General features: G+C 43.8%; 1 protein-coding gene across 1 annotated transcript; it reads left to right on the forward strand.

Annotated features, from left to right (window-relative positions):
* Window positions 1-4,063: 4,063 nt before the first annotated feature.
* Window positions 4,064-40,195, forward strand: LOC121873147 (acetyl-CoA acetyltransferase, mitochondrial-like; the record flags this gene model as incomplete). The annotated part of the gene is given in 5 exon segments (XM_042376465.1): window positions 4,064-4,171; window positions 6,200-6,355; window positions 24,895-25,009; window positions 35,389-35,564; window positions 39,998-40,195. Coding segments are annotated over 5 exon segments (753 nt in total), but the record flags the coding sequence as incomplete, so codon positions are not given.
* Between the last annotated feature and the right edge of the window lie 31,894 nt (window positions 40,196-72,089).

Consider the following 72,089-nt stretch of genomic DNA (forward strand, 5'->3'; position numbering starts at 1 on the left):
TTTCACCAAACAATAATTTTAGTAATTAACTTAGTACATTTGAGTACAGGTTGTGATAATTTATGTGGTTGCAGTTTCAAAGCTTTGTGACATCACTAGTGTATAACGAGTCTCCATATGTCCTGGTTTATTCATTGATCATTTGTCTAAGTGCAAAAGTAGCCCTGTTGAGCCATCATGTATCTATTAATTTTAAAATATAAATTATAATGTAAAATGTTATAAGACAATTGTTTAGTAGTGCTGTTAATGTGTGTGCTGTGTAAGTGTCTTGGCATGTCACCTCACCACCTGACTCCTGAACAAACTCTTCATCAACTTCTTTTAATCCTACAATGTGCTTAGCAAGCTCAAAACACACACACACACACACACACACACACACACACACACACGGGAATTAAGACAACAAGCATCCAGTGAGGGTCTTGTTGTGTGACAGCATGGAGGCGAATTAAAAGATCAGCTGTTGAGGAGCTTATGATTTCTAGGGTCGCGACAATGCCTCGAATGAGTTTTGATTGACTGTCGACACTTGTTACGTGATTAACAAGCAAATTATCATTGTTTTCACTGTTTTGTATTGTATTCCATTCAGGGGCGGATGTATTTATATCTTTAAACACTTCTTTTGTTTTTTTGTCATATGTCTAATAATTTCATTACTTGTGAAAATGAAGGATAAGGTGTGTGTGTGTGCACTACAAATGGCCCAGTGCCATAAGGTAATGCACCTACACGTCATTGGCAACTACTTGTCAGTAGCTTTCGTAGCACTGTACCACTAGAATGACCATAATAAAACAGTAAGTGTAAAGAGGTCATTTTGATTTACCCGGTGCGAGGCTAGGTCGAAACGTGACTTATGACAGCATATGGTTTCATTATATGCTACTAATGCTTTTAATGGAATATATTGTGCATATAAGAGCAGTTGAATCACCCAAAAATGATTTAAGATATATGTCGGATTTGGCAAATAATTATAACTAAGTAATTGGTCGACATCAATCATTGAGTGGCACCTGTTTTCTCATACTGTCCTTCCCCGAGGAAGGGTAGCAGTAGTGCGGGGAGGTAAAGGTTACGTGTTTCTCTGGCTTTGGAGCCTTAGATTAGAGATAACCAATTGCACCCCAATAAATCAAACAACGTAATGCTACTGTAAATACGTATTCCTATACAGACGATGTAGTACTGATGAGCAGATCCATTCAGAATTTGCAAACTATGGTTAGCAGACTGGAGGAAAAGGGAAGAGGAGCTGGATTAACGATTAATGTTAGAAAAACAGAGGTTATGAAAACAGACCAAGAAATTGAAGGGAACATTCAGGTGGAGGACCAAATTAAGGAAGAAGTTTCTGTTTTCAAGTATCCAGGGACACTCGTCAGAAACGATGGATCACTTGAAGATGAGTTTCAGGACAGAATAAGAAGAGGCCATCAAGTTATGGGTATACTGGGCAAAGTCTGGAAGTCACATAGACTAACAGTCCAAACCTTACTGAGATTATATACTTCACAGGCAAGACCGGTTTTGGTATATGGAAGTGAATCTTGGTATGATAATGACACTTTATCCAGAAGATTCCGAACTTTCAAGAATAAGGCATTGAGAAGAATCTTGAACATAAGATGGCGTGATCGTATTAGAAACGCGACATTAAGAGAAGTCACAAATGTTCCCAATATTGATGAATGGCTGATGAAGAATAGATGGAAGTGGCTGGGGCACGTTCTGCGTGTGCGTCCGGATAGAATAATGAGAGAGGCGGTCGAGTGGAGAGTGGACGGAACGAGAAGAGGAGGTAGACCAAGGCCTACATGGATCTGAACTATAAGAAGGTAGACGGAGGATGAGTTAAATACAACCATAGAAAGGGCTCAAGATTGAAATGGCTGGCGTGAGTATGTGGAGGCCCTTTGCGTCGCACGGCGTTGGAGGCGGTAACGTTAACGGGTATACCATAATCACCTCTTCCACTTCCATCACTCTTTTGTGTGCAAAATAACATATGATTATATTATACAACACGGAACTCAAGTACTGCTCCCATCTTTCCCCCTCCCCTACCCCTCTCCCTCCCACCCCCTGCACACACACACAGTTAGCAGATCGTCAGCTGATTCTACCTCTCTGGTCGTCTGGCTGGGTGTTCAGTGTGAAAGAGTCCGTGTCTGTACATGATGATGAACGACACGGACACACCACATTTCTTGACCTAAAAACTGCATTTGATATTGCCAATAGGCAACTTATATTGCATAAACAAGCCAAAATGGATATAGGAGGTCGGCTGTTACACTGGATAAATGGTTACATCACTAACAGAGAGGCTGCTGCACTGTTTTAGGGTTACAAAAGTGAAACTAAAGATACGCAACTTGGGACTCCCGAAGGTGGGGTACTTAGTCCCACTTTATTCAATAATCTTAGGAATGCATGGTTAAATTCAATACCACAAAAACACAAGAATGGAGGAAACTGCAGCGGGCCTATTGGTCCATACTTGGCAGTCCCGTTTACTTTCAACCCCTATTGCTCATATATCCGTCCAACCTATATTTGAAGCTATCCAGCGTATTCGAGTTAATGATGATGTTTGGTAACTTGTTCCACTCATCATCATTATTTCCAAACCAGTGTTTTCCTATCACGCGCCTAATCTAAATTTGTCTAATTTAAAACCATTGCTACGAGTTCGCTCTTGGCTGGATAGTTTGAGTACCTTTGTTAAATCACCTTTGTTTAGCCTTGTCTTCCATTTATACACCTCGATCATATCGCCCCTCACTCTACGTCTCTCGAGGGAGTGCAGATTAAGATGCTTTAACCTGTCTCTGTACTCAAGGTTTCTAATGCCCAGGATTAGTCTTGTCATTCTCCTCTGAATTCTTTCTCGGGATTCTATATCCGATTTGTAGTACGGTGACCAGAACTGAACTGCATAATCCTAGTGATCTTCTATGCAAATGTTTGCAGAAGATGCTAAGCTATTCAGAGAAATTTGGTGCTGAAGGGACAGTGGAGAGTTAAAGGATGACCTCAATCAGTTTCAGGAGTGGACAAAGGAATGGAGGTTAAGATTCAACTTCTCAAAATGCAAGAGGTTGCACCTAGGTCATACCAAGAAGAAGAGGCATATCACATGTCCCATTGGGATGAGAAAGCACCGTTAACCGAAATCAAATGTGTAAAGAACTGTGTTTTTGTTGACAATGAACTAAAGTTTTCACATCATTGTAAGAAGAACGTAAATCAGACAAATAAACTAGTAGGGCCATTCTAACTTGGTCCTCAAGATATATTAAAGACTGCCAGCTAAATGAGAACATCCAAAGGAGGTGCCACCAAACTGGTGTTTGCACTTAGGACCTCTCTTACCAAGAGAGGTTAAAACACTTTCAATTGCTTTATATATGCTATAGATGGGCTTGAACCCTGACATATTGGTGAATGATATGTGTGTTACTGTTATACTATCAATGGGAGCATTAGGCAAAAGGTCATTCTAGAACTGTACTGAAAAGTAATCCTGCCCATGGCAGAGAACACAAGATCCCAGCTACACTAAAACCTCTCCTGCTACTTGACCCATTGGGATTTCCCTCTGCCTTGCTCATACCCCTATGATCCCAACTGACTAATTGCATACCGTATACTGTATCGTATTTGCTAAGCATAAGGAGTATGTATTTTCTTTGTTTTTATTATCACAGTGTATAGTATACTGTACATGTATTACCGGGTATCTCAAAATACAAATTATTTTTGTTGAGATCATAATCAGTTTATTTATATAGCTTATTGTACCATTCTTGGCAGTTGACTTGAATACTCAGTTATATGAGTATTATAACTACTTTTGTTCTTAAGAGGTGAATTATTATGTACCACTAATGTTTGTTTTGTTCAATTATATTGTAAATTAATCTGAAATTGGGTAACAGTAGCCAAATTTTGCTTGTAATAAATGTTTCCAGGGAGATGTGTACTGTACCAATGAAGTTACAGTCGTTAGTCTTATATACTATGTATAGTACCTGTACCATCATTCCAGGTGTACATGGGAAATGTGGCATCAGCTGGAACACGCCAGGCACCTACACGTCAAGCAGCACTTTTTGCAGGTCTTGATAAATCGACCCCATGTACCACAGTCAACAAGGTAAGGATATTGAGTCTAATGTTCAGGTACCATATTTCCTGCCATATTTGATGCACCTCTAGCTTAGCAGTGAATATCAAGGGGGGGAATGTGTCAAAATACAACTATACAAAAAATTTGTGAAAAATGTGTCAAAATGAGAATATCATATGTGACAAAATTTCATATACAGTACAGTATAAGTTTATTTTAATTTCTTTCTGTATAAAAATTTTCTTTCGTAATATTGGGGGATTTTATTTTGCCATAACGGTATTTTGATTTAGTCTACTATTCAAATATTCTATAGAGTAGGGCCCAGATTCAACTAAACTGACCGTAACTTTGATTGTATCTCTCTTTCTATCTCAAGAGGTTACAGTGACCGTATGATATTGATAATAGGTGAATCACTAAAGGCTCGTACGGCTACCGGAAGTAAATTTAGTTCAGTAAACTACCACTAGATGCAGTTGAGATATATTTGTTTTGTTCCTTGCTTGACCAATCACCATACCCGGAACAAACACTGTGAAGGAATATTAGCCAATCACGAGTTTTCCATGCCAACAGACGATGCATAAAGTCATACGTGATAAGAACAATGGAGGGACATAGTTTAAAAGGAAAGGTGGCTGAATTTCTCCGATGAGATTTGCTAACAATAATAACACTGTATTAATGAAAATAATAATAATAATAATAATATAATAATAATAATAATATAATAATAATAATATAATAATACAGTATAGTCTGGGTTTACGCGGTCAATTAAACCCATGGAGGTCCGTGTATAACTCGAAACGCGTAAACGAAATAACAGAACATATGGGATTACGTAATTGAAATAGAGACTGGGCCGACCGCCAGACTACCCTTTTTCCGACACAATACGTACGTTGTAGTAAAAATAACATCTTAATTTTATGATGGAATGCACACACTTAATATTTAAGAGAAATATCAATAATATTAGGTTTTTTAACATACACAGGGATGGGGGGTTGGTTCCGAGGCTGAGGGCAGATTATTGGCCCTCACTTGTATCACCTGTATCACTATCCACCACAGGCTTGCAGGGCTTCTTTGTCAAACCCCTCAAAGTCCATATCCTCACTATCACTGACTTGGGCTGGCTGTGGTGGGTGGCGGGTGAAGAACTCGGTAATGTTTTGTTGACTGGGCGACCTAGCGCGCATCCTGCCCGCGCCGCTTCCCGCGTAAATGATGGAATGTACCGCTTAACTAATAATTGCCGGTCTGGCCAGGTGCTGCGTAAATGACCAACCGCGTAAAGGAAATCTGCGTAAATCGAGACTATACCGTACATACGTATTGTGAAAAAGGTAAGAGAAATAATTGTCCTAAAAGCAAACACATAAAGGGAATATACATGTCATTGCTCACAAGCTAGCTGGCTCAGTGAGGGAGTGGGAGGAGGGTGCAGAGTGTAGGAGTGGGGAACATTGCTAGGGAGTTGGCGGAGATAGTGTCCTAGCTGGTCTCTGTTGCTTTGATGAATCAGGGAGTACAGTATATGCAAATGGCGACTGTGTTAAACTTTCATTTGGCTTTTATTTACTGGTTTGGCAATTCCTGTACAATATTTTGTCGTGACTTATTTATTGGTACTGTATTATTTTTATTTATTCCTCACATTCACTGGTAATGTCAATATTATTTTAAGAAAACTGTGGCTACAGGAGGAAAATACTTTTTTTTTTCCGAAATACTCACTGCTGAAATGGGGGGGGGGGGGCGTCTTATATGGCTGTGTGTCTTATATGCCGTTATCTCCCCCAGCCACATGCTCCTACACTGACTGTCTTTTTTTTTCTAAGCCAAGTGCATAAAGTTGAATGCTCGTAAGATGTGACATGATTGTAAAAGACTACAGTATTTCCATTGAGGTCTCCTTGCTTACATCTGCTGAATAGTTGGAGTATGCCGATGTCAGATTAGTGAAACAGTAAAAGAAAGGAGTATTTAGTTCTTCTGAATCATTTACTACCTAATTTGTCCCTTTTTTTCTCTCTCTTCCTCTAGGTGTGTGCATCAGGATTGAAGTCAATAATGATTGCATCTCAATCTTTGATGTGTGGATCCCAAGAAGTGATGGTTGCTGGAGGAATGGAAAGCATGTCCAATGTTCCTTATTATATGCCCCGAGGTGACACTGCTTATGGAGGTATTAATCTTCTAGTAAGTAATACTTCTTTTTGTTTGTCATTTTAGATTTTCACATGTTTAATTTTATTTTCATTATCAGTACAGTATATTTGTTTCTTGTCTTGTATAACTCATGGCCATCTTTTTGTGTCTAGCCTTCCTAAATTTTCCTCTTTTTATGGTGCTTAGCATATACAGTGATCCCTCGGTTAACGAACACCTCGGTTAATGAAATTTCAGTTAACGAATTACCTTCAATAAGAATATTCAATTTGGTTAACGAAAAAAATTCGGTTAATGAATTCCTTAAAAAATTTTCCCAACTTGTTTTTGCCTGCTTTCGCCTGCTCACCAGCTGTATTATTAGTCCGCCAATACAGTACTAATCGGTTTTAGGGCTTAAATTCGTTACCATTTGAGTAAATATCAAGAAGGTTGTACAGGTTGTACCTCTCTAGTCCGGCATTCCGTGGTCCAGAAACTCCCGTGGTCCGGAACGATTTTAGTTTGCCCAATAGGTAGATAGGCATTTTTTTTTTTTTTTTTTTTTATTATTATTATTATTATTACAGGAGTATTAAATTTTTGCCCCTCAGGCCCCAATGTGGGTCAGTGACCTATGCCCGGGTGGGCTAATCCCCTTAAAAAAAAAAGCCGCGGGAAATTAAGGTTTGTTTACATCCGGCAGTTCGGCTGCTCTCTCTCTCTCTCTCTGCTTGTCTATACAGAGTACAACATTTAACCCTTCAATATATATGAGCAGTAAATAAGTGTTGCTTTCATATTCTTATGTAGAGTAATGACGATATATTTTCACATGTGCGCACTTACATACGAGCAGTCTCACTTTTTTTTTTACCATTGATGGTTAGCTACTTATATTGTTCCATTTATTAACATTAAATAACTTTACAGGTACTTCAAGCAACCATATTAATTTTTTACATTAATTTTACTACAGCTTAACTCAGGGTCTTATTTTCTTCAGTTTTATATGCAGAACCAATCAGTCACTGGTTTCGTAAGCTTTAACATAAACAATGCCGGCAGCCGTCTCGTCTCCTCTAATATTCTACGTATTATTAATAAATTGTATTGTTAATTTTGCACACACGTACATTAATTAAAAAAAAACTAATTCAGAAACATTAATTAAAATATATATGAACAGTAATAAGTGTTGCTTTCATATTCTTATGTAAAGTAATGATGATATGTTTTCACGTGTGCGCATGCGCACTTACATATGCGATCTCTCTTTTTCTTTACCATTATCGTTAGCTACTTCTATTGTTCCATTTATTAACATTAAATAACATTACTTAAAACAACCATATTAATTTTACTACAGCTACAACCTGGGTCTTATTTTCTTCAGTTTTATATGTAGAACCAGTCAGTCACTGGTTTTGTAATCAACGAAAACAATGCTGTGTCATTTCCTCGTGTGTTTTAATATTCTACGTATTATTAATGAATTGTATTGCTCATTTTGCACACATAAACATTAATTCAATAAAAAAGACATTCAGTAATAAACAATAATGAATCTTTTGTACATAAGAGAAATGACGCTGTTTACACGATTATGCACGTCGTCTGCACGTTGGCGGGCCGTTCAAACCCGTCGAAATTCAAGTTTCCGCCGTCAAAATGTTTATTTATTTATTTTTTGTGTGTTCCAATAAAATACGTTAAGAATTAAAAACTCGCAAAATTTGGGAAGCTACTATACGACATTTAACCCTTCAATATGTCTTCAAAGAGACCATGACGCAGAGAAAGTGGTGCTAATGCTTCCAGGCATAAGCACAAGTCACTATCTATACAGGAAAAGGGTGAATTTCCATGGTCCGGCAATTTCCATGGTCCGGCACCGGTCAGGTCCCGAGGTTGCCGGACTAGATAGGTACAATCTGTACTTTTCAATAATTTACCAAGTCTTATATTAAAATTTTTAGTCATTTTAATTTTTTTTTAACGCAATTGAAGTACAGGGAACTAGTTTTTACCTCTCCAAACAGCCACTTGACTCACCCAGAATGGCGTCAGTTTGTGTCACTGCTCAGTGGAGGAAGCATCTTGCTTGAGACTCTCTTGAACATAAACTATTTTTACATTTTTACAGTACAATTATTGGTCATTCTGAAATTTATTTTACATATTGACAATATATAGTGCAGTGCAGTGTTGATTTAAAGAAAATAATCTTGAATTACACCTAGTGAACTTAAAATTTTATGGGTGAAATGGCAGCATGAAGCGTGGGGTGACTTCTCTTCCACCCCACTGCCTTCTCTTCTCCCTTCTCTTCCACCCCCACTTCTCATTCCCATCATCATCATCATCAACCAGGAGCCTTCTACATGCACACCTCAAAGTAAGTGTACTTTACTGCATTTATTTTTAGTTTGTATGTAATTTTCGGTGAGCTGGAACCAATTACCCAAAATCCCATTGAAACAATGGTTTCGGTTAACGAAATTTTCGGTTAACGAACGACCTTCTGGAACGAATTGTGTTCGTGAGCCGAGGGACCACTGTATAGTCCTGTCACTTTTTTTGAAAGGAGATTGAATAATATTGTTCAATTTAACTTTTGGAATAACAAAGAAAACTTAACCAAAGGAAGATTGTACATCTGTAGTTTTCTTGTACCTATACAGTGTTTCTTTTGTCATGTCTCCCTCTATGTGGATAGCTGTAAATTACAAATTGTGTTACATACTTTAGAGCTGAGTTGTATAATGTACTTGCCTTTGTTACTAAAGTAAAAGTAATGTTGCATTGGCAAAATGTGACTCAAGTTGGAATAAAAGTATCAAAAGTTTATTAATTTTTTTGCACACCCCTCCCCCCCCCCCCTACATCCTTGTGTAAGGTGAAGCGCAGAAGCATTTACAGCGCCCAACAGGGAAGCGTGCTAAGTTCATGCTTGCCTTATGTCTCAAGAGTTAAGGGCATAGAAGCCTGAAGAGTCAAGGGCGTAGAAGCCTGAAGAGTCAGTGGTTTTTATGTCTAAGCAAGTTATTGGAAGCTCCAACAACTTGTCCCTGAATACGAATTCGCAACTTTCGATTTACAGCAGGTACCTATTTTGCTGCTAGGTGAACAGGGACCAGGAGGACTAGGAAGAGTGTCCAAACAACTTCCGCCGGCCCAGGAATCGAACCCGTGACATCTTGCTTGCGAGGCAAAAGCGGTACCGCTCCACCAGCGCCCCCCCTCAAAAGTTTAATGTACTCTAGTACTGAAAGTAAAAAGTAGCAAAAGAATTTTTTGTCTCAAATATTAAAATAAATCCACAATAAATTATAAGAAAAACTAGTAAACTAAAGATTAAAATAAACGACACATTGCATTACATTGCAAATCCTTCTGTTGAGATTAATCAATAACTGATTCTCAAAATTATGGCTGTGCAATCAGGATCTTTTAGGCCTAAATATAAGCCCAGCATCACCTACTGAAAGAGAATACGTTCAACTGCTCTTCTCCCTACAATCCATCACAGGGATAGTGATTGGGCTGAAAATTCATCCATCCAACACTATAATAATTTTCTTTCTTATCCACACAAGTGTCGTCGACTTGGATTTATGGTCCGCAGACATAATGTTGTCTTGGCTTGCATTAAGTTAGAATACAGACAAACGAGTATCTGTCAAGTATCTGAGGCCGGGGATGATCCGTACTTCTCATCCTGTAAACTCTGTAATTGTCCCAATGCTAACACCCTTTAACACTATTGCCTTGACTGTCCCACTGTCAGGGACCTCCTACTACTGGATGAGTCACTAACCCCTACATGTCACCACCTACTTATTCTTGTACGTTGCCCAGGCTTTGGTGGGTGCTAACTCCCATTGTCCTTAAATAATATCAAGATTGTCTCCATATCACAAGTCCTAGCATGTCCTGCAAGACACGAGCACCAATGTATTACAGTAGTGTCTGACTGCATGGTCTTGTGATGAGGCTTGTCGTCCCCTAGGGTGTAATAAATTAATTAAATAATAAATAATAAGCCAAGCATGACTACTACTACTTTGCTGTCACTCAGAATCGAGTATGACTAAACAGACGCTCACAGGCAGTAGATACAGGTAGTTGGGTGTTAAGCTTCAGAGATAAGTCACATAATGTCGAGAAAGACCTCAGTAGCTCCATTCTATCTCCTGAGCTAAGTAACTATCAAGCTCGTTCAGTTGAGGAGTTTGTGAATGATTGATGCCTCCATAATGACCGAGTCTGACTAGGACTCACCTTGAACTGTCCCTCTAATTGAGGTATGGCTGTGGTGACATCACGTTTCGATTCTAATTGATGAGTGGCTGAATTCTTCGCACCATGTAACATCTGGCGGGTGCTGGTGGGGGGAGACAGTAACTTAATTATTTAGGCAGAATTTTAAATACACTTAGTCTCACACATATTTATAGATACAGGCTTTATATCTAAGACGGAATTATGTAAAGCATTTTAGAATCACAGCCTCTTTGAAATTCATTTTAGGTACAAGTACAGTGGTCCCTCGGCTTAACGAACACAATTCGTTCCAGAAGGTCGTTTGTTAACCGAAACCATTAATTCAATGGGATTTTGGATAATTGGTTCCAGCTCACCGAAAATTACATACAAACTAAAAATAAATGCAGTAAATTACACTTACTTTGAGGTGTGTATGTAGAAGGCTCCTGGTTGATGATGATGATGATGGGAATTAGAAGTGGAGGAGAAGGGAGAAGAGAAGGAAGTTGGGGTGGAAGAGAAATCACCCCATGCTTCATGCCGTCATTTCACCCATAAAATTTTAAGTTCACTTGGTGTAATTCAAGATTATTTTCTTTAAATCAACACTGCACTGCACTATATATTGTCAATATGTTAAATAAATTTCAGAATGACCAATAATTATACTGTAAAAACGTAAAAATACTCTTGTGTTCAAGAGACCCAGAAGCAAGATGCTTCCTCCACTGAACAGAGATACAGACTGAAGCCTTGCTTGGTGAGTGAAGTGGCTGATTGGCACATCAAAAACTAGTTCTCTGGACTGCAATTATGTTAATATGTGTTAAAATGACTGAAAATTTTATTATAAAATTTGGAAAATTATTGAATAGTACAACCTTCTTGATATTTACTTCAATTTTAACGAATGTAAGCCCTAGAACCGATTTTTGTATTGGCGGACTAATCTCCCAGCTGGTGAGCAAGCCAAAGCATGACAAAATATTTTCGTAAAACTTTCATTAACCGAATTTAATATTCATATGGAAGGTAATTCGTGAACCGAAATTTCGTTAACCGAGGGACCACTGTACTGTATATGCAAAGAGTAACTGACGTCTACGGAATGAATATAGAAGCCCTAGAAAGAATTCAGAGAAGATTGACAAGACTAATCCTGGGCACTAGGAACATTGAGTACAGAGACAGGTTAAAGCATCTTAATTTGCACTCCCTCGAGAGACGTAGAGTGAGGGGCGATATGATTGAGGTGTATAAATGGAAGTCAGGGCTAAACAAAGGTGATGTAACAAAGGTAGTCAAACTATCCAACCAGGAGCAAACTCGTAGTAATGGTTTTTAATTAGACAAATTTAGATTTAGGCTCGAGATAGGTAAACACTGGTTTGAAAATAGAGTAGTGGATGAGTGGACCAAGTTACTAAAAATCATCATTAACTCGAACACGCTGGATAGCTTCAAATATAGGTTGGATGGATATATGAGTGATAGGAGTTGGGTGTAAACAGGCTTGCTCAGAATGGGCCAATAGGTCTGCTGCAGTTTCCTCCATTCTTATGTTCTTATGTCTAACGAGAAGACCAAGCCCGTGAAGGAAAGGTGGGGGAGAAGAGAGGGGATTTGATGGGGGCGAGGGGATAAGAGGGTAGGCTAGGTGAGGTGGGTGGTCAAGGTGCTAATGGACACAAGAAGATCAAAGGGAAATTCTGCTGTCATGGCCATTGTCACCTGACCTGACTTCACCTCACTTCACAAGACCTCTCAGTATGTGACCACGTGTTGTCTCTCCACACCCACACTGTACCCTTCATGGCTCCACCATGCCCTCCATCCACACAACTCTTTTACTTTGGTAAATGATTAATTAATTAAAAAATATACTATTAGTTTGCAGGTAATGGGTAACGATTTTTTTCTTCAATTGTATTACAGTAAAAGTATTAGAAAACCATACTTAAGTAAAAGTAGAGTATTTTCTCGGTTTAACGAATTAATTCGAGCCACCCGTGTTCGTTAAAATTTTTTTTTGGTTAAATTGAGCTTTCTGCCACTCGGTCTGTGTGTTGTTCACTGCTACCTCTCGGTCAACTGAGTATACACTGGAGCACCTTAGCTTTCGTCTTTATTCAAGACATCTTCAGAGTCAACTGAATTTATGGGGATGGAATGTTCGGTCACTCTTTCTTGGGTGGAGGATTAGTGGGTCTCATGACTTGAAGATGTCTTGAATAAACACTAAACCTAAAGTATTTTTAGAGAGATTGTGATAAGTATAAATGTAAATGAGCAAAATTGTATCCCTTCAAAATTACATTACATAACAATTTAAAATATGGAGTGAGAAAGCAGAAAGGTGTGGGTGATTAGAGAGTTGGAGTGGAAATGAGTGTTGCCAAGTGCTCCTCAACAGCTGATATTTAACTCGCGACCACGCAGTCACACACGCAAATTTGTTGGGGGTGTTTGAGTGGTGTTGGAGTGTGTGGATATGTGGGGAGGTGTGATGTTGGGGTATGGGGGTGGTTGTTGGAGGGTGTGTGTGTGATATTGGGGTGTATGTGTGGGCTGTGATGGTGTGGGTGATGTGGGGTGTTGGAGGGTGTGTGTGGATGATGTAGGGGTGTGTGAATGGTGTTAGAGGGTGTGTGGGGGGTGGTTGTTGGAGGGTGTGTGTGGATGATGTAGGGGTGTGTGAATGGTGTTGGAGGGTGTGTGGGGGTGGTTGTTGGAGGTGTGTGTGGATGATGTAGGGGTGTGTGAATGGTGTTGGAGGGTGTGTGGGGGTGGTTGTTGGAGGGTGTGTGTGGATGATGTAGGGGTGTGTGAATGGTGTTAGAGGGTGTGTGTGGATGATGTAGGGGTGTGTGAATGGTGTTGGAGGGTGTGTGTGGATGATGTAGGGGTGTGTGAATGGTGTTGGAGGTGTGTGGGGGGTGGTTGTTGGAGGGTGTGTGTGTGTGATGTATGGGTGGTGTTGGAGGGGGTGTGTGGGTAATGTTGGTGTGTGTAGCACAGTGTGGGTAATGTGGGCTGAGAGTGTTGTTGGCAGAGGTGAACCTTTTTGGATGGTGAGGGGGGAGGGTCGCGTGGTCACTTTTCTCTCCCCTTCCTCACTCAAGTGTGGCTAATTGTGATAGGGAGATGAATTTGATACCATAATAATCCTTAATAAATTCTCTACAAGACATTTCCAGTATGATATCCTTAAATGATAAAAGAATAATAAGGTAAAAATAAGTGTTTTACTGTATATGAAGGGTACTGGTATTATTAAGCTCAAATTATTACAGTAACATATCTTTATTAATAAGTAAATAAAAAATAAACAATATTTTACCCAGCAAGAATGACAGAGACAGACATCTTTTTAGGCGTGTGTGGTCAGTTTCTTCCAGTCTCTATGTACAGAACTAAACAAAGAATTTATTTGAAATACTCTGTAACATTCAATATCATAATATTACTGTACTCATTTTGTACTCAAATGTACTAAGCTAAATGGTTAAAAAAAAATTCTTGTGAAAACTATGAGATGTTTCTACTCAAATTAATCACAATCTTGCAAGGATTCCAGCAATGTAAGTTATATTCTGCTATGCTAAGTCTGTGATAATTTATGAGAGAAAAACTTTTAGCCTAAAATCACTTTCATCCCATTAATTGTTATCACCTTCTGCTGGCTGGGATGAGGGGGGAGGTGGGGTGTTGACAGCCAGGAGGGGTGCGCAGGTATCAGCTGAGGTGCCAGGAGGGACGTGGGATTATGAAATACAGGGAGTTAAATTTTTTTGCTTATAAAATGTCACAGACTTGACTTAGCAGAAATTAACTTGTATTGCTGGAATTCTTGAAAGATGGCAATTAATTTGAGTATTAACATCCCATAGTTTGCACTAGACATAAACATTTTAGTAATAAATTTAGTACATTCGAGTACAGGTTGTGATAGTTTATGCATTGTGATTGCAGTTGCGAAACTTTGTGACATCACTAGTGTATAGTGTGTCTCCATATGCCCTGGTTTATTCATTGATCAGTTGTCTAAGTGCAACAGTAGTCAGATCGAACCATCATGTATCCATTAATTTTAAAATATAAATTATAAAGTCAAATGTTATAAGACAATAGCTTAGTAGTGCTCTTAATGTGTGTGCTGTGTAAGTGTCTTGGCATATCACCTCACTCTTCCCATCCACTCACCAACCGTGTGAGGATGTGTCTAAACTTGGTGCAATCATATTTTCCGTTAATTGCTTTATATCACAATTTATCGTTTTTATACATTTAATACATTCACCTTAGGGTGAAGTAGGTTTTACTGTGTCATGTGTCTGAAGTGTCTCCGTAGGTGTCAGCGTATTAATGGAATTAAACTCAATTTACCAAAGTTCAGTCATGCGCCGGTTAACGTCTAACCGAACAACGTCCGATCGCATATACGTCCGTGAAAAAACAAAAAAACACTTCCGTGACGCCTGCTGGACCACCACTCCACGACTCCCTGACGGAGACAGGATGATCCTTCCCATACTGGCCAGATATTATGTGTTAAAAGAATATCCTTCCTTAGGCTTTAGTAAGCATTTGCCTCCAGGTGTAATGTTAACCTACATCTATTGAGGATAAAATCTTTCACCTACAAATTGACAATAACACATTTGCTGTAATCAGACATATCTAGTTGCCTCAACAATTGCAACCCCAGTTGTAATTGGGGTTGCAATTTCAAATTCTGTGTCATTACTAAGGAATAACGAAGTCTCTGGTGCACTCTAAGATTGAGAGAAAACGGAGGAATCAGGCGTCCTGAAGCGAGAGAAAAAAGACTCCTATGACTTGACACTCACTTACTTGACAAGTTTTACCAACCATTAGTTGTGTACGTTATCTAGTGAATTTAGTCAATGTTGTACAGTACAAGTAAACTGCAATACAGTGGTCCCTCGGTTAACAATGGAACAAACTTGTACTGTACATGTACTAAATGATTCTGGTACTAAAATTATTATGTCTATCGCAAATATAGATTGTTTATACAGGTATTCAAATAAATTACTATCTTACAAGAATCCCAGCAATGTAAGTTATATTCACCCAGGTCGTTTGGGTGGCAAATTATGAGAAGAGCTTAGTCACTCTTAAGTAATGATAAATAAACACCCAGGCAGGCCTTCAGCACCAACTGTCAAATCATAGCTCTTGAGGAAGCATGGGGGGTTTAGGCGTTAAGTTTTTCATTTAATATCTCAGACTATAGGAGAATATAATTTGCATTGCTGAAATCCTTGCAAGACAGAGATTAATTTAAATATAAATGTCATATATTTTGCTCAAGAGATAAAAATTGTAGTACATTAGTGTACAATACTGTAGTACATTTTATAATACAGGTAGTCCCTGACTTACGACGGGGTTAGGGACCCAAATCCAGGTAGTAAGTCGGAATGGTCATAATCCGACATAGATAAAAAAATAAAAAAAAATAAAAAAATCTACAATGAAATACAGTACAGTGAAAGTAATAAATAATGAGGAATGGATACAGTGTGACTGAGCACTTACTTTTAACGTAGTCAGCTGAATGCACACGGGGCCCCCATAATTTTCTAATTATACATGGAGACTACATTAATTGGAAGAAGCAGAGGAGGAGACAGGGCTGGGTGGGTCATCAATGCCGCTTTCTTCAGACAGGTTTATGTACTGTGGAAACTTGCTGGTTGAAGGTATTGGATCATCTTGAGGGAGTGAAGAGGCAGCACTGGTGGGGCGTGAGGAGACAGCACTGGGGGACTTCTTAAAATAGATGTCCAATTTAGACTGCACAGTTTGTTTTTTCTTTTCATTTTAAATTTCTCTGTAGCAAGCAAGTGCATCTTGGATCATTCTGTCAACTTTGGCATAACACTCATAATTTTGATTCATGCCATCAAACATTTGAATTCCTTTATTAATTGTAGCAAATGCCTCTGCCATTTTGTAATGAGACAAATCTCACAAGAAGAAGATTACATATAAATAGAATATTGATAGTATAAGAGTATAAAGAGAGGAAGATTTTGGTAGCGTGGCCGTGATAGTTATTTACTCTTATCGTACACTGGTCGTGTCTTACACGTCAATACACGTCTATTACGTTCTTAAAGGCGACTTCTCAAACACTGCTTCGTTACAACTCTTTATTAATTACGAACATGACATGGACACATTAATAACACCTTCTATTGAAGTTACTAGGACATTATATTATCGTTACTAGGACATCATATTACGTTACTAGACACTCTGATTCTCGGACACGAACATGAAATGAATACACTTCCCACGTAAGTAACTCATCCCATGGAAAGCTCTGACAAACACTCACGTGACCTAGGGGAGGCCTAGCAGGTAGTCCTGGGTTGTCTCTATGGGAGACTGCTTAGCTGGGCGCCGGAGGGAAGTCTCGGTCCTGACCGGAGGCGACTTGCCTCCGCCCTGACTTCTCGAGCAGGCCTGGTGGTGTAGCAGCTGGCCACCTTGTTACAAAGACACTTCATGGCTCGAGGAGGACTAGGCACCTGGCGCATATTGGGAGGCGAGCCGCCAGGCCCAGCTGGTCGGGGGGCGGGCGGCGAAGGGTCTCTACATTTGACCTGGGCTAATGTGAGGTCAGGGTCTGGACTTTTCAGAAACCATTCTCCGGGGAAGTTCAGGGCCGTGTGACATGAGAGGCCCTGGTTGATTTGTGGCCCCTTGAGTTGGGCTCCGAGGGTTACATTTGACCTGGCTAATGTGAGGTCAGGTCCGGCCTTTGTTCAGAGAGTAGGTTATTGTATATTGGAAGAGAGTCGGCTGGTGCCTTCTTACATGTCTGTTGTGGTGACATGTCACATGGGAGGGGAGCTAGTTGATTTGTAACCCCCGGTCCACCGTGAGAGTTACACTTGACCCCCCTAATGTCGGGTCAAGACTGGCCCCCCTCTGCGGTGTAGGACATTGTGTATATTGGGAGAGAGCCGGCTGGTGCCCTCTTACATGTGTGACATGGGAGGGGGAGCTAGTTGATTTACAATCCTTGGTCAACCGCAGAGTTACCCTACACTTTGACCTCCCTAATGTCCGGTCAGACTGGAGTTTCTGAGATGTAAGCTGTGGTCTGACAAACCATCACTACACCTCCCGCCAAGACCAAAGCTTTCATGCTCAGAGAACTGATGATACATTTAAAGTAGACAGTAACATCATGTGCAGTATCTAATATAGTCCCTCAGGCGATAATGCATCCTTACATTTTACAAATCATAACATTAGAGATGTATGTTTTTCTACTGGCATAGTTTGATCTGACAAAGCTTACTATACCTCCCGCCAAGATTAAAGCTTCTATGACAGGAGAAAAAAATTAAATACATACACAGTAATTGAACATAGAGTGATCTAAAGATCCTTCATATCTAGCATAGTGTCCGAGGCAAACTTGCAAATCACATTCTACAAACAAAAACAGGTGTTACATTGCCTAACCAGGCCGTGTCAAAATAATAATTCATCTCGGTCAGTAAATGGCTACAACATTGTGTTTGGTAATACAAAACATTGATCAAATTAACTCATAGAAAAAGTGACTAATCTTTTAAAAAAAACATTCTTTGTAGTACATGTTAACAAAAATCAGAGAATTAAATACAAAATACAAAATGCTCCTACTTCACATGTTAGGGTGTTATATCTTTTTATTACACATCAGCAACATCAACAACATCAGTATGTTTGTTGGGTTCAGCATGGCTCAAGTCCTCCATCCAGCTGGTATCTGAAAATAAGGAATGCTGGCAGCACAACGACGGTAGTCGATTGGTCCTTCTGATTATCCACCTTGTCATCGTCGACTTTCTTCTGATGTCAGCACAGCGTCTCTTCTGTCTTCACATAGCACGTTTTTCTTTCTTCAATACCGCACTTTGTAGGTCGTGTCACCACATCTGACTTCTTCTCACTTCCTCCTGGTTTCTATAATATTCCAGATGATTTTTCTGTTCACCTGCGCTTCCTCTACGTTTAGAGCATTTTCATATTCCAGATGAATTTTCTGTTCATCTGCGTTTCTTTATACATCTTCATTTTCATATTCCAGACGATTTTTCTGCTCATCTGCGTTTCTTTATACATCTTCGTTTTCCGTCATATTCCAGATGAATTTTTCTGCTCCATCTGTATTTCTTTATACATCTTCGTTTTCAACATATTCCAGACGATTTTCTGTTCATCTGCCGTCGGCCCTCTCCGGCCGGGATGAAAGCCGGTCCACTGTTTGGGCTGTCGTCTCCTTAGATAACTCGTAAGGCAGGTTCCGCGGACCAGGCCTCGCCCTCCGTACGTGAGTGTCGGCGAGACCAAGGACCGTCCTGTCTTACACCTTCCACAGTGGTGAATCCCTCCCTGGCTGGGCTCACCAGGGTTCGTTGTGTGGCACTTCATTCCACACTCCTTAACTTCCTAGTAGAAAAATATAAACTCTTCTTAATCCTAGACCAGGTAGGACTTGAAAGAAGTGGGGTGGCAGGTAAAGGTATTCCTCACGCTGCATTCTCACGCTACAGGCATGGTCGACTCCGCCAGCCATGGGGCGGCATCAGATATTTAAGCAGAAAAACAACTTAAAGGGCGATGGATTAGTTAAAGTATTCGCAAAAAAAAAATATTTGCTTCTTATAATGCTACGCCAATGTTTGGTAACTATTATTCACAATGCATAATTTCTATTAGGGCTAAATGAGTGCTTCTGCTCACTACATTGAATATTATTTATCACCACGCTACAAAGAGTACATTACAAATCATACGCATAAAACACACTGAGTAAAGCTCTGTAATTATCGCAATATTAAGTAAACACTAACCACCGACAAAGCATAACTCACACGGGACAAAACATATGGGGGATTGTGGTCACAACACCTAGGGGCGAGGGTTGCTGGCTGGGCGGGGTGGGGGCGTAGGCGGCGTGGTGAGGGGAGCTGGGCGGAAGGATTGCCAGGCCGTGGGCGGTGGGCGGGCAAGGAGCGAGTGAGCGGGTAGGGGCAGGGCAGGGCGGAAAGCAAAGTGAACTGTGATGGGTACGGAGGAGGAGGAGGGGATAGGTTAAAAGACATGTTGTTATAATAGCAGTACAGACATCATAATCTAAAACAATGTATGTCAACACTGACCAACAATCAAATTGTCGGCCATTGAGAATACATCAAGGACATTGAGAACACAAGTACACTGAACATATTTTAAAAAAAATTTTGCTAATGTAGAGACATTTACTTGTTTAAACTTTTATTAATAATTGAGACACTTTTTTTCACGCCACGAATGCCATTTATTACAGGAATTACTTATTACATAATTGTAGACAAACTTAGACTGAATCAAATGAAGGATGAAACGAGCCAGGTGTTATGGCTAACCGAGGGAAGGCGTGAGTTTACGTTAAGTTCGCTGCTACCATTATAATAACTAAGCGAGGAAGGCGTGAATTAACGTATATAGTTCGCTGTCACCATTAACAAGGGACAATGAGGGCGTGAGTTACATATAGTACGCTGCCGCCAATATAATGAAACTATATCTTGCATGAACTCCTTATCACGCACTTTCGAACAATGCTCAAACAACGAGTCAGGTGTTATGGCTAAAATGAGGGAGGGCATGGGTTTACGTTAAGTACACTGTTACCAATAACAAGGGACGAGGGAAGCGTGAATTACATATAGTTCGCTGTCACCAATATAATGTTACGAATGCAACCACCCTTGTACTGCCTGCTTCGTCAAGATAGTTACGAGATTACTTCAAAAGATTCTAACTATCACTGTACTGAACACTAAAGTTAAGAGGCGTGAGTTCTTACTTTAAGTGCGCTGCCGCCATTGTAATGCTACAAAATATTCACAAGAAGAAGATTACATATAGGTAGAATATTGATAGTATAAGAGTATAAAGAGAGGAAGATTTTGGTAGCGTGGCCGTGATAGTTATTTACTCTTATCGTACACTGGTCGTGTCTTACACGTCAATACACATCTATTACGTTCTTAAAGGCGACTTCTCAAACACTGCTTCGTTACAACTCTTTATTAATCACGAACATGACATGGACACATTAATAACACCTTCTATTGAAGTTACTAGGACATTATATTTACGTTACTAGGACATCATTTTACGTTACTAGACACTCTGATTCTCGGACACGAACTTGAAATGAATACACTTCCCACGTAGGTAACTCATCCCATGGAAAGCTCTGACAAACACTCACGTGACCTAGGGGAGGCCTAGCAGGTAGTCCTGGGTTGTCTCTATGGGAGACTGCTTAGCTGGTCGCCGGAGGGAAGTCTCGGTCCAGACCGGAGGCGACTTGCCTCCGGCCCTTGACTTCTCTCGAGCAGGCCTGGTGGTGTAGTAGCTGGCCACCTTGTTACAAGACAACTCTCTCTCTGCGAATTAACCGAGGGAGGACTAGCACGTCCTATATATTGGGAGGCGAGCCGTCAGGTTCAGCTGGTCGGGGGGGGGCGGCGAAGGGTCTCCTTACATTTGACCTAGCCAATGTGAGGTCAGGTCTGGACTTTTCAGAAACTATCTGGGAAAGTCATCAGGTGGGGCCGTGTGACATGAGAGGCCCTGGTTGATTTGTGGCCCCTTGAGTTGGGCTCCGAGGGTTACATTTGACCTGGCTAATGTGAGGTCAGGTCCGGCCTTTGTTCAGAGAGTAGGTTATTGTATATTGGAAGAGAGTCGGCTGGTGCCTTCTTACATGTCTGTTGTGGTGACATGTCACATGGGAGGGGAGCTAGTTGATTTGTAACTCCAGGTCCACCGTGAGAGTTACACTTGACCCCCCTAATGTCGGGTCAAGACTGGCCCCCCCTCTGCGGTGTAGGACATTGTGTATATTGGGAGAGAGCCGGCTGGTGCCCTCTTACATGTGTGACATGGGAGGGGGAGCTAGTTGATTTACAATCCTTGGTCAACCGCAGAGTTACCCTACACTTTTGACCTCCCTAATGTCCGGTCAGACTGGAGTTTCTGAGATGTAAGCTGTGGTCTGACAAACCATCACTACAATTTGCTTCACTGAAAACTTTTTGGGGTGCAGGTCCTTCTTCTACATTTAGACTAGCTTCTTCCTCTGCATCTTTGTGTGCTTCCAGTTCGATAAGATCCTCGTTACTGAGCTCTTCTGCACACTTTCAACCAACTGTTCAACATCTTCATTATCAATTTCTAACTGGAGCTGTTCATCTAACTCCACTATCTTGTTACTAATATCTGAAATAACTTCATTTTCATTAAACTGAAACTGTTCACATATCTTTTTCAGGACTTCCATATTCATTCATGCATTGTTTGTAACCTGATCCCATGCTGCACTAATGTTCTTTATACATGACAAACGTTGTACTCCTTCCAAAACTCTCTAAGCGTTTTCACCTTCAGTAGCAGCAACAACCTGAGCGGAGTTGACGTAAATAATACACTTTAAAGGCAGCAATAGCACCTTGATCCATGGGTTGGACAGAGGTAGTGTTAGTGGACACTACCTTAACATCAAGGTGCATGTCGTCCAGGGTGGTGGGTGTCCCGGAGCAAAATCTTGAATGGAACTTTGTTGCAGACAATACTTCTTGGCTCATGGAATGAAAGAAGTTATGAACTAATCCTCAAACAGTACTAGGGTCATCCATGCTTTGTTACTTCGATAAAACACTGGCAGTGTGTGCTTGCTGACATGTTTAAAAGAACTTGGGTTCTCTGAATGATAGATCATGAAGGGCTTTATCTTGAAACCAGCTACATTCCCCCACCGAAGTGTAATTCTGTCCTTGAATGCTTTGAATCCTGGCATTGTTTTCACCTCTTGTGGATATATATCCGCTCAGGCATGCGCTCACAACAATCCAGTCTCATCCACACTGAATATTTGCTCAGGCAAATAATTCCTTCCCACAATCACATCATCTAACTCCTTCTTAAAGGCTTTGGCAGCACCAACATCAGTATTAGGTGCCTCTCCACCACCTTAACATTGTGTAAACTGTAGCGAATTATTAACCACCCATGACTTGCAGTAAAGGTTTGCTCACATTCATCTCTTGCCTGTGCCTTCAGGGTTTGGAACAGGTTTTGCTTAGCCTCTAAGGTTAGAAGGCTTTATACACGCTTATCTGGTCTTCTATCCATATCACCAATAATTTTCCATATCGTGGAATAGGACCTTGTCTTTCTTCAAAATTATAGTTCCCTTTATAGGTGTTGTTCCTTTCACTACCTCACGAATACATTCCTTGTCCTTCAGAATAGTGATACTGGTCGAGTGTGAAAACCTAGGTCGGCGGAGATTGCTACAGTTTTTCCATTCTCATACTGTGTTATTATCTTCATTTTCATCTCAAAAGGAATTGCCTGTCTCCTTTTCTTTGGAGCACCACCAGCACTCTCTCTTGTATGCTTTCCACTCATTATAAAGTCAATTAAATATGATAATAACATAAGTACACAGCGTGATCAGTATAGGATACGATAGCCAAACACCAACTAAGCGCTGTACTGAGTGAGTGTAAACACGCTGTGACCCAAGCGAGCCACACTCTCGCCCCGGACGGAAACGTTTCGGTACAGAAAATGCGCGCGTCATTTGAAAATATTTTTGGTCACGACTGCAGCGGTCATATGTCCCGACGGTCAAAAGGTCATAGCAGGTCGTAAGTGCGGATGGACGTAAGTTGAGTCGGTCGTAAGTCGGGGACTACCTGTATAAAGTTTTTCAACTGTATTTTTGGGTAGATTTACATAAATTTCTTCATTTATTTTCATCCATTTACATGCACACACCATACTAAAAGAAACATAAAAGAAATAAATGACCTTAGTGCAAAGCTGGAGTGCACATGTACTAATTTGATTACGGTACTAAAATTGTTATGTCTAGTGCGAATTATAGGTTGTTTATATTTAATTTAATCAACATCTTACAAGAATCCCAGCAATGTAAATTATATTCACCCAGGTCATTTCACTGGCTTTTTATAAGAGAGAAGCTTAGTCACTTAAGAACTGATAAATAAACACGTGTTAGACCTTGGGCGCCAACTGTCAAACGTACCACCTCACCTCCCGCTCCCCTCCACCCCACGCTCCCTCCCTCCCTCTCTCTCCCCCATCTGCCCAGCATTGCTGGAATCCTTGTAAGACAGTGAATAATTTTAATATAAACGTCATGTATTTTGCACAAGAGATAAAAATTAATCCTTGTATCACATTACAGTAGTGATTTAAGAGTAAGAGTGTATATGTACATTTATAGTATTCCACATACACATAAGTATAAAGACAAAGTTTTTGTGATGATCGGACAACGTTCATTTCGGTTAACGTCACGTTTCCAAGAACGTATATAGGACGTTAACCGGCGCATGACTGTTCATTAAATCGAGGAAAAAATAACGAAAAATGCCTTCCGCTAAATTGAGAGTTCGTTATATAGGATTCCCTTAAATCGAAAGTATACTGTACAAAAAAATTTGAGTACAGTATAAGTCCAAAAATCCGGACTGCTTGGGGATTGGGTCGGTCCAGATTTTCGGATTTTCCGGATTCTCAGGCAGTACTTTTAAAATTCAAATTTCAGGAGAAATATAGAAGAGATGAACAGGTACATTTTGATAGTTTATTCATTAGCAAATATAGCATGCTTCATTTATCAAAACGAGCAGTTTTAAAGATAAAGCTGTGAATTCTAAAATTTTATTCTTTGCCTTTTTTATATCATAAATTGTAGACTTTCCAATGTCGTATGTTTCCATTAGAACAGTATTGCTCACACCACGTTCTAGTTTCTTAATTATTTCAAGTTTGTCACTCAATTTCAAAGTGTTCTTTTTCTCTTCACACAACGAAGTTTATCTACTTTAGGAGCCATTATTATGGGCTTGTACAGTACTCTGTAAATGGAATGAGTAGGATTCAAAATTACATACGTTGTCACAGTTTGATTGCTCGTTTTAAAGTGGCGACCGCGTGGTCGCTGTGCAGCTGTGGCGCTCACGCATGCACACAAAAGCCAGCTAAAAAAAAAAAGTTAAGTTTGAGTTTTCGAAAAGTCCGGATTCTCAGGTGGTCCGGATTTCTGGCATCCGAATTTTTGGTCTTTTACTGTACTTTTAAAAAGTAAATACCTAAAAATGTTACTCATGTACAGTACTCAAGTAAATTTATTTAGTTATTTTAGAAGTCTGGTTTAGAGGAACAAAGTTTTCTTTATTAAGTAATGCTCTCTTTTACAGGATGGAATTTTGTATGATGGGCTGACAGATGTCTACAATAATTTTCACATGGGTAACTGCGGAGAGAATACAGCAAAGAAACTCAATATTACACGTGAAGAACAAGATGAATATGGTAAGATAGAAACTGTTGTACCCCTAGAATTGCTTACTGTTTTCTTAGTATATGATCATATGTAGGATAGAGCTGTTTGTGAACAATGAGTACAGTACCATATTTGAATGGTTAATGCACCTTCTTTGCCCCCCCCCTCCCTTCCCAATGCCTCAAACATTTAAGGTATGAAAAACATTGAATAATTTACTGGAGTAAATTAAGGACTTATTCACAATGTATGGCTACTTTTTTTCACATGCAGTATTTTCTCGATTTGACGAACTAATTCGAGCTGCCCCTTTCTTTTAAATCAAAATTTCCGCTGAATCGAATTTCAGTTATTTTCTCTCGATTTACCAAACTATTTCATAAATCGAGTGTGATTTCGTTAAATTCTGCACCAAACGCGCCACACGTCGCTTGGCGTGTCGGATTTGTTTACATCCGCTCAGTCTGTGTCCTGCCACCACCACGTGTGTTGTTCACTGCTTCCTCTCGGTCAACTAACTACACTGGAGCACCTTAGCTTTTGTCTTTATTCAAGACATCTTCAGAGTCAACTGAATGTACAGGACTGAGAGAGGCTTATATACAATGAGTGACCTTACATAACATCAGGTCAGGTAAATAACAAGTGTTACAGAAAATGAGCAACTAACAAGGCAGATGTCTGGAGTTCCTTTCTTTATTTTTTATATCAAAATTAAAATGATTTCTTTACCTGTGTGTGTCTAGGGGCTTTTTGATTGAAATTATTTCATTATAATACCTTGTAATACGCATGCCCAATTACGTAACAAATGACAATCTGTTTGTGAACTTTTCTAGCTGTTAAATTTTATTGTAGGTTTAGTTATTATAGCATTACTTTGCTTAATTGAATATTTGACTCCACACTCATGGTTGACATGACAACACCCAACACAGTATAAAGGGTAGCATGTGAAAAATATGCAAATGATTTTTATATAATATTCTTAAAGCAAAATTAACACAAAACACATATACAAGGGTGAAAATAATGTACTCGGCTGTACTAATACATATTAAAGTAGGACATCGATTTAAAGTGATTCAATTTAAGATTATTGATTTAAAGCAACGCCCACAATTAAGGATAATGTTTTAATTTAAAGCGAAGCTTTCCTATTTTGTGTGAGTCAATCTGGTGCATCATATTTAAAATTTTGCGCCTAATGCTTCTCTGGCTCATGCTACACTGTCCGAAGGGCAAAGCTGTACTGTACATGTACTCAAAATAATGTACTAAATGTTTACTAAAATTTTTGTCTAGTGCAAATTATAGCTTATTTATACTGTATTCAAATTAATCACTATCTTATAAGAATTCCAGAAATGTAAATTATATTCTCCCCGGTCACTTCTGTGACATTTTATAATAAAAAAACATAAACTGTCACTTCCCTCCCTTCCCTCCCTCCCCCCATCTTCCCAGCCAGGGTTTGGTGTTTTAGGCTTACAGTTTTTATCTTATATAATATCACAGACTAAAGTTAGGAGAATATAATTTGTATTGCTGGAATCCTTGCAAGACAGTGAATAATTTGAATATAAACTTCATATATTTTGCACTAGAGATAAAAAATTTTGGTTTTTGTAATAAAATTCTTAAATTCGAACTAAAATTTGTATGTCTAATGCAAGCTATAGCATGTTTATATTCAAATTAATTACAGTAAAACCTCGATTAACCGACTTTCGTATTAACCGTCAATCCCGAACACCCCCATTTTTTTTTTTCTTTTTTTAACAGGGATTAGCCCACCTGGGCACAGGTCACTGACCCACATCGGGGCCTGGGGGGCGATAATGCAATAATATTAATAATGATAATAATAATAATTATAATAATAGTAATAAAGAACCATAAAGAAATGGAAAAATGAAAAACTCAAGAGTGAGAAACAATGTACCTGTATGTATGTTGTGTTGTCAATAGTAAGAGAAACAATTGAGACCCTGCAATTGTGTGTAAATGAGGCAGAAAGTCAGATGAGCAACCTGGGACTTGGTCACAATTTTTGTGATGCCATATGTTCTTTGACTTTTCCATTTTTTATTCACGGTTTCTGTGCTGGTTCATATTTGTTAACTAAAGTGGATAATGTTTTAAAGCAAATTCTATTGAAATATGAATGGCAAATGAACAAAAATGAATAGAGGGACTTAAATGAAGTAAGGTAGGGAAAGGTATTTTGAAAATATGTTTTATTTCCGTAGACTTTATGTACTATTAACCGACCTTTTGGATTATCCGTCGGCCCCTTCCCCCCATATGTGGTCGGTTGATCGAGGTTTTACTGTACTATCTTATAAGAATTCCAGCAATGCTAATTATATTCTTCCATGCCAATTCAGTGACATTTTATAAGAGAAAACTTAGTCACTCTTAAGGACAGATAAATAAATAAGCACTTGGCCTTGGCATCAACTGTCAAACATATCACCTCACTTTTCACCCCCCCCCCATATTCCCAGCCAGTAAACAGACCATTTCGCATCCCTTAATTTAGCTGTGTTGATTTATGAGTGTTTGTTTTAACATAATACTACAAAAAACAATGTTTTGTTTATTCTAGGAGATAGGCTGAAGTGCATCTGGGTAGACTGTCAGTCATATTAGTATTTTGTGTTTCTCTCAAGTACCAAAGTAAAATATTCCATTAAAACAACACTTCGATTTAGTGCGAATTCAATTTAATGTGACCTCTCTTGGAACGTATCTCACGTTATATCGACATTCTACTGTACATACAAAGTACTGTATACTGGTAATAGAATTAACAAAACATTAAATATAATCTAAATACAGTACTGTACTGTACAGTATACTGTATAATAATAAATAAAAAACTATAGAATACTGTATTTTAACTTATATGAGGTGTGTATGTCGTTTTCCCGGCAGCTTTGTTTACATACTAACAGCTGGTTGTAGAGGTAGTCGATGATGACATGCCATATTCTTTACGGAGTGCATTGGTTCTAATGCCTTCTTCGTGTTTCATAATAATTTTTGCACTGTATATTATCAATATGTTAGCTAGATTTCAGGATGACTAATAATTTTAATATAAAAAATGCAAAAATATTCAAGAGTACAACTTTCTTGATATTTACTCCACTGGAAACGAATGTATACATAGTACCAATAACTGTATTGGCAGACTAGCCGATCAGCTGATGCACACAACGTAGCGTGTTTCTTGTAAGGCTGTTGTTAATCAAAGTTTTGTTCGTTAATGGAACTGAAAATCCTTATGGGAGCTAATTCGTTAACCGAAATTTCACGAATTGAACCATTTGTTAGTTGAGGGACCACTGTATACAAGAAAAATATTGTTGCAATAAACAGACATGTTTGATTTTGGATACTGTGTATTTTAACTTTTAGGCGCTAACGAAATGAGTACCGTAACAATGTGAGAAATTAACTTTAATATGGTAAAAACTTCCCGGGTAGGTGTTTCCCTGGACCCCCGAGCTCAAAAGAAAAGATCTTTTTTTGTTCAATCCAGAATGCGACGTCTATCTTTATACCTAGGTATGTAAAGGCCTAGCATTAACTCGCCAAGCCAACAAACAGGCAATTAAAACATCTAATAATTACTTAAATACGTAATATTAGGAGGACACGTCGCTACCTGGCATTAATTGCAATTCTCAAAATCCCCTCCCGCACCCTCCATTACACGCATTGCTACCATTATCTCTTGCCCTAGAGCAAGCAGTAAACAAATGTCAACTCTCGAGTGGTGGAAATGGGTGGGAAGTCGACTTCGCATTCTGATCTTTATCACAAAAACTGTATTTTAGAAAAAAAAGTCTTTTTCTTCAATCCAGAATGCGACGTCTAGCTTTGATTACCCGAGCAAGAGGTGGAGAGGGAGGTGACATTGCGTATAAGGCTCCGCTAGCTTAGGTCCAGATTATAATTATAAACTTTTTGGAATATTTTCCAATATTAGGAACATTTACCGGAAGGTAAAATGTTAATTTACATATCCCAATTAGGATACTTACTTTACTCTGATGAGGAAGAAGAAGGTCCTGGTTGTGGAGATTAACTAGGTGAGGGAGGGGACCCCAGTACTACCACATATGAAGCATCTTTCAGAGATAGATGAAGATAGCTGTTTTGAAAAGTTTTTGAAGATTTCCAAAAGCCCGCTTCTTTGATCTGACTGAGGATCATATGCTACAGAAAGGCCACAGACCCTGCATATTTCCTGGTGTCATGTGCCAAAAATTTCTTGCCAGAGTCTGCTTGACTCACTGAGATAAATATTTTGTCATTTAACTAAGCAGCAGAACGAGCCCTTGTGGCAGGATGATGGCCCACCAAGTAGACTCTTCGAGTCAGTTTCTGCTGATTACTTTCATGTGGCTGATTGTCCTATCTGGTGTATGTCGACTATATGTCCGGGTGTCCATATGTGTTAGCGTGCCCACGGACAGCGTCAACGGCTCAATCTTGTCAGTGTCCTGCGATCTGTCTTCGCAGACATGGGCGTGCCCGTTGTCCTGAGGACCGATGGAGGTCCCCAATTCACGCCATCTGCGTTAGGCCGCTTCCTGGCTCGGTGGGGGGTGGATCACCGGGTGACTTCGCCGTACATTCCTCTGGCCAACGGAGATGCAGAAGCTGCAATCAAGACGGTGAAGAAGCTGATAATGTCGACAACACGGAAGGGACACCTCGATGAGGACGAATTGCCCGTGGACTTTTGGAGCTGAGGAATACGCCTTGTGTTGAAGGGAGGTCACCAGCGCACGTACTGTTTGGTCATCCCTTGAGGTCGGCAGTACCTGCTCGTCATCGCTTGTTTGCTCCAGAGTGGCAACGCATGGCTGACGAATGTGACTTCAAGGCCGAGTACCTCAGAAGAAAGGCGAAATCACGGCACGACTCAATGGCGCGACAGCTTCCCTGGCTGCACTTTGGCGCCTACGTCGACGTGCAGGACCACGTGAGTTGTCATTAATCTAGTGGTTCAGTTATCCACCACCTATCATGGTGGATACACGTCCTTTGATGTCTCGTGGCCCACCTTGCCCTTCCACACCCTTGACAGTAGTGATATTCCTCAATAGTACTTGATTTGAGTGGCATTGATATAGTATCGGATGACGTAGACAATGATGAGGAGGAAACAGACCCAGATGATGTAAGAGTTTGTTGAGGCGGCCAACGGCGAAATCGGTGATACAGACAATGGCACTCACTCCCCTGCCAGTCACCCCCCTCAGTGAGGTTGTGAGGCCATGGTGGACATAGGGGACCATGTGCATGCCAGCCACAACAGTACACTTGGAGTGATTGCACTAATTTTTTTTGCATGAAATGCCAGTTTTTAACTGGATTAAAAAAAAAAGAAATATGCCAGCGTGGGGGGGGGGGTCAAGCGGGTGTAATCGTTACATTGCTCTGGGCATTCGGGTTAAATTCACGGATACTTCAATTACTACTTCTTTTCTAAATTTTGTGGTAAAAAATTCATAATTCTTGGCTGAAGTGGTTGAAATGTCATCTCACTGCTCTAATTTGACTTGGAGATGAAGAAAATATAATATAAATATCATTAAATCTCGAATGATATTTAGAAATACCCCGTATAGAAAATTTGACAAATTAAAAGCAGTAAGTTAATTATGTGTGGGAGACAGGGCAGTTGGATGGGTGGTGGAATGAGCTTCCCCTCCCTTCTCTCTCTCATGTTCCTTTGATATTGATATTGAAACAGTTTATTTAGCCATAAAAATACAGATTCATAGTGGATAATAATAACCATGTTAACATGGCTGAGCCAGTTGAGAGCCTGAGCTCACTTGTAGGCACGTGATGCATTTGTCTCAAGGAAGTTTTTATTTTTTTTTTTCCCCGGAACTAGCCTACCCGGGCACAGGGCAAACGACCCACAACGGGGCCGGAAAAAATAAGACTAGAAAGAAATTAAAAATAGAGAAGAAAAAGGTTATACTGTGTGGTAGTAGTATAGTAAGAACATATCAGAATGTTACCAAGGTTATCACTTCGTTATTTATTTATTTATATACAGTATTACCCCGCCTAACGCAGTTTCACTTAGCGCGTTTTATTTACCGTATACGCGGTGCCTCGCCAGAGCTGAACTTTCACTTAACGCGGGTTTTTTCCACATATACGCGGTGAGTGTCCAGCTCGAGACGCTATTTTTAGATTTGCCCCACCCGCCACCCTGCCTGACTGCCTGTTTTAGCTCATAAAATTCATACAAATTACCCGGCCAGAATATAATTTACATTGCTGGAATTCTTACAATATGATGATCATTTTGAATATAAACATCATAGATTTTGCATTAGACATACAAATTTTAGATAAAATGTTTACTCTGAGTAAATATGTTATTTTTTGTGCAAAATATATGACATTTGTATTCAAAATATTCCTGGTCTTACAAGGAATCCAGCAATGTCAATTATATTATCCTAACTTTAGGTTGAGGTATTATTTATTACTAAAAAGTTAAATATTCTGGTTTTCCCACACATCTCCTTGGGATGGTTGGTGGGGGGTGGGGGGAGGGAGGGACCGACCGACCATCTGTTACCCTGTGAAGAATATTTTTTATTTTATTAACTGAAGATATTTGTTTTAGCTCATAAAATTCATACAAATTACCGGGTCAGAATATAATTTACATTGCTGGAATTCTTATAATTTGATGATCATTTTGAATATAAACATCATAGATTTTGCATTAGACATACAAATTTTAGATAAAATTTTTACTCTGAGGAAATATGTTCTCTTTTGTGCAAAATATATGACATTTATATTCAAAATATTCCTGGTCTTACAAGGAATCCAGCAATGTCAATTATATTATCCTAACTTTAATCTGAGGTATTATTTAATACAAAATGTTAAAATTTAGTTTTTTCACCCAACCTTTTCTTGAAGGGAGGATTGGTGGGGGGTGGGGGGGAGGGTTGGGACTGACCGCGGTTGGAAGAGGGGGAAGGCAAGGTGGGGTACTTTGATTGACAGATAGTGTTGTGAAGAATTTTTTTTTTTATTAACTGATGATATTTGTTTTAGCTCATAAAATTCATACAAATTACCCGGCCAGAATATAATTTACATTGCTGGAATTCTTACAATTTGGTGATCATTTTGAATATAAACATCATATATTTTGCATTAGACATACAAATTTTAGATAAAATGTTTACTCTGAGTAAATATGTTCTCTTTTGTGCAAAATATATGACATTTATATTCAAAATATTCCTGGTCTTACAAGGAATCCAGCAATGTCAATTGTATTATCCTAACTTTAGTTTGAGGTATTATTTATTAAAATTTAGTGGTTTTCCCCAAAAATTTCTCAGAGAGGGAAGAGCCAGCAGTGTAGTGTGAGAAGAGGGGGAGGGAGTTGAGTCCATTATTTGAATGGACATTAACTTGGCGACTGTATTTCTCTATTTCTCTTAAGTATTAATTGTGTGCATGTACCATCATAAAATTAAGATGTTATTTTTACTACAACATAGTTATGTGTCGTCAAAAAGTGGAGTTTGGGGGTCGGGCCGGTTTCTATTGGAATTAATCCCATATGTTCTGTTGTTCACTTAATGCGGTTTTCACTTGGTGGAACAAGAGGACAGAAATTGTCAGTATCATGTCTTGTCAGCAAAGATGATAATTGCAATGGTAATTTCTATCTATCTACATGACAATCGCTAAAATTTGGTGCCACTCTGACATACAGTACAATATTATGCATTCTTGCCATAATTCTCATTTTAACCTGATATCCCCGGAAGAGTTGGTGCAGAGCACTACCGGGGATGAGAGATTTCCGGCTAACCAGACGACTTTCTCAAACCCGGAAAAATTCATTATCCTCGGAATCTTTTCCGGCTACTGGGAAAAGTTTCCGAGTGTATAAACTAGACATCTTGCACAGACGGACATTAGCTCACTTGAGGTGCCCCGCATCGTATGGGTTATTAGCGCCAAAATTTGAAACTAAGAAAACCGCATTTAAAGTTTTTCCAACTTTAAACATGTATAACTTTGTTTTTTTTTTGAGATACAGCATTCACTTTGGATTCATTTTGAAGCTGAAGGACTGTACTTGCAGGTGGTAGGTAGCACATCATGAAGTAATGTACTGTACAGTGGACCTTCCATTAATGAGTGATTCAATTTACGAGATTTCAGTTACCGAGTTACCTCCCGTAAGGACTTTCAGTTATTAACGAGTACAAATTCTATTAACGACAGCCTTACGAGAAAAACGTTTTGGTGCGCGCATCAGCTGATCGACTCATCTGCCAATAATCGGTTCTATTTTTACCTTTGTTTCCAGTGGAGTAAACACCGAGAAAGTTGTGCTCTTGAATATTTTTTGCATTTTTACTTTAAAATTATTGGTTATTCTGAAATTTAGTTAACATATTGATAATATAAAGTGCAGTGTTGGTTTAAATAAGAAAGAATCTGGACCCGAATTTTGGAAGATTCAGACAAAAAATTTGGGGGTTCTGGATAAGAAGCCTCCCTAAGAAGCATTCCCAAAACAGAGTGAAGGTAGGTTTAGGTTTAAAGCTTTTATCTTATAAAGTGTCACAGACTAAAATTAGCAGAATATAACTTGAATTGCTGGAATCTTTGCAAGATAACAAATAATTTGAATATAGACATCATATATTTTGCACAAGAGATAAAAATTTTGGTTCTTTAGTGTACAGTAGTACATTTAAGTACAAATTTTTCAACTCGTATTTTTGGGTAGATATACGTAACTTTCTCCATTTATTTTTATTCATTTACATGCACACAACATCCTAAATATAGTGGAACCCTTGGTTAACGAACACAATTCGTTCCACAGAGTCGTTTGTTAACCGAAAATTTCGTTAACCGAATCCATTGTTTCAATGGGATATTGGACAATTGGTTCCAGCTCACAGAAAAGTACATACAAAGTATAAAAAAAATGCAGTAAAGTACACTTACTTTGAGGTGTGTATGTAGAAGGCTCCTGGTTGATGATGATGATGGGAATTACAAGTGGGGGTGGAGGAGAAGGGAGAAGAGAAGGAAGTGGGGATGGAGGAGAAATCATCTTTCAGGGGACCCATGCTTGATGCCGTCATTTCACCAATAAAATTTTGAGTTCACTAGGTGTAATTCAAGATTATTTTATTTAAATCAACACTGCACTGCGCTATACATTATCAATATGTTAAAACAAAGTATATAGAATGACCAATAATTTCAATGTAAAAATGCAAAAATTTTCAAAACCCCAACAAAATAGATGTTCACTCCTCTGTCAACAAAGCCAGACTGACGTCTGGTGGCTGAGTCAAGCGGCTGATGGGCGCACAAAAATATATTTCCCTGTACTGCATATATTATCAATATGTTAACTAAATTTTAAAATGACTTATAATTTTAATGTAAAAAATGGAAAAATATTAATGAGCACAACTTTCTTGATATTTACTCCACTGGAAACGAATGTAAACATAAAACAGATTACTGAATTGACAGACTAGCCCATCAGCTAATGCTCGCAACAAAACGTGTTGTTCGTAAGGATTTTGTTAATCGAAGTTTTGTTTGTTAACTGAGGGACCACTGTATTGAGATGTTAACAACTTTTATTAATTACAGCTTATTATGCTGTATGTAGTTCAGTCACAAGAAAGAAAATTTTTACCTTGCCTAACTTATCTTTTTGGCTGAACTACATTGTTGTTAAACAGTAAAAAGCGTTGATAAAGATATATCGTCTGTATTGCAAATTGTGAGTTGACTTACTGGGTAGTCAACATTGGTGTACACATTTGATAGAGTCCATATGGTGATTTTACTATACTTAAGGTTACAAAGGTCATAATCTGCATAAGCATTCTGTATTTGGATATGCTGTGGCTTCATTTAGGTAGATTGACTTTGGTGTAGGTGATTCATAAGGACCACCTCCTGCAGGTTAATATAGTACGCATTATTCATTTATGCCACATATCTATTACTAATCATTATTATATATTTTTAGGAATGTTCATTTTCTATAACAATTGATAGTAACAATTATTTTGGGGGTTAACATGAGTTTTAAGATGATATTTGAGCCCAATTGATTTACAGTTCATGATGCTTGCAATTCACAGTAGCTTGTTGGACTACATCATGACTTGGGAAATATATACTCTCATGTGTTCCAGGGCCTTAAAATATTTTAACTTTATATTCTCTTCTCCACTAATGTGCTGGATTATCTTTGCTAAAATTTTCTTGTAGTACCATTACATTATCATTTCCATCACATAACTATATTAAAACCTGCTAACTATGCCTCCCACTCCTTACTCAGGTATACAGAGTTACAAAAGGTCTTCAGAGGCCTGGGCAAGTGGGGCTATCCATAATGAAGTGGTAGAAGTGACAGTGCCTGGTAAGCGTGGCAAACCCAACACCGTGGTGAAGGAAGATGAAGAATATAAGAAAGTTAATTTTGAGAAATTTAAGAAACTTCCCACAGTTTTCCAGGTAAGTCTTAGTTGCTTTAAATGAATGGGAGCTTTACTATATGTATCCCTTGAGTTGCTGAAGTTTACGAAAATGTGATCCATAATTACCGTAACCCTTTGGCTGCGGGAGGTTACCCTAAGCTGAATAAAATCGTCTGGTGGTAGCCAGAATAGAATGGCAAGTGTGCGAAACAAAGTGAACGGGTTAAGGAACGAATTTTAAGATACAGTACAGGAGCTTCCATAGTTAAATAAATGAGGAAAATAATATAAGTCTTGCCAACATCTAATATTTCACTAAGCCCAAAATAAATTACATAATACTGTACAGGATCCCCTCGCTAATCGTGCAGAATATGTTACATAACAAAACCATGATTGAGGATTCTGATAGGAGAACCCATTATAACATGGTGAAATATTTTCTTGGACCATCCAGACTTTATCCCCAAAAAACCTACAATTGAAGTACAAAGTCATATAAAAGGACACAATAATTGCAGAGTGCAGGCTTGGGCAACCATTCCTCGGTTATTGGTTGCATTACGATTTAAGTATTTTTTTTCGGGACAACCACCATAAATTTATATCCTACCTAACCCGAAATGGAGGTGGATCCAGGAATCTCAAAAGGGTTGGGTCCACAAGGTTGTGGGTGGGGGAACATGGCGAGCATAGTGACCCCACCCAGCTGGGGGTTTTGAGGGGGGAGGGGCACTGTAAGACCCACATAATTTTGTTTTAAATCTAACCAATATCATGGGCATTTTGAAGCCATGTGCACCTGATATTAAGAGATATTCTGAGGTCAATAGTAATTACTTTTTACTATACAAAAATGCCTGAATACAATACTGCATTAGAGATAAAACATTGGAATTTTCTGCCAGGACCCCTCTGTATCCACCCCTGCAAAAGTAATGTTAATATTCTATTTGCACGGACAGTGAAATAGTTTACCATTACGTCTCTGAAGGAAAAAGGACGATCTGAGCATTTGATAAATTCTTGGGTTCAAAGTAATATTAAAAACCCACGCCAGAGGGTCAACCAATGCTGGCTTATAAGATGCAATTGTCGATCCTTGAAGGCCTTTAACTCTGAACAGAAAATCTAAAAATTCTAACACCACTGTTTCCGACAATGTGATTGGAGTTGTTAATCTGATAAATTGTTGAGAAAGTTTCCAAGCTTTCTCATATTGCATAGAAGTTTGGTGTCTATGACCTGCTCTCACTTGGTTAACTATATTGGAATTACCCAACAATCTATTTAAACATCTTTTGAGAAACACCAAGCGTGAAGTGCCAAGGATATCTCGAACTGAGGGTGCAGTACCTGGTCTAGACATCCTTGTTGCAATTGTAGTGGATGTGGGCACCAGTCCAACAGATCCAGGCACCACGGCTGTAGGATCCAATATGGTGCAATTAAGAGGACCTTGCCTTGGAAGGATCTGAGTTTGTGAACCACTTTGGGCAACATTTTCACAGGTGGGAACAGATAGATTGAATTCCAACGGTTCCAATCTATGAGTAGAGCATTTCTTAAAAGATTTGATCGCTCCAGAGATGCATAAGTTGGCATCTTGTGATTGTTTTTTGAGGCAAAGAGATCTATCTTTGGAGTACCAAACCTCCTCACTAGACTCTTGAACTTGGATATCTTTAGGGACCATTCTGTTTCCGTCGATACTGGCCTTAGATGGGACAACACATCTGCCCAATTGTTTTATACTCCCGGTATGTGAGTTGCTTTGAGGTAAAGTGTTTGTGTTACACAAACTTTGATTTTTTTTTTTTTTTTTTGAGAAGGGGCCAAGATCTGGTTGAGCCTTGATGATTGAGACAAAACACTGCCGTTCTGTTGTCCATGGCAAACAAAAATAATGATTGTAATAGTAATAACAACACTGTAATAATAATAATAATAATAAACCATAAATACAAAAATTAAGAAAAGATCAAAAGTGAAAAACAATACTGTATATGCATTATGCATGTTGTGTTGTCAAAGTAAGAGAAAAATTGAGACCCTGCAATTATGTGTAAATGAGGCAGAAAGTCAGATAAGCAACCTGGGACTTTGTCACAATTTTCGTGATGCCATATGGCAGCAGGGTCTACCATTAGACAACACATTATGTTTCAATATCTTCCCAGGCAGTAGTACCTCCCTATTTGGTAGCATACCTACTACCTACCTACTAAGGTCTTTAAGTGTATAACAAGGTGATTAATAGAATATTTCATCAACAATAAAAAAATATACAGTGATATCTCCATTAGCCGGAACAATTGGTGCAGAGCACTTCCGGAGATGAGAGATTTCCGGCTAACCAGATGACTTTCTCAAACCCGGAAAAATTCTTTATCCCCAGAACCTTTTCCGGTTACCGTATATCTCGGCCTATAAGACGGAATTGGAACCATAAAAAAAATCAGCCCAAAGTTAGGGGGTCGTCTTAAGCACCAGATATAAAATTCTTACCTCTCAAATACACCTAGACCCCGACTTACGACGGGGTTAGGGACCCAAATCCAGGTCGTAAGTCCGACATGGTCGTAAGTCCCACATAGATAAAAAAAAAAAAAAAAAATTTTTAATAAAAATCTACAATGAAATACAGTACAGTAAAAGTAATGAATAATGATGAATGGATACAGTACAGTGAAAGTAATAAATAATAAGGAATGGATACAGTGTGACTGAGCACTTAACCTTTAATGTAGTCAGCTGAATGCACATGGGGCCCCCATAATTTTCTAATTATACATGGAGACTACATTAACTGGAAACGTTTCGGTATAGAAAATGCGTGTCATTTAAAAAATAATAATAATATTTTTTTAATTCATATCTATATGTTATACGGTAATCGGTATATAAGTTGTAAGTCCTCTCTTGTATTGTGGTTTAGTGTGTCAAGAGTGGTGATGGAAACATCGTAAGCCACTCACAAGGTCCTACCACTAATTATTTTATACTGAAACTTACGTTTGGCAAGCTGGATTCAAATTAAGATTACCGGTATATTAAAATAATAAAAATGTATTATAAACCTGTCTAACATACCGTAAAAGAACAATATACCCCTGGTAATAAACACAGCTGCTATCATCCCCTCATTTGCCAGTGAGGAGACAAGAAAGGGAAAGTGACCTTGACTGTGACCGCCTGTGGCTATTTTTAGCCGTCCTTGTGTTCGGAGGTGGTCAGTAATGCATATCTGTATATTTACTGATCATAATACTTATCTTCTATAAATAATTAATTTAAAATTTATTTTTTTGCAAAGAATATTCAGTAAATGACTGCGTTAATTCTTGAAACTACCGACAGTGGTAAATTTAGGATATAAATGATGAACAGAAGTCACGTCATGGATTCGGAGTTTGGTCTTTAATGATCACCATAAATGTCTGGTCAACTTCACCTACCAGGTATAATGGTAGCCTCCCTTTTTTGCGAAACAAGTATATAAATTAAAGAAAATACTTGCAGTGTGTTTAATATATTACAGTATGTTATAAATAAATAAATAAACAAATAAATTGGTAAATCTATTTCAAGTAAATGGAAAAATTTTACTCACACCGACATTAGTTCCAGTTAAATAACAGACGCTTAAGTGAGTCACAAGTTTTTAGACTACTGTACACCATCCGGTAAAATTTGATGCCAATACTTGAAGTGAATTGGCCTTATTTTAAATAACCAACATTGAGCCCCATTCTTGCACACACACACACACTTGCGCACACACACACATACACACACACACACACACACACACACACACACACACACACACACACACACACACACCGAATAATAACAATTCCTGGACTGTAGTTCACCAGATGGGCATGAAGCAGCGTTCGGGTAGAGGACGCCTCAGCTGACAAATGAAGAAAGTTATGCGTTCCATATTCTGAGTTGGGAGGATGATAAATATTGTTAATACTGAACAAGTTTGTTTATATTGCAAATAGGGGAGTGGTCTTAGTATATCTGCATCATTAAACCAAATTATTGTAGACGGGGACATCCCCGATCGGGGAATACCGGGACATTGGTTATCCACCAAGTGCCTCATACTATTGTGCCATACAGGAATGATGAAACTTTTAATGAAATATAAATGAGTGACAACAACAATGTGTAAATGGTAGGAAGAGGAAGCTACACATATCTTTCCCATTAAATGTAGTTCTCTATGAAAGTCCAGAAACCAGGTAAGTTCATTGGTTCCCATGTTAAATGTACTGTATCTAATCTTTTATCATAAGAGTGGTCAAATATCTTTTTCTTGAAAAACTCAGTCATGTTGGAGAGTGGCATGGAAAAATATCCCACCCCTAATGGGTTAATGGTTTTAACAGTGGTCACTAAAATTATACCCATGTGTAAAAAAAAAAATCTCTTATTTATGATTGTGGAATTTTTCAGCGTGAGGGAGGCACAGTAACTGCTGGGAATGCTTCTACTCTGAATGACGGAGCAGCTGCTTGTGTTTTGATGACAGCCCAGGCTGCTGACCGTCATGGTGTGAAGCCTCTTGCTCGTGTTGTAGGATTTTGTGATGCTGCCACTGACCCCATTGATTTCCCAATTGCTCCAGTCTTTGCAACAAAAAAGGTACTATAGTGTGTGCTTGTGTGTGTGGGCAAGTTTCTTTACACCATTTGCCTCTGTCTACCCAGCAGTAATTGGGAACCTGGATGTTAATCAATTTGTGGATCGTGTTCTGGGGTAATGGTTAGCCAGTACAGTTAGCGAGTTGTCTAGTCTTCTCGCACTCTTCCTTGACGGCATGCCCTTCAAATTCGCTGGGATTAGGTTCTCAGATGGCCATGAATATACAAATCTGCGAATAACATTTGCTTGGGGGGGTGCATTTTTACTTCTGTACAAAAAAATTTATATTCCCACATGGTGTTTGCCCTTAGGACAAACACATGCTATAAGAACAACCCAGTCCCAACCATTATAAAAACTATCAACAACTTGTAATCAACCAGTATATGTAATCACTCCCAGCCAATCTTACCTTTTTGCACTGTCACTATGTTGAAATGCCGTGTATTATTTCCTTCTCTTTCTTCTTAATTTGACGGACAGTTGTTTCATTGATGCCATACTGTGGGCCACACACGGCAAAGCTTTGGCCGCTCCTATATTTGACCAGCAGTTGTATCTTCTCTACTTGGGTCATGACTTACTTTTCTCTCTTCACTTGTTTGGACACCTTCCCGCAGTTGGATGAAGGTGGTTGAGAGCGTTCAGAGCCATCACAAGCACGAGGAGCACAGTTGTTACGAGAGTTAAGGAGCACACGCGTGAGACGGACAAGTGTTTATGCTGGACTGGGACGGAGTGAGCGCGCATAAGCCAGCTTCCCGGAACAACAGAGACACCTTGCGAGGCGCCACAAAACTCGCACGCTCCCCGGACTGGCCGTGAAAATGCCGGCAACTTTGAAACTACCCGCAGACATTCTTGGGCTCATCCAGGGTGTCATCCATGAATAATAGAGGACCGCAAAATAAAAATCCAAAAATTATCCAGACATGCTCTGTGTGTGTGTGCGCGTGCGTGCGCAGTATAGTCTGGATTTACGCGGTCAATTGAACCCATGGAGGTCCGCGTAAACAAAATAACAGAACAAATGGGATTAATTGAAATAGAGACTGGGCCGACCCCAGACTACCCTTTTTCCGAAACAATTCGTACGTTGTAGTAAAAATAACATCTTAATTTCATGATGGTATGCACACACAATTAATATTTAAGAGAAATACAGTCGCCGGTTAATGCCCGTTCAAATAATGGACTCAACTTCCGCCCCCCCCCATCCCCCTCTTCCCACGCTCGCTGGCTCCCCCCTCCCTCCCTCCCTACCCCCACCTTCCCGAGAAATGTTTGGGGAAAAGGACTAGGCTTACAGGTTTAGTAATATTCCCTCACACTAAAGTTAGGAGAATATAATTTACATTGCTGGATTCCTTGCAAGACAGCGAATAATTTGAATATAAACGTCATATATTTTGCACAAAAGATAAAATTTTTGCTCCCTCTAATAAAATTCTTAAATTAGATCTAAAATTTGTATGTCTAATACAAATTTTAGCTTGTTTATATTCAAATTAATCATTATCTTATAAGAATTCCAGCAATGTAAATTTTATTCTGGCGGGGTAATTTCTATGAATTTTATGAGCTAAAAACAAAAATCTCAAGTAAATAAACAAATTATACTTCACCAGACACTATCTGTCACCTCACCTCCCGCTCCCCCCTCTTCCCACTCTCGCTGGCTCCCTCCCTCCCTCCCTACCCCTGCCTTCCCAGACAAAAGTTTTGTGTTTTCTTTAGGCTTTAAAATGTTTATCTTATATATCTCAGACTAAAGTTAGGAGATTATAATTTGCATTGCTGAAATCCTTGCAAGACAACTAATAATTTGAATACAGTTGTACCCCACTTAACGCGGTCAATAGAACCCAGAGGGTCCCGCGTTAAGTGAAATCCGCGTTAAGTGAACAACAAAACATACGGGATTAATTCCAATAGAAACCGGCCCGACCCCCAAACTCCACTTTTTGAAGACACATAACTATGTTGTAGTAAAAATAACATCTTAATTTTATGATGGTACATGCACACAATTAATACTTAAGAGAAATAGAGAAATACAGTCGCCAAGTTAATGTCCATTCAAATAATGGACTCAACTCCCTCCCCCTCTTCTCACACTACACTGCTGGCTCTTCCCTCTCTGAGAAATTTTTGGGGGAAAACCACTAAATTTTAATAAATAATACCTCAAACTAAAGTTAGGATAATACAATTGACATTGCTGGATTCCTTGTAAGACCAGGAATATTTTGAATATAGCGTCATATATTTTTGCACAAAAGATAACATATTTACAAGAGAATACATTTTATCTAAAATTTGTATGTCTAATGCAAAATATATGATGTTTATATTCAAAATGATCATCAAATTATGAGAATTCCAGCAATGTAAATTATATTCTGACCGGGTAATTTGTATGAATTTTATGAGCTAAAACAGGCAGTCAGGCAGGGTGGCGGGTGGGGCAAATCTAAAAATAGCGTCTCGAGCCGGACACTCACCGCGTATATGTGGAAAAAATCCGTGTTAAGTGAAAGTTCAGCTCTGGCGAGGCACCGCGTATATGAAAAAACGCGTTAAGTGAAACCGTGTTAGGCGGGGTAATACTGTATAAACTTCATATATTTTGCACAAGAGATAAAATTAATCACCTGTATCACATTACAGTAGTGATTTAAGACTTCTAGTGTATATGTACGTTATATATAGTTATTTAAGGGCGATTTTATGGGAATTTTATGAGTGTTTCTGACTTTATGCATTTTTGGCTTTACTTTGTATATACTTTTCTGTGAGCTGGAACCAATTACCCAATATCCCATTGAAACAATATGTTTGGTTAACGAACAACCTTCTGGAATGAATTGTGTTCGTTAACCATTGTACTCGAATTTTTCACATTCAGGAAATAATTGGTTGCAAGTATTTTTGCATGTACTGTATAAATGAATCTGTGATGGGGAAATACGCATCGGAGGAGGACTTACTGTACAGTCTCTCCTCGACTTACGACATATTCGACTTAAGACAACCCGGACATACGACGGCCAAGGTTGTATAAAATATTTTTCACTTTACGTATTTTCGAGTCCCGATGTTAGTGATCGCGCTGTGTACTGACAAAATTTTTGTTTGTAATTCCCTTTAAAATGTCTGGCTACCGTAAAAGTGAGAGTTCTCGTAGTGCTGAGAAGAAAAAGACGCATTTTAGAATTTCTATGTACAGTACAGTATACAGTCATGCGCCGGTTAACGTCCGACTGAACAACGTCCGATCGCATATCATTGTCCCCCCCTCCCCCCCTCCCCCAAAAAATTCGGCCGCCTGCTGGACCCATCCGGCCCCTAATGGAACGATAGTCTCCCCATACTGGTCAGATATTATGTGTTAAAGGAATATGCTTCCTTCCTTAGGCTTTTTTTAAGCATTTGCCTCCAGGTGTAATGTTAACCTACATCTATTAAGGATAAAATCTTTCACCTACATATTGACAATAACACATTTACTGTAATCAGACAAATCCAGTTGCCTCAACAATTGCAACCCCAGTTGCAATTGGGGTTGCAATTTCAAATTCTGTGTCATTACTAAGGAATAGCGAAGTCTCTGGTGCACTCTAAGATTAAGAGAAGACGTAGGACTCAGTCATCCTGATGTGAGAGAAAACGGACTCATATGACGGGTGACCAAATAAAAAAGCATAGCTACAGGTTTTGTGGACTACAGTATTAAGCGTACCCTTTTCATCACTTTGTAATAAACCTAGCCATGCCTATGTGTGTTTATGATATTTACTATAACATTATATATATATATATATATTTAGTGGGTCTAAATGGTCGTAAAATGGGAAACTTGGGGTTGGGTCTTGGGTGCCTGGAACCAATAAGAATAAATCCCATAGGTTCTGTACTTTCATTATCGGCGGGGTCCCAATTAGGCGCGATAACCAAGGGATGATTGTACTGTACTGTATATACTTGTGACACTGGCCAGTTGCTTCTGGTGTTATGGTACAGGGGTACCAAGTGACAGCACTATAGGGGGCAGGGAAAAAACACTTTTATTTGAGTTGCAGGCTGCACTTTTCAGGCATCGTTTGTATGGCTGTAACAAACACCTGTGCAAAATTTCATGCCATTTCATGCATACTTACCCTGCCGCATCGCGAACGACTTTGTCAACTTTTAGTGTATACCAAAAATTAGGTGTCATTTAATGTTTTCCAGGATAATGATAAATTTTACATGGGTGACATCGATTTAATTCACATGTTATTTTACAGGTACACCGTATAGAAAATCATTACAAGTTCATATTGAAATTCTTTTTTGTGCGGAACCTTGGCATCATTTTCTAAGACAATAATCTTTGCCTAATATATCCATCTCTCGATTCGTATCCCGTCACTTCAGTGCAAGCTTCAGTCATCACTTTTATGCCTCTCTCGACCGCCTGAGTGCTGTTTGGCCACTTGGGCACCACTAATGGTGTCTCAAGAATGTCATTAACCTGTAAATTTGACAGAGAAGCAATGTAAGGAGGCTCAGTCTTGAGTTCATTCCTCCAGTTAATCATGGAATGATAGTTTTTTGCTTGCCACTTTAGTTTCGGAGTCACCACCTTTCTCATGTTGACTACAGGAGGCACATCCTCATTCCCATCTCCATCTTTACCCTCCTCATCAGTATAATTTAACAAATTCTCGTCAACAGCAGCATCAGAATCTTCTTCCTCCTCCTCTTCAGATCTGCCAGTGCATTCTTCCCTTTGCTGATTCTCCTCTCTAATTTTTCTTATCATTGAGACAGCTTTTTCTCTAACAGTCATGTCCTCATCTGCACACATACCAAGAAGAAGTTGAACTGTGTGGGCGAAGTATGCATTTCTCTGGACAGCCTTCTTCACTATCGTCTCCTCCTCACTATTCAGGTGTTTCATATATAGCAGGGACTGGAATACGTTCCTTGAGCCGTGTGTTACGTAAGGGTGTATCTTGATGTAAAACCACATTGGAGCACTGAACTTTATTATTGTAATGACAATTCTTTTCAACTCATGGCTGGGTCTTGATGTTGCTACATACAGCCTGAGGATTCTACTCCATAAGGTGTTCCACCTTGACACACAGGGAGGATCTGGCTCAATAGCAGCCAAGTCATCTTCAACAACACCTGTGATAACTCCTTTACAAATCCTATACAGGTATTTCTGATCCCAGGACAGATCTTTCTCCACTTCATCATTAAACACAGGGAAATCAGGGAAACTGACTGGCTGGAAGGCGACAACTGGAAGCTCAGACAAAGACTCTTTGATCTGCTTTCCAATGGGACCACGCCAATGCTCAGGACCACTTGGTTTACCATCATAGTGATAAAAAACTGCGCGGAAAGGCAGCTCATTTCCGTGAAGCTGACATATGAAATAATGGAGCGGGTGACCAAGTAACATTTCAAGATGATGAATGACTCCATTTTCTGATCCTACATTTACATTGGTTCCATCACAACCAACACACACAATGGGCTGCTGGGTTAGATTTTTCTCCACCAGAAACTCGTGAATAGTTTGGCAATCTGCTTTCCGTGTCCAGTCTTGGGAGTCACATGTGTGAGATATTCATTGCCAGGCTCAACCATGATGACATAATGATCTTTCACCATCATCCTCGAACTCCATTTCTCGGTCTTCTCATTCTTCATCATCACACGAGTGGCGCTTATGTGGTCCAATAACCTGACTCTTGTCATCCTTTGTGATAATGCCATAGTCAGTTAAGGTGGCAGTAGCAATGGCAGCTCCAGCATAATCACAAATCAAGTATCGGTCACAAGCGGCAGCCAGTGTAGGGAGTCTTGTCCGGTTCTGTGAACTGGTGTCTGTCAGAGCCCTTGGATCAGGGACAAAATCAGCATCAGTATTGACGAGAGGAATATCTCTTGAATCATCTGAATTATCCTCAACATGAGGAATATCTCCAGCTACCAGATATCTATGTTTTTGCTCATTGAGAAATGAAATGAGAAAAGGCTGATAATCAATATAGACATAGCACCATACTCATCTGCAACAAGACAACTTAAATGAAATAAGAGATATGAAAAAAAAGTTGATAAACACTGAACAGAACATTGCACCGCCACAGCGGCTGTTTGGCTAGTACTGTAGGTAAATTTAAAAATTTCAGTAGAAAATGCGGCAGACTAAACCTCGACATATCAGCTTCAAATTTGGCATGGAGTCTTAGATATGTATATGGAACAATGCCTGAAGAGTGCAGCTTTGAGCAAAATTTCACTGCCCCCTAATATATATATATATTAGGGGGCAGTGAAATATATATATATATATATATATATATATATATATATATATATATATATATATATATATATATATATATATATATATATATATATATATATATATATATATATATATATATATATACACATATATACAGTTGTACCCCACTTAACGCGGTCAATTGAACCCAGAGGGTCCCGCGTTAAGTGAAAACCGCGTTAAGTGAATACCGTATATCTCGGCCTACAAGACGGAATTTGAACAAAAAAAAAATCAGCCCAAAGTTAGGGGGTCGTCTTAAGCACCAGAGATAAAATTCTTACCTCTTAAATTTTGCGGTTTAGCGTGTCAAGAGTGGTGATGGAAACATGGTAAACCACTCACAAGGTCCTACCACTAATTATTTTATACTGAAACTTACATTTGGGAAGCTGGATTAAAATGAAGATTACCGGTATATTAAAATAATAAAAATGTATTATAAACCAGTCTAACATACCGTAATAAACACAGCTGCTATTATCATCCCCCCCACCCCCATTTGCCAGTGACGAGAAAGGGAAAGTGACCTTGACAGTGACCGCCTGTGGCTATTTTTAGCCGTCCTTGTGTTCGGAGGTGGTCAGTAATGCATATCTGTATATTTACTGATCATAATACTTATCTCCTATAAATAATTAATTTAAAATTAATTTTTTTACAAAGAATATTCAGTAAATGACTGCGTTAATTCTTGAAACTACCGACAGTGGTAAATTTAGGATGAGAATGATTAACAGAAGTCACGTCATGGATTCGGAGTTTGGTCCTTAATGATCATAAATGTCTGGTCAACTTCACCTACCAGGTATAATGGTAGCCTCCCTTTTTCGCGAAACAAGTATATAATTAAAGAAAATACTTGCAGTGTGTTTAATGTATTACAATATATTATAGCTAAATAAATAAACAAATAAATCGGCAAATCTATTTCAAGTAAATGGAAATATTTTACTCACACCAACATTAGTTCCAGTTAAATAACTGACGCTTAAGTGAGTCACTAGTGTACAACAGCGGTAAAATTTGATGCCAATACTTGAAGTGAATTGGCATTATTTTAAATAACCAACCATAAATAAATGGAAAAAAGATCAAAGGTGAAACATTATATTGTATGTATGTTGTGTTGTCAAAGGAAGAGAAACAATTGAAACTCAGCAATTGTGTGTAAATGAGGCAGTAAGATAAATCAGCAACCTAAGACTTGGTCACAATTTTCGTGATGCCATATGGAAGTAGGGTCTACCATTAGACAATACTGTACATTATGCTTCCAATATCTTCCCAGGCAGTAGAATCTCCCTGTTTGGTAGCTGCCTAAAACTTTTAGTAATATTACTTTGATACAACATGATAAATTTGACAAACAATGAAAATAAACAAACAAAAGTTATTTACCAAGACCTTCTCTCTCAGAACAGAGGGGAGATAAGACGGCTATTTATAGCCCGTCTTTGTGTAGGAAGTCGACCACACTAGAAATAATTCATTTAAAATTTATATTTTTTACATAGAATATTCAGTACATGACTGCAATTATAAAATATTGTGAATATATATATATATATATATATATATATATATATATATATATATATATATATATATATATATATATATATATATTTGTGTAATAAATGTATGTAGTAAGTATGTACAGTAATCTTTTTCACTCAAATCCTAATGAAACACTATTGAATTAGAATACTGTAGCTCGCTGAAGCAAGCTTATAAATTAAAGAAAATACTTCCAGTGTGTTTAATATATTACAGTATGATATAAATAAACAAATAAATCGGTAAATCCATTTTAAGTAAATGAAACAATTGTATTCGACACCGACATTAGTTCAAGTTAAATAACAAACTTTTAAGTGAGTCACGTGTTTACACTACATCAACCGGTAACGTTTGATGCCATTACTTGAAGTGAATTGGCTTTATTTTAAAAAACCAAGGATGTGTAAACAGCACTGGTCAATGGGATGGTTGGTAAAGGACTACTGGGTCAGTAAGCTCCCAATGGTAAGTGTCACATTTGGGGTACCGGTCTTATACAGCGAATAGGGCTCAAAAGCTACTTTTTAAATGGAAATTTTGGGGGCCGTCTTTTACACCCCGTCGCCTTGTAGGCCGAGATATACGGTACAGACTAGAGAGAGTAATACAAATCAAGGTGTATTACACGAAAGCGCTTGGGAACTTCGTGTTTTCTTCTTTCCTTGTGGTTATCAGCATATACCTAGATCACGTGCACCTACAGTGATTTACTTGCATATATATATATATATATATATATATATATATATATATATATATATATATATATATATATATATATATATATATATATATATATATATATATATATATATATATATATATATATATATATATATATATGTATATATTAATTTTTTTTTTTTTTTTTTTTTTTATCGTTTTATATACAGTATTTACTTTATTTCTAAACTATGTTAGAATATTTTATTGTTTACTCTTGTGTAATAAAGAAAACGGTTTTACTTGGGTGGACTATAATATTTTTAGTGGTATAAGTTACGTTTATTTAGATAATAAAACTTGAATTATACACAGAGATAACAGTTATTTTTGTTAAATTATATTCATTATTTTGTATAAGTGATCAAATTACAGTACAGTCATCCCTTGTTATCACGCCTAATTGGGACCACACCGAGTGAGTGATAACGAAAAACGCGATAACGAAAGTACAGAACCTATGGGTTTTATTCTAATTGGTTCCAGGCACCCAAGACCCAACCCCAATTTTCCCATTTTACGACCATTTAGACCCACTAAAGATATAGATAATGTTATGGTAAGTATCAGAAAAACACATAGGCATGGGTAGGTGGTTTATTACAAAGTGATGAAAAGGGTACGCTCAATACTGTAGTCCACAAAACATGTAGCTATGCTTTCTTTATTTGAGTCCCCCTTCTGAGGAGTCCGTTTTCTCATTGCTTCAGGACGCCTGAGTCATCCGTTTTCTCTCAGTCTTAGAGTGCACCCGAGACTTCTTTATTCCTTAGTAATAACACATAATTTGAAATTGCAACTGGGGTTGCAATTGTTGAGGCAACTTAGATATGTCTGATTACAGTTAGAACATTCAAGGTCCATTGTGAGTGATGTTGAAAGCTTCAACTGTCTTTATGGTTGGTAAAACTTGTCAAGTAAGTGAGTGTCAAGTCTGTCAGTATGAGTGGCGTGTGTGAGTGCTTGTGTTTGTACAACCGCTTTCAAGTTTTGTTACCTCCATCCATTTTCATCCAGCAAATGTGTTATTGTCAATTTGTAGGTGAAAGATTTTATCCTCAATAGATGTAGGTGAAGCAAATGGGTAAAAACACCTGGAAGCAACTGCATGATAATGAAATTCTCGGTGTGAAACAGCACTATAACAGCAGGTGTGCAGATTTTGATGGAGGCGTGATAACGAAAACCGTGATAACCAAGTGATGACTAGTATACATAAGTGCTGCACTGTTTATTGTTTATGTAGCATTACCCCTCCATCATATACCATTACCTTCCATGCCTCTGTGTCACCTACAATTCCTCTGTGTCACCTACCATGCCTCGTGTCACCTACCATTCCTCTGTGTCACCTACAATTCCTCTGTGTCACCTACCATGCCTTGTGTCACCTACCATGCCTCGTGTCACCTACCATTCCTCTGTGTCACCTACAATTCCTCTGTGTCACCTACCATGCCTTGTGTCACCTACCATGCCTCGTGTCACCTACCATTCCTCTGTGTCACCTACTATACCTCTGTGTCACCTACTATACCTCTGTGTCACCTACGATACCTCTGTGTCACCTACTATACCTCTGTGTCACCTACTATACCTCTGTATCACCTACCATGCCTCAGGTGGGTCACCTACTGACCTCTTCTCAGGTCACCTCCACCATCTTCTCAGGCTCCACCATTCTCTGTGTCACCCAATACCATTCCTCCAGGTGTCACCTACCATGCCTCTGTGTCACCCACCATGCCTCTGTGTCACCTACCATTCCTCTGTGTCACCTACCATTCCTCTGTGTCACCTACCATGCCTCCCACAGGTCACCTACCATCTCCGTCACCCACCATCTCTCCCAGGTCACCCACCATTCCTCTCAGGTCACCCATCATGCCTCTGTGTCACCTACCATGCCCCTGTGTCACCTACCACCTCTGTGTCACCTACCATGCCTCGCAGTGGTCACCCACTCATGCCTCTGTGTCACCTACCATTCTTCTGTGTCACCTATCACTATCTCTGTGTCACTCTACTATTCCTCTGTGTCACTCCACCATTCCTCTGTCACCTACCATGCCTCGTGGTCACCTTACCATTCCTCTGTGTCACCTACCATCTCTGTGTCACCTACCATGCCCCTGTGTCACCTACCATGCCCTCAGGTCACCTGGCATGCCTCTGTGTCACCCACCATGCCCCAGTGTCACCCACCATCCCTCTGTGCTCACCTACTCATTCCTTGTGTCACCTACCATCCTCTGTGTCACCTACCATTCCTCTGTCACCCACCATGCCTCGCATCACCCACCATCCTGTGTCACCCACCATGCCTCGCGGTTCACTTCCAATTATTCCTCTGTGTCACCTACTCATGCCTCAGGTCACCTACCATGCCTCGTGGTCACCTACCATTCCTCTAGGACACCTACCATGCCCCGCGGTCACCTACCACTCATGCCTCGTGTCACCTTTACCATTCCTCTGTGTCACCCAATTGCCTCCTGTGTCACCTACCATTCCTCTGTGTGTCATCTACCATGCCTCTGTGCTCACCTACCATGCCCTCAGGTCACCTACCATGCCCTGTGTCACCCACCTCACGCCTCCTGTGTCACCCACCATGCCTCTGTGTCACCCACATGCCCCTGTGTCACCCACCATCCTCCAGGTGTCACCCACCATTCCTCTGTGTGGGGCCACCTTACTCATGCTCCTGTGTCACCTACTCGCGCTCGGTGCCACCCACCATGCCTCTGTGTCACCCAACATGCTCCCAGCCCTACCATTCCTCTGTGTCACCTACCATGCCTCGTGGTCACCTACCATCCCTCCAGGCCACCCACCATGCCTCTGTGTCACCTACCATGCTCCTGTGTCACCTACCATGCTCCCTGTGTCACCCACTCATGCCTCCAGGTCACCCACCATGCCCCTGTGTCACCTACCATTCCTCTGTGTCACCCACCATGCCCTGTGTCACCCACCATTCCTCTGTGTCAATGCGACCATGCCCTCGCGGTCACCTACCATGCCCTCGTGCACCTCATGCCTCTGTGTCACCTACCATGCCTCTGTCACCCACCATTCCTGTGTTACCCATCATTCCTCTCTGTGTCACCTACCATCTCCCTCTGTGTCACCTACCATGCCTCAGTCACCTACCATGCCCTGTGTCACCTTACCATGCCTCTATGCCACCCACCATTCCTGTGTCACCTACCATGCCTCTGTGTCACCTACCATGCCCTCGCTGGCCACCCACCATTCCTCCTGTGTCACCCACCATCCCTCTGTGTCACCCACCATTCCCTCTGTGTCACCTACCATGCCTCTGTGTCACCCACCACGCCCTCTGTGCGTCACCCACCATGCCTCTGTGTCACCCACCATCCTCTGTGTCACCTTACTATGCCTCTAGGTCACCTACCATGCCTCGTGGCTCACCTACCATGCCTCTGTGTCACCTTGGGCATAATTCCTCTGTGTCACCTAAGTACCATGCCCTCTGTGTCACCCACCATTCTGTGTCACCTACTCATTCCTCTGTGTCACCTAACATCTCTCTGTGTCACCTTACCATCTCCTCTGTGTCACCTACCATTCCTCTGTGCCACCCACAATTCCTCTGTGTCACCTACCATCCTCTGTGTCATCACCTACCATCTCTGTGTCACCTTACTCATGCCTCCTGTGTCACCTAACATTCCTCTGTGTCACCTACCATTCCTCTGTCTCACCTACCATGCCTCCAGGTCACCTACCATGCCTCCCAGGTCACTCCACCATTCCTCCAGGTCACCCACCATGCCTCTGTGTCACCTACCATGCCCCAGGTCACCTACCATGCCTCTGTGTCACCTACCATGCCTCTGTGTCACCTACCATGCCTGTCACCTACCATTCCTCTGTGTCACCTACCATGCCTCTGTGTGTCACCTACCATGCCTCCTCTGTGTCACCTCCAATTCCTCCACCTACCATGCCCCCAGGCTCACCTACCATGCCTCTGTGTCACCTACCATGCCTCCCAGTGTCACCCACCATGCCCCCTGTGTCACCCACCATGCCCCAGGCTCACCCACACCCTCCAGTCACCCACCATGCCCTTGTGTCACCCACTATGCCTCTGTGTCACCTACCATTCCTCTGTGTCACCTACCATGCCTCTGTGTCACCTGCCTACCATCTCGTGTCACCTACCATTCCTCTGTGTCACCTACACCTCTGTGTCACCTACCATGCCTCTGTGTCACCCAAGTACCATGCCTCTGTGTCACCCACCATGCCTCTGTGTGTCACCCACCATGCCTCTGTGTCACCCACCATTCCTCTGTGTCATCACCTACCATGCCTCTGTGTGTGTCACCTGCACTCATGCCCCGTCACCTACCATCCTCTGTGTCACCTACACCCTCTCCTGTGTCACCCACCATTCCTCTGTGTCACCCACCATGCCTCTGGTGTCACCCACCATGCCTCGTCACCTACCATTCCTCTGTGTCAATTCACACCCCTCTGTAGGTCACCTACCATGCCTCTGTGTCACCCACCATTCCTCTGTGTCACCTACCATTCCTCTGTGTCACCTACCATTCCTCTGTCACCTACCATTCCTCTGTGTCACCCACTCATGCCTCCTGTGTCACCTACAATCTCTGTGTCACCTACCATTCCTCTGTGTCACCTCCTACCATGCCTCTGTGTCACCTACCATTCCTCTGTGTCACCTACCATTCCCTCCAGGTCACCTACTATGCCTCTGTGTCACCTACCATTCCTCTGTGTCACCTACCATGCCTCTGTGTCACTCCTACCATGCCTCTGTGTCACCGCACACTCATGCCCCAGGTCACCTACTCATGCCTCTGTGGCCACCGCATTTCATGCCTCTGTGTCACCTAATATGCCTCTGTGTCACCCACCATGCCTCTGTGTCACCTACAATTCCTCTGTGCCACCGCATCATGCCTCTGTGTCACCTGCTACCATGCCTCCTGTGTGTCACCTACCATGCCTCCTCTGTGTCACCTACCTCATGCCCCGTCACCTACCATTCCTCTGTGTCACCTGGCAATTCTCTGTGTCAATGCATCATGCCTCTGTCACCTACCATGCCTCTGTGTCACCTACCATGCCTCTGTCACCTACCATTCCCTCTGTGTCACCTACCATTCCTCCTTCACCTACCATGCCTCTGTGTCACGCACTATGCCTCTGTGTCACCCACCATGCCTCTGTGTCACCTAACATGCCTCTGTGTCACCTACCATGCCTCTGTGTCACCTACCATGCTCTGTGTCACCTACCATGCCCTTGTGTCACCCACCATGCCTCTGTGCTCACCTACCATGCCTCTGTGTCACCTACAATTCCTCTGTGTCACCTGCTTACCATGCCTCTGTGTCACCTACTCATGCCTCTGTGTCACCTACCATCCCTCTGTGTCACCTACCATGCTCCCGGTGTCACCTACCACCTCTGTGCTGCCCCACACCCTCCAGGTCACCCACCATGCCCCCAGTGCCACCTACCATGCCTCTGTGTCACCTACCATTCCTCTCACCTACACCTCTGTGTCACTCCACATGCCTCAGGTCACCTACCATGCCTCTGTGTCACCTACCATTCCTGTGTCACCTACCATTCCTCTGTGTCACCTAACATGCCTCTGTGTCACCTACACCCTGTGTCACCTACCATCCTCTGTGTCACCTCCACCATGCCTACATGTGTGTCACCTACCATTCCTCTGTGTCACCCACTCATCCTCTGTGTCACCCACCATGCCTCTGTGTCACCCACCATGCCCTCCTGTGTCACCTACCATTCCTCCAGGTCACCTCCACCATGCCCTGTGTCACCTACCATTCCCTCTGTGTCACCTACCATTCCTCTGTGTTTCACCTACCATGCCTCTGTGTCACTCCACCATGCCTCTGTGGCCACCTACTCATTCCTCTGTGTCACCCAATATGCCTCTGTGTCACCTACCATGCCTCTGTGTCACCCACCATGCCTCTGTGTCACCTACCACCTCCTCTGTGTCACCCACCATGCTCTGTGTCACCTACCATGCCCTCTGTGTCACCTACACCTCTGTGTCACCTACCATGCCTCCTCTGTGTCACCTACCATGCCTCTGTGTCACCCACCATGCCTCTGTGTCACCTACCATGCCCCCTGTGTCACCCACCATGCCCCCGTGTCACCCACACCTCCTGTGACATCTACCATGCCCCCTGTGTCACCTGGCACCATGCCTCTGTGGGTTCACCTACCATGTCTCAGGTCACCTACCATTCCTCTGTGTCACCGCATAATTCCTCTGTGTCACCTACCATTCCTCTGTCACCTACCATGCCTCTGTGTCACCTACTATGCTCTGTGTCACCATGCCTCTACCTACCATGCCTCTGTGTCACCCACCATTCCTCTGTGTCACCTACCATGCCCCCAGGTCACCTACCACCTCTGTGTCACCTAAGCAATTCCTCTGTCACCTACACCCTTCCAGGCCACCTTACCATGCCTCCCTGCAGGCTGCCCACCATTCCTCTGTGTCACCCACCATCCCTCTGTGCTCCACCATTCCTCCAGGTCACCTACCACCTTCTTGTGTCACCACTATTCCTCTAGGCCACCTACTATGCTCTCTGTGTCACCTACCATTCCTCTGTCACCTGGTCACTACCTGTGTCACCTACTCATGCTCCTGTGTCACCTACTATGCCTCTGTGTCACCTACCACCTCTGTGTCACTCACCATTCCTCTGTGTCACCTACCATGCCTCTGTGTCACTCCACCATGCCTCTGTGTCACCTACCATGCCTCTGTGTCACCTACCATGCCTCTGTGTCACCTACCATGCCTCTGTTTCCACCCACCATGCCTCCTGTGCTCACCTACAATTCCTCTGTGTCACCTACTCATGCCTCTGTGTCACCTACCATGCCTCTGTGTCACCTACCATGCCTCCAGGTCACCTACACCTCTGTGTCACCTACCATGCCTCTGTGTCACCTGCACCATGCCTCTGTGTCACTTACCATGCCTCTGTGTCACCTACCATGCCCTCGCAGGTCACCTACCATTCCTCTGTGTCACCTACAACTCCTCTGTGTCACCTACCATGCCTCTGTCACCTACCATGCCTCCTGTGTCACCCACCATGCCCCAGGTCACCTACCATGCCCCCAGGTCACCTACCATGCCCTCTGTGTCACCTACCATGCCCTGTGTCACCTACCATGCCCTGTGCCACCCACCATGCCCCAGGCAGTCACCCACCATCCCTCTGTGTCACCCACCATGCCTCTGTAGGTTCACCACCATGCCTGTGTCACCACCATCTCAGGTCACCTACCATTCCTGTCACCAATATGCCTCTGTCACCTACCATTCCTCTGTGTCACCCATCATTCCTCTGTGTCACCTACCATTCCTCTGTGTCACCTACCATTCCTCTCAGTCAACTACCATGCCTTTGTGTCACCTGCTACCATTCCTCTGTGTCACCTACCATACCCTGCGGTCACCCACAATCTCTCCTGTGTCACCCACCATCCTCTGTGTCACCCACACCTCTGTGTCACCCACCATTCCTCTGTGTCACCTACCATGCCTCTGTGTCACCCACCATGCCCCTGTGTCACCCACCATGCCCTGTGTCACCTAACATTCCTTCCAGGTCACCCACCATTCCTCTCTCAGGTCACCTACCATGCCTCTGTGTCACCTACAATTCTCCAGGCCACCCAATACCATCTCTGTCACCTACCATTCCTCTGTGTCACCTACCATTCTCCTCTGTGTCACCTACCGCCTCAGGTCACCTACCATGCCCTCGCGGTCACCCAACATGCCTCGTGTCACCCACCATTCCTCTGTGTCACTTTCACTCATTCCTCTGTGTCACCATTCCTCTGTGCCACTTACCATGCCTCGTGTCACCTACCATCTCTGTGCTGCCCACCATTCCCTCGTGGTCACCCACCACCGTGGTCACCTACCATCTCCAGGTCACCTACCATCTCCTTCAGGTTACCTACCATGCCTCTGTGTCATCACCTACCATGCCTCTGTGTCACCCACTCATGCCTCTGTGTTACCCACCATGCCTCTGTGTCACCTACCATCCTCTGTGTCACCTACCATTCCTCTGTGTCACCTACCATTCCTCTGTGTCACCTACCATTCCTCTGTGTGTGTCACCTACCATGCCTCTGTGTGTCACCTACCATGCCTCCTGTGTCACCCACCATGCCTCTGTGTCACCTACCATCCCTCTGTGTCACCTACCATGCCTCCCATGCCACCTACTCATTCCTGTGTGTCACCTACCATGCCTCTGTGTCACCTACCATGCCCTCAGGTCACCTACCATTCCTCTGTGTCACCTACACCTCTGTGCGTCAATTCCACCATTCCTCTAGGCCACCACCATGCCTCTGTGTTCACCTACCATGCCTCTGTGTCACCTACCATGCCTCCCAGGCTACCCACCACCTCTGTGTGTCACCTACCACGCTCCTCTGTGTCACCCACCATGCCCTCGTGTCACCTACCATGCCTCTGTGTCACCTACAATTCCTCTGTGTCACCCAACATGCCTCCTGTGTCACCCACCATGCCCCAGTGTCACCCACCATCTCTCTGTGTCACCCACCATTCCTCTGTGTCACCCACCATCCTCCATGGTGTCACCCACCATTCCTCCAGTCACCTACACCTCCAGGTCACCCACCATGCCCTGTGTCCACCTACACCCTCCAGGTCACCCACCATCCCTCCAGGTCACCCACCATGCCCCCTGTGTCACCCACCATCTTGTGTTACCTTACCATTCCCAGTCACTTCCACCATGCTCTTGTGTCACCTACCATGCCTCTGTCACCTACCATGCCTCTGTGTCACCTAACATGCCTCCTGTGTCACCCACCATGCCTGTGTCACCTACCATGCCTCTGTGTCACCTACCATTCCTCTGTGTCACCTACCATCCCTCTGTGTCACCCACCATGCCTCTGTGTCACCTACCATGCCCTGTGTCACCTACCATGCCCCCTGTGTCACCCACCATGCCCCAGTCACCCATCATGCCTCTGTGTCACCTACCATCCCTCCGTGTCACCTGCACCATGCCTCTGTGTCACCCACCACGCCTCCCAGGCCACTCCCCATAATTCCTCTGTGTCACCCACCATGCCTCTGTGTCACCTACCATGCTTCTGTGTCACCCACCATGCCTCTGTGTCACCTACCATGCCTCTGTGTCACCCACAATTCCTCTGTGTCATCTACCATGCCCTCTGTGTCACCTACCATGCCTCTGTGTCACCCACCATTCCTCTGTGTCACCTACCATGCCTCTGTGTCACCTACCATGCCTCTGTGTCACCTACCATGCCTCTGTGTCACCTACCATGCCTCGTGTGTCACCTTACCATTCCTCTGTGTCACCCACACCTCTGTGTCACCTGCTACCATTCCTCTGTGTCACCTACCATGCCCTGTGTCACCCACCATTCCTCTGTGTCACTAATTACGCCTCATGTCACCTACCATTCCTCTCAGGTCACCTACACCTTCCAGGTCACCTACCATGCCTCTGTGTCACCTACCATCTCTGTGTCACCTACCATTCCCTTCCTGTGTCACCTACCATTCCTCTGTCACCCACCATTCTCTGTGTCACCTCCACCATGCCTCTGTGTCACCTACACCCTCCTGTGTCACCTACCATTCCTCTGTGTCACCTACCATGCCTCCTGTGTCACCCACCATCCTCTGTGTCACCACCATTCCTGTGTCACCTACTATGCCTCTGTGTCACCCACCATTCCTCTGTGTCACCTACCATGCCCTGTGTCACCCACCAGCTCCCCAGGTCACCTACACCTCTCCAGGTCACCCACCATGCCTCTGTGTCACCCACCATGCCTCTGTGTCACCTGCTACCATGCCCTCTGTGTCACCTACCACCTCTGTGTCACCTACACCCTGTGTCACCTACCATGCCTCCTGTGTCACCTACCATGCCTCTGCATCACCTATCATGCCTCTCTCTGTGCTCACCTAGTATCACTTACGCCTCCTGTGTCACCTACCATCCCTCTCAGGTCACCTACAATTCCTCCAGGCTCACCTACCATGCCTCCTGTCACCCACCACGCCCTGTGTCACCCACCATGCCTCTGTGTCACCTACACCTCTGTGTCACCTACCATTCCTCCAGGTCACCTACTCATTCCCTCTTGTGTCACCTACCATTCCTCTTGTGTCACTCCACCATGCCTCCCAGTCACCTACCACGCTCCCAGGTGTCACCCAACATGCCTCTGTGTCACCCACCATGCCCTCCCCAGGTCACTCCACACCCTCTGTGTCACCCACCATGCCTCTGTGTCACCTACCATGCCTCCCCTGTGTCACCCACCATGCCCTCTGTGTCACCCACCAAGGCCCCTCGCGGTCACCCACCATCCTCTGTGTCACCCACTATGCCCTCTGGTCACCTACCATGCCCTCTGTGTCACCTACCATGCCCCGTGCCACCTGCACCATGCCTCTGTGTCACCTACCATCTCCTTCCAGGCCACCTACCATTCCTCTGTCACCTACCATTCCTCTGTGTCACCTACCATTCCTCCTGTGTCACCTACCATGCCTCTGTGTCACCCACCATGCCTCTGTGTCACCCACCATGCCCCCAGGCTCACCTACCATCTCCATGTGTCACCCACCATGCCTCTATGCCACCCACCATCTCTGTGTCACCTACCATGCCTCGGTGTCACCCACCATGCCCTCGCGGTCACCCACCATCCCTCTTGTGTCACCCATAATTCCTCTGTGTCACCTACCATTCCTCTGTGTCACCTACCATGCCTCTGGCAGGTCACCTACTCATGCCCTGTGTCACCTACCATGCCTCTGTGTCACCTACCATTCCTCTGTGTCACCTACCATGCCTGTGTCACCTACCATGCCTCGCAGGTCACCTACCATGCCTCCCAGGTCACCCACACCTCTGTGTCACCTACCATGCCTCTGTGTCACCTACCATGCCTCTGTGTCACCTAAGTACCATTCCTCTGTGTCACCCACCATTCCTCTGTGTCACCCACCATTCCTCCCCAGTCACCTACCATCCTCTCAGGCTCACCTACACCTCTGTGTCACCCACCATGCCCCAGGTCACCCACCCTCCAGGCTCACCCACCATTCCTCTGTGTCACCCACCACGCCCCCAGGTCACCTGCACTCATTCCTTCCAGCAATTTTACCATTCCTTCAGGTTACCTTACCATGCCTCTAGGTTACCTACCATGCCTCTGTGTCACCTAACACCATGCTCTGTGTCACCTACCATGCCTCTGTGTCATCACCTACCATGCCTGTGCTCACCACCATGCCTCTGTGTCACGCACACCTCATCTCTGTGTCACCTTACTCACCTCTGTGTCACCTACCATGCCTCTGTGTCACCTACCTCATGCCTCCTGTGTGTCACCCACCATGCCTCTGTGTCACCTACTCATGCCTCCAGGTCACCCATCATGCCTCTGTGTCACCTACCATCTCTGTGTCACCTACCATGCCTCTGTGTCACCTACCATGCCTCTGTGTCACTTCCACAATTCCTCTAGGCCACCTACCATGCCTCTGTGTCACCTAACATGCTTCTGTGTCACCTACCATGCCTCTGTGTCACCTGCAATTATGCCTCTGTGTCACCTACAATTCCTCTGTGTCATCTACCATGCCTCTGTGTCACCGCACCATGCCCCATGTGTCACCTACCATTCCTCTGTGTCACCTACCATGCCTCTGTGTGTCACCTACCATGCTCCCTGTGTCACTCCTACCACATGCCCTGGTGTCACCCACCATGCCTCTGTGTCACCCAATTACGCCCCAGGTCACCCACCATCCCTCCTGTGTCACCTACACCTCTGTGTCACTCCACCATTCCTCTGTGTCACCTACCATGCCCCTGTGTCACCTACCATTCCTCCAGGCCACCCACCATGCCCTCATGTCACCTACCATTCCTCTGTGTCACCTACAATTCCTCTGTGTCACCTACCATGCCTCTGTGTCACCTACCATCTCTCCTGTGTCACCTACCATTCCTCTGTGCGTCACCCACCATCTCTCTGTCACCTACCATCTCTGTGTCACCTACCATGCCCCCAGGTGTCACCCACACCCTCTGTGTCACCCACCATCTCCTCTGTGTCACCCACCATGCCCCAGTCACCCACCATCTCCAGTCACCTACCATTCCCAGGCCACCTACTATGCTCCCAGCCACCCAACATTCCTCTGTGTCACCTAACATGCCTCTAGGTCACCTGCACCATGCCCCTGGTATACCTACACCTCTCAGGTCACCTACCATGCCTCTGTGTCACCTAACATGCCTCTGTGCTCCTACCATGCCTCAGGCAGTCACCTACCATGCTCTGTGTCACCTGCACCCTGTGTCACCCACCATGCCTCTGTGTCACCTACCATGCCTCTGTATCACCTATCATGCCTCTGTGTCACCTACCATGCCTCCCTCCTCGTGGTCACCTACCATTCCTCTGTGTCACCTACACCTCTTGTGTCACCTACCATGCTCTGTCACCATCACCATGCCTCTGTGTCACCCACCATGCCTCTGTGTCACCCATAATTCCTCTGTGTCACCTACCATCTCTGTGTCACCTACCATTCCCTCCAGGTCACCTAACACCTCCCAGTCACCTACCATGCTCTGTGCCACCACTATGCCTCTGTGTCACCTAACATGCCTCTGTGTCACCTACCATGCCTCTGTGTCACCTACAATTCCTCTGTGTCACCTACCATGCCTCCTGTGTCACCTACCATGCCCTCTGTGTCACCTACCATGCCTCTGTGTCACCCACTATGCCTCGTGTCACCCACCATCCCTCCTGTGTCACCCACCATGCCTCTGTATGTCACCTACCATGCCCCTGTGTCACCCACCATGCCCCCAGGTGTCACCCACCATGCCTCTAGGCCACCACCATGCCTCCTGAAATGCCCTGCCACTCCACACCTCCAGGTCACCTACTCATGCCCTGTGTCACCTACCACGCTCTGTGTCACCCAAGTACTCATGCCCCTGTGTCACCTGACCATGCCCCTGTGCCACCCACCATCTCCTCTGCAGTCACCCACACCTCCCTGTGTCACCTACCATGCCTCTGCCACCCACCATGCCCCTGTGTCACCCACCATCCCTCTGTCACCTACCATGCCTCTGTGTCACCTACCATTCCTGCCACCTAACATGCCTCTGTCACCCACTATCCCTCTGTGTCACCTACCACCTCTGTGTCACCTACCACTTCTAGGTTAACTACTCATGCCTTTGTGTCACCGCACATTCCTCTGTGTCACCTACCATACCTCGTGGTCACCTACAATTCCTCTGTGTCACCTACTATCTCCTCTTGTGTCACCTACCATTCCTGTGTCACCTACCATTCCTCTGTGTCACCTCCACCATTCCTCTGTGTCACCTACCATGCCTCTGTGTCACCTACACCTCTGTGTCACCTTACCATTCCTCTGTGTCACCGCCCTCTGTGTCACCTACTCAGCCCTCTGTGTCACTCCACGCGCCCGTGGTCACCCACCATGCCCTGTGTCACCTACCATGCCTCGTGGTCACCTACCATGCCCTCGTGTCACCTACCATTCCTCTGTGTCACTTACCATTCCTTCAGGTATTTCCATTCCTCTGTGTCACTTACTATGCCTCGTGGTCACCTACTCATCTTCTGTGTCACCTACCATTCCTCGTTCACCTACCATTCCTCGTGTCACCTACCATCTCTGTGTCACCTACTCATTCCTCTGTGTCACCTAACATGCCTCTGTGTCACCCTACCATGCCCCTGTGTCACCTGCCCACTATGCCTCTGTGTCACCTACCATGCCTCTGTGTCACCTAAGTACTGGCCCCCGTGTCACCACCATCTCTCTGTGTCACCTACCATCCTCTGTGTCACCTACCATTCCTCTGTGTCACCTACCATGCCTCTGTGTCACCTACCATGCCTCTGTGTCACCCACCATGCCCTGTGTCACCCACCACATGCCCCCAGGTCACCCACCATTCCCTCTCAGGGCCACCTACCATGCCTCATGCCACTCCACCATTCCTGTGTCACCTACCATGCCTCTGTGTCACCTACTCATGCCTCCGTGGTCACCCACCATCCTCTGTGTCACCTACAATCTCTCTGTGCCACCTACCATTCCCAGGCCACCCTACCATGCCCTCCCTGTGTGTCACCTACCATGCCTCTGTGTCACCTAACATGCCCCTGTGTCACCTAAGTACCATTCCTCTGTGTCACCTACCATGCCTCCTGTGTCACCCACCATGCCCCTCGTGTCACCCACCATGCCCTGTGTCACCTACACCTCTGTGTCACCTACCATGCCCTGTGCTACCTACCATGCCTCTGTGTCACCCACCATCTCTCTGTGTCACCTACCATTTCCTCTGTGTCCACCTACTATTCCTCTGTGTCAATTTAACATTCCCCAGGCCACCGGCCCTCTAGGCCACCTACTATGCCTCTGTAAGCCACGCATAATCTCTGTCACCCACCATTCCTCTGTGTCACCTACCATGCCTCTGGTGTCACCTACCACCTCCTGTGTCACCTCCAACATTCCTCTGTCACCTACCATGCCTCTGTGTCACCTACCATGCCTCCCAGGCCACCCACCACGCCTCCTGTGTCACCCACCATGCCTGTGTCACCCACCATGCCCCTGTGTCACCCACCATCCCTCTGTGTCACCCACCATCTCCAGGTCACCCACCATGCCCCTGTGTCACCCACCATGCCCTCCTGTGTCACACCCACCATGCCCCTGTGTCACCTACCATGCCTCTGTGTCACCTTACTGCCTCTGTGTCACCTACTATCTTCAGGCCTACCATGCCTCTGTGTCACCTACCATGCCTCTGTGTCACCACCTCTGTGTCACCTACCATGCCTCTGTGTCACCTACCATGCCTCTGTGTCACCTACCATGCCTCTGTGTCACCTAAGTACACCTTCCAGTCACCCACTATGCCTCTGTGTCACCCAAGTACTCATGCCTCTGTGTCACCTACCATCCCTCTGTGTCACCCACCATGCCTCTGTGTCACCTACCATGCCTCTGTGTCACCTCCACCACGCCCCTCTTGTAAGCTCACCTCCCATAATTTACGCTCCCCTGCGGGGCTCACCTTACCTCATTCCTCCTGCGGGGCTCACCCCATAACTCCTCCAGGCTCACCCACCATTCCTCTGTGTCACCCACCATGCCTCCCAGGCCACCCACACCTCCAGTCACCCACCATGCCTCAGCTCACCACCACCCTCTGTGTCACCTACCTCATTCTGCCACCCAATTGGCTCTGTGTCACCTACCATTCCTCTGTGTCACCCACCATCTCCAGGTGTCACCCACCACCTCTGCTCACCCACCATCCTTCCAGGTCACCCACCATGCCCTGTGTCACCTACAATCTCCTGCCAGGCCACCCACCATCCCTCCAGGTCACCCACCATGCCCCCAGGTCACCCACCATCTCCTGTGTCACCTACCATTCTGTGTCACCTACTATGCCTCTGTGTCACCGCACATTCCTGTGTCACCTACCATGCCTCTGTGTCACCTACCATGCTCTGTGTCACCTACAATTCCTCTGTGTCACCTACCATGCCTCTGTGGCACCTACCATGCCTCTGTGTCACCCACCATGCCCTCTGTGTCACCTACTCATGCTCTGTGTCACCTACACCTCCTGTGTCACCTACACCCTCTGTGTCACCCACCATGCCCCCAGTGTCACCCACCATGCCCCAGGTCACCCACCACATGCCTCTGCTGTGCTCACCCACCATGCCCCTGTGTCACCCAGGTTCCTTGTGTTCATCTGCTAATATGCCTCTGTGTCACCTACCATGCCTCTGTGTCACCTAACATTCCTCTGTGTCACCTACCATGCCTGTGCTCACTCCACCATCTCCGTGTCACCTACCATTCCTCTGTAGGTCACCCACACCTCTGTGTCACCTTACCATGCCCTCTGTGTCACCTACCATGCCTCTGTGTCACCCACCATGCCTCCCAAGGTGTCACCCACCATGCCCTCTGTGTCACCCACCACCTCCGGTGTCACCCACCATGCCCTCTGTGTCACCTTACCATGCCCTGCAGGTGGTCACCCACCATTCCTCTGTGTCACCTACACCTCTGGTCACCTACCATCTCCCAGGCTCACCCACCATGCCTCCCGGGTCACCTACCATGCTCTGTGTCACCTACCATGCCTCTGTGTCACCTACCATTCCTCTGTGTCACCTACCATGCCCTCGTCACCTGGGTACTCATTCCTCTGTGTCACCTACAATTCCTCTGTGTCACCTAACATGCTCTTAAGTGTGTCACCTTACCATTCCTGTGTCACCTACCATTCCTCTGTGTCACCTACCATTCCTCTGTGTCACCCACTGCCCTCTCATAAGTGTCACCTACCATTCCTCTTGTTTCACACCTACCATGCCTCCAGGTCACTCCCAACACCTCTGTGTCACCCACCATCTTCCGTGTCACCCACCATGCCTCTGTGGCCACCCACCATTCCCTCCAGGTCACCCACTATGCCCTGTGTCACCTAATTATCCTCTCCAGGTCACCTACCATGCCTCTGTGTCACCTACTCATGCCTCTGTGTGTCACCCACACCCTCCCAGGTCACCCACCATTCCTCCTGTGTCACCTACCATGCCTCTGTGTCACCTACCATGCCTCTGTGTCACCTACCATGCCTCTGTGCTCACCTACCTACGCCCCTCTGTGTCACCTAACATGCCTCTGTGTCACCTACCATTCCTCTGTGTCATCACCTACCATGCCTCGTCACCTACCATCTCCTCTGTGTCACCTACACCCTCTGTGTCACCTACCATGCCTTGTGGCCACCCACCATCTCTGTGTCACCTACCGGCCTCTTGTGTCACTCCACCATTCCTCTGTGTCACCTACTACCTCTGTGTCACCCACCATCTCCTGTGTCACCTACCATGCCCTGTGTCACCTACAATTCTCTCCTGTGTCACCTACCATTCCTCTGTGTCACCTACCATGCCTCTGTGTCACCTACCATTCCTCTGTGTCACCCACTATGCCTCTGTGTCAACTACCATTCCTCTGTGTCACCTACCATGCCTGTGTCACTCCACCATGCCCTGTGTCACCCACAATTCCCTCCAGGCCACCCACCATGCCCTCCAGGTCACCCACCATGCCTCTGTGGCCACCGCATCACGCCCTGTGTCACCTACCATGCCTCTGTGTCACCTACACCTCTCTGTGTCACCTACCATGCCTCTGTGTCACCTACCATGCCTCCTGTGTCACCTACCATGCCTCTGTGTCACCTACCATGCCCCTGCGGTCACTCCACCATTCCTCTGTGTCACCTACAATCTCCTGTGTCACCTACCATGCCTCTGTCACCCACCATGCCCTGTGTCACCTACCATGCCTCTGTGTCACCTTCCATCTCTCCTGTGTCACCTACCATGCCTCTGTGTCACCCAACATGCCTCTGTGTCACCCACCATCTCCAGTCACCTACCATTCTCTCAGGTCACCTACCATGCCTCTGTGTCACCTACCATGCCTCTGTGTCACCTACCATTCTCTGTGCCACCTACCATGCCTCCCTCGCTCACCTTCCATTCCTCTGTGTCACCTAACATTCCTCTGTGTCACCCACCATCTCTCCTGTGTCACTTACCATTCCTCTGTCACCCACCATCTCTCTCCAGTCAACTGCCACCATGCCTCAGGTCACCCACCATTCCTCTGTGCGTCACCTACCATACCTCAGGTCACCCACCTCCGTGTCACCCACCATCCCTCCAGGTCACCTACACCTCCAGGCGTCACCTACCATTCCCTGTGTCACCTACCATGCCTCTGTGTCACTCCCACTCATCTCTGTGTCACCTACCATTCCTCTGTGTGTCACCCACCATGCCCCCAGGCCACCCATAATTCCTCTGTGTCACCTACACCCTCCAGGTCACCTACCATCTCCTCTGTGTCACCTACCATTCCTCTGTGTCACCTACCATTCCTCTGTGTCACCTACCATGCCCGCGGTCACCCACCATGCCTCGCGGTCACCCACCATCCTCTGTGTCACTTACCATCCATCTGTGTCACTTACCATTCCTCTGTGTCAAGTACCATTCCTCTGTGTCACCTACCATTCCTCGTGGCTCACCTACCATCTCGTGTCACCTGCGATTCCTCTGTGTCACCCACCATTTCTTCTGCAGCCACCTACCATGCCTCTTGTGTCACCTACTATGCCCTGTGTCACCTACTCATGCCCTGTGTCACCTACCATGCCTCTGTGTCACCTACCATGCCTCTGTGTCACCCACCACTCCTCTGTGTGTCACCCACCATTCCTGTGTCACCCACCATTCCTCTGTGTCACCACCCACCATCCCTCTGTGTCACCTACCATGCCCTCTGTGTCACCCACCATGCCTCTGTGTCACCTACCATGCCTCTGTGTCACCCACCATGCCTCTGTGTCACCCACCATGCCCCATGGTGTCACCCACCACCCTCCAGGTCACCCACCATCTCCTGTGCTCACCCACCATCCCTCTGCTAGGCCACCTACCATTCCCAGGTCACCTACTCATGCCTCCTCAGGTCACCCACCATCTCCAGGTCACCTACCATTCCTCTGTGTCACTCACCATTCCTCTCAGGTCACCTACTCATGCCTCTGTGTCACCCACATTCCTCTGTGCCTGCCCAGCCATGCCTCTGTGTCACCTACCATTCCTCTGTGTCACCTACCATTCCTCTGTGTCACCTGCTACCATGCCTCTGTGTCACCTACCATGCCTCTGTGTCACCTACCATTCCTCTCCAGCTCACCTACCATTCCTCTGTCACCTACCATTCCTCTGTGTCACCTACCATGCCTCCTGTGTCACCCACCACCTCTGTGTCACTCCACCATTCCTCTGTGTCACCCACCATTCCTCTGTGTAATACCTACCATGCCTTGTGTCACCTACCATTCCTCTGTGTCAACTACCATTTCTCTGTGTCACCTACCATGCCTCCTCGTCACCTACCATTCCTCTGTGTCACCTAAGCACCTCTGTGTCACCTTACCATTCCTCTGTGTCACTCATGCCTCTGTGTCACCTACCATGCCTCCCTCTGTGTCACCTACCACCTCTCTGTGTCACCCACCATGCCCCCTGTGTCACCTACTCATTCCTCTGTGTCACCTTACCATTCCTCTGTCACCTACCATTCCTCTGTGTCACCCACCATGCTCCCGTGTCACCCACCATTCCTCCAGCCACCTACCATCTCTGTGTCACCTACCATTCCTCTCCAGGCGCCACCTAACATGCCTTAGTCACCTAACACCATTCCTCTGTGTCAACTACCATTTCTCTGTCAATTACCATGCCTCGTCACCTACCTCCATCCTCTGTGTCACCTACAATTCCTCTGTGTCACCTACCATTCCTCTGTGTCACCTACCATGCCTCTGTGTCACCTACCATGCCTCTGTGTCACCTACCATGCCTCGTGTCACCTACCATTCCTCTGTGTCACCTTACTCCTTCCTGTGTCACTCCACCATGCCCCAAGGTCACCTACCATCCCTCTGTGTCACCCACCATCCTCTCCAGGTCACCCACCATTCCTCTTGTGTCACTCCACCATTCCTCCTAGGCCACCTACCATGCCTTTGTAGTCACCACCATCTTCCAGGCCAATCTCATCATTTCTCTGTGGCCACCACCATGCCTCGTGGTCACCTGCCTCACCCTCCTGTGTCACCTACAATCTCCTCTGTGTCACCTTACCATTCCTCTGTGTCACCCACCATGCCTCTGTGTCACCTACCATGCCCTGTGTCACCTACCATCCTCTGTGTCACCTACCATGCCTCTGTGTCACCCACCATTCCTCTGTGTCACCCTACCATTCCTCTGTCACCTACCATTCCTCTGTGTCACCCACCATGCCTCCTGTGTCACCCACCATCCCTCCTGTGTCACCTACCATCCCTCTGTGTCACCTACCATTCCTCTGTGTCACCTACCATGCCTTGTGTCACCTACCATTCCTCTGTCAACACCATTTCTCTGTGCCACCTACCATGCCTCGTGGTCACCTACCATTCCTCTATGTGTCACCTGGGCACTCCTCTGTGTCACCTACCATTCCTCTGTGTCACCTACCATGCCCTCTCTGTGTCACCCATTTCATGCCCCCAGGCCACCTCCCACCATGCCCCCGTGGCTCACCCACTCATCTCTGTGCTCACCTACCTTCCCTGTGTCACCCACCATGCCCTCGCGGTCACCCACCATCCCTCTGTGTCACCTCCACCTCATCCCTCCTGTGTCACCCACCATCTCTCCAGGCTCACTCCACCATCCCCAGGGGTCATTTACCATTCCTTCAGGCTCACCTACCATTCCCAGGTCACCTACCATTCCTTCAGGCTCACCTACCATGCTCTGTGTCACCTACCATTCCTCTGTGTCACCTACCATTCCTCTGTGTCACCTACCATTCCTCTGTGTCACCTACCATGCCTCGTGTGTCACTACCATTCCTCTGTGTCACCTACCACATGCCTCTGTGTCACTCCACCACCTCCTCTGTGTCACCCACCACATTCCTCTGTGTCACCCACCATTCCCTCCATGTGCTCACCCACCATTCCTCTGTCACCCACCATGCCTCTCCTGTGTCACCCACCATGCCTCTGTGTCACCTACCATTCCTCTGTGTCACCCACCATCCTTCAGGTTCACCTACCATTCCTCTGTGTCACCTACCATTCCTCTGTCACTCATTCCTCTGTGTCACCTACCATTCCTCTGTGTGTCACCTACCATTCCTCTGTGTCACCTACCATCCTCTCCTGTGTCACCTACCCTTCATCTGTGTCACCTACCATTCATCTGTGTCACCTACCATTCATCTGTGTCACCACCATCCTCTGTGTCACCTACCATTCCTCTGTGTGTCACCTACCATTCCTCTGTGTCACCTACCATCTCTGTGTCACCTACCATTCCTCTTGTGTCAACGTATCATTCCTCTTGTGTCACCTGCACCATCCTCTCAAGTGTCACCTACCATTCCTTAGGCAGCCACCTACCATTCCTGTGTCACCTACCATTCCTCTGTGTCACCTACTATCTCTGTGTCACCCACCATTCCTCTGTCACCTACCATTCCTGTGTGTCACCTACCATTCCTCTGTCACTTACTCATTCCTCTGTGTCACCTACCATTCCTCTGTGTCACCCACCATGCCTTGTGTGTGTCACCTAAGTACCACCTCCAGCCACCTACCATTCCTCTGTGTCACCCACCACCCCTCTGTCACCCACCATCCCCTCCTGTGTCACCCACCATCTCCAGGTGTCACCCTACCATGCCCAGGGGTCACCCACCATGCCCCAGGTCACCCACCATGCCTTGTAGTCACCCACCACCTCCAGGCCTCCCACCATGCCTTGTAGCGTCACCTACCATGCCTCTGTGTCACCTACCATGCCTCTGTGTCACCTGCACCATTCCCTTCCAGGTCACCCACCATTCCTGTGTCACCCACCATTCCTCTGTGTCACCTACCATCTCTGTGTGTCACCTACCATTCCTCTCAGGTGCCACGCACATTCATCTGTGGCCACCTACCATTCATCTGTGCCACCACTCATTCCTCTGTGTCACCTACCTCTCTCCTGTGTCACCTACTCATTCCTCTGTGTCACCTACCATTCCTCTGTGTCACCTACCATTCCTCTGTCACCTACCATGCCTCTGTCACCCACCATGCCTCTGTGTCACCCACCATCCCTCTGTGTCACCCACCATTCCCAGGTTACTCTAATTATTCCTCTAGGCTCACCTACCATTCTGTGTCACCTACCATTCCTCTGTTGTGTCACCTATCATGCCCTGTGTCACCTACCATTCCTCTGTGCCTCACCTACTCATGCCTTGTGGCCACCTACCATTCCTCTGTGTCACCCAACACCTCTGTGTCACCTACCATTCCTCTGCTCTGTGTCACCTTCCATGCCTCTGTGTCACCTACCATGCCTGTACCTACCATGCCTCTCACCTACCACACCTCGTGTCACATACCATGCCTCTGTGTACCCATTCATCTGTGTCACCTACCATGCCTCTGTGTCACCTACCATGCCTCTGTGTCACCTACCATGCCTCTGTGTCACCTACCATACCTCTGTGTCACCTTCCATGCCTCTGTGTCACCTTCCATGCCTCTATGTCTCCACCTCTGTGCCTACCATGCCTGTGTCACCTACCATGCCTGTGTCACCTACCATGCCTCTGTGTCACCTACCATGCCTCTGTGTCACTTACCACTCATCTGTGTCTACCTCTATGCCTACCGCCTCTGTGTCACCTACCATACCTCTGTGTCACCTACCATGCCTCTGTGTCACACCATTCATCTGTGTCACCTACCATGCCTCTGTGTCACACCTGCCTCTGTGCTACCTCTGTGTCACCTACCATGCCTCTGTGTCACCAATGCCCTGTGTCACCAACCATGCCTCTGTGTCAACCATGCCTCTGTGTCACCAACCATGCCTCTGTGTCACCTACATGCCTCTGTGTCACCTACCATGCCTCTGTGTCACCTACCATGCCTCTGTGTCACCATTCCTCTGTGTCACCTACTGTGCCTCTGTCACCTACCATGCCTCTGTCACCATTCATCTGTGTCACCTACCATGCCTCTGTGTCACCATTCATCTGTGTCCAACCATGCCTCTGTAATGCCTACCATGCCTCTGTGTCACCTACTATGCCTCTGTGTCACCTACCATGCCCCTGTGTCACCAACCATGCCTCTGTCACCTACCATGCTGTGTCCTACCATGCCTCTGTGTCACCTATGCCTCTGTGTACCCCATGCCTCTGTGTCACCTACCATGCTTCTGTGTCACCTGCCATGCCTCTGTGTCACCATTCATCTGTCACCTGCTACCTCTGTACCTACCATGCCTCTGTGTCACCTGCCATACCTCTGTGTCTACCATGCCTCTGTGTCACCAACCATGCCTCTGTGTCCTACCATGCCTCTGTGTCACCTACCATGCCTCTGTGTCACCTGCCATGCCTCTGTG

Source organism: Homarus americanus, unplaced genomic scaffold, assembly GCF_018991925.1.
Source record: "Homarus americanus isolate GMGI-L3 unplaced genomic scaffold, GMGI_Hamer_2.0 scaffold32929, whole genome shotgun sequence".
Lineage (NCBI taxonomy): Eukaryota > Metazoa > Arthropoda > Malacostraca > Decapoda > Nephropidae > Homarus > Homarus americanus.